The sequence below is a fragment of the Ruditapes philippinarum genome, unplaced genomic scaffold (genome assembly GCF_026571515.1).
Source record: "Ruditapes philippinarum isolate M1 unplaced genomic scaffold, ASM2657151v2 ctg4809_1_1_1_1, whole genome shotgun sequence".
Taxonomy (NCBI): domain Eukaryota; kingdom Metazoa; phylum Mollusca; class Bivalvia; order Venerida; family Veneridae; genus Ruditapes; species Ruditapes philippinarum.
This window is the reverse complement of record NW_026854785.1, coordinates 1-72,089: the sequence shown is the minus strand read 5'-3', so window position 1 is coordinate 72,089 and position 72,089 is coordinate 1. Positions and strand designations below refer to the sequence as shown.

The window sequence follows — 72,089 nt, the reverse complement described above, 5'->3', positions numbered from 1 at the left end:
CGTAATGAAATAATAAGTGTATAAATGTACAAAGTTTACTAAGAACGACTTCTGATTAACTGAAGTTAGTGATCGTCGTCGACTTTTAAAATTACTACGATGTCTCTAACAATACAGTTTATAAAAAATGCATGGATGGATTTATACTAAAAGTACATAAGCAAAGAGAATTATCAATTTTATCAACGTAACCAGTAATTTCTCAGCAAATGACCGACTTCATATCCCACATCATTTCTGAATCAGCGGTGAGAGACAAATGACCATTAGACCTAATGTCCGAGATCGATTGTCACGTACAAATTATGCCTCATCTTGATGTTGTATAGGGCCACTTCCAATTTAATGAAAATGGTTAAATATTTTTATCATTTCTAATCCTACGTTGGGCTATTATGGCATAATTGCCTTTGGCAGAAGCCAGTTACGTAATCACTATGCAGTCTGGACAATTTTATCTGTCATGTTTGCTGCTCAGTGTTTGTTTTCGATCATAAAAGAAATAAAATTCATTCTGTATAGTTTCGAAACAAGTATGTGATAAAACTTGCTAGACTAACTTTTATGGTGTATAAAACTGTTTAAGATTGATAAAGCACAATAAAAATTGGTTGACACCTTAAGAAATTTTAAGATGATGACGTTTATCAAAAATTCAGTATTAAATATAAGTAAGTATGAGTATAATTTAGTAAAAGTGTAAAAGTTTCGTGTACTTCAATATGGTGCAATAATTCCTAATTTTCGGCATTGAAAAGATAGTATCTAATTTAATTGATGATGCCTTAGATAATCTGAAGTTTGTTTAAATGTAAATGCTAACGAGAAGGATGTTGATTTTTTAACTCACTATCCATATTTGATTACCTTCAAGTATCAGAATAAAATATTTGCATTTTGTAAACCAAAAGTTTTTTATTTTCGTTTTCAATGTTTAAATGTGGAATTTGCTTTAAATTATGAAAATTTTTTCTGAGTTTTTTTAAAACAAAATTTCTCTATTTTTTTTACAAAATTTTACGCTATAATGTATTCGGGAATTTGGAACTTTTTTTTTGGAAAAAAAAGCAAAACCCAAATTTCTTTTGTTAAAAAAATAATCTACGTTTTGAAAGGGGGGATTTTTTCCTTTTTGAAGGGTTTTTAAAATTTGAAAATGATTCAGTTATTGAAAAAGGGTTTATTTTTTAAATTTTAAAAATAGGGTTAAACCCCTTATTTAAAGGGAAAAATAATCAAACATTTTTTCCTAAAGTAAACTTGTAAACGAAAAACGTATTTTTTAATCCTTATCAGTTCATTTATTATATAAACTTTTTTTTCCCAATCATTTTGCATTAAAAAATGTGTAAAGTTTAGAATCAAAATAAAAATGAATGTCATAATACTTCACAAATACTCTATTTTATATCATCATTGTACTAGTTTTACATTTGTTTCAACTTAATGTCGTGAAACAAACTTTTGCATCTTATTGTTACAATTTTTCTTTGTTTTCACATTATAATTTTGTACAAGTGTTAGCATGTCCTTGCCTTCTGGAAATTGCCATTCAACAAGGTACAAGGGCTGACAATTACAGTTTGTGAAGTCGATACTTACACAATTTCTGGTCTGGGCATAATTAATGAGCCATTTCCGTAATTAACAATTATTTTTTAGTTTTCAGGGTTGTCTTTCTGGGTTAATATCTTTGATACCTAAAGATTAAGCCGGTGCAATAAGGTTTGCGTGATTTTTTCATTATATCTTATCCTTATCAACAGACGTAGTCAAACGGTGTTTTTTTATTAAATCAACGGTGCTCATGAGCAATATGTCCCTTTTGAGAATTTAATTTGATTAATTTGTAAAAGTTTTAAAAGGTTGAAATTAGGGTAATAACATATATAAAATTATAAGATATTAAAACCTATTACCACGCGTATTTTATATTAAAAAATCACATTTCTAAACAATTATTCTTATTTCATTTTGAATAATTGATGTCTCCGTGATACAAATCAAAGCGTTTTTAGTCTTTACTGAAAACAAAATATTATTAACATCAATGTTAATCCGTAAAGAAACATCAACTGCTTTTAAACCTAGAGCATCTTTATCCGGAAGTTTAAAACATAGATATTAAAACTAAATAAGTGATTCTAGGACACGATACATGTAACAAATGTTTTCCACTATAATTGCATTAACCTTAAGCGTATTGTCGTTATTGCTCTCAAGGGAACATCCTTCCTAGAATTGATGTGCATGTTCTCTGTAAGAATTTGCTTCGCATCAGTATCGTAAAACAGATGACTTCATTGATTTATTATCAAAACCATGCAGAGATATTTACAAACAATTTCGATACCAATTTTACTTAATTTATTAGATACACATGTATAGTATTGCTTGTACGAATATGGAAACAAACAAACAGCCATATTCTTCTGTCACTGAATCAAATTTATTGAAAAAGTATATACGTGCATATTCAATCTTGATTCACAAACATAGCTATCGAAACTCTTCAGCCTGTCTGAATAAATATATGCAGAAATTATACGTTAGGCTTATGTTGTTTATTCACACTCGTAAATTCACATCACATATTATCCACTTAGTAGTTCTCTGTCCCGGAACTAAATGTCTGTAAATGCACCTTTGCTCTTTCCAACATATATGTTGTTTATCATTATGTTACGGTTGTGTTATTGTTAAGGCTTTATACCTCTTAGTTTCTTAGAAAAAGAAAGTAAGGATTGATTCTGTTTGCTTCTTTTTCCGGGGACACAATAAAATGATTATTTTTTTAAAATATTTTTTTTATTGTACAAATTTATCAACAATAAAATCAATGTACAATTATAGTTTTGTCTACACTATTGTATATATCTGAACCTTCAATCAAACCGAGCAAAACATTTTCAATTTGGCTGTCTCGGACGACTTTCACAGTTTCCTCTTTGGCCTATTATGGTAATACTTCAGGTTATAGTCTAAATTGCATAACCATGAACGACGTGTTTCCGTTTGGGAGAGTGAAAAGCGAGAGCTGAACATATCAAGGTTACACCTATACCAGCACATGTTATATAGAAACACCAAGATAACGTACAGTCACCTGAAACGAGATTGACAAATTAAAACTTCTCTTTAAATCTCAAATCTCAATTTCGTAATTTTATTCCGCATTTATGTATTCATTGCTCTGTTCATGTTTTATTGATTTGTTTGAATTACAAGGTCAAAAATATACATATACGAGGTACACTTTATTGTTTAATATAGAAGAACTATTTTATTCCATGTTAACACAGTAACACATTATCTTGAAAACGGGATTGAAAATCTTCTTAATTATCTCGAAGATGTAGAAAAGTTTTTACCATAATAGTAAGATTTAGAAGTGTTGCCACACGCTTGTTTCACTTCCGGGCTGTCCCAACCTTTCGGATATATGCCAACACCTGTACCTATTAATAGACCTGAAAAAGAAACAACAGTGATCACATTTTACAGCGGTTTACGAGAGAGACATATGAGATTATAAAATCACACAGTTTCAGTTCTATTGCCCTGATTCCTCTGACAATAAAACAGGAATTCGTAGATTGTGAGAATCATAAAACAAAAATGAAATGTATTGATAAACCAAATACCAAACACTGATATTCTAATCTATAGCACATAGTCTTTTGTTTATTCCTACAAATTTATCTTAATTATTAATGATAACGCTTTAAAATACAAAAGACTATTGTAAATCATGAAAATAGAGACGTTTGTTTAAAGCCCATGAATTCATGTATCAGATGCAAAAGGAAATAAGGGAAACAACTTATAGTTGACATAGATTTAGTGGGAGACATATGTGACAATGGCAAATGTAATCTAACAGCCAGTAAGTTTATGAAAAGTTTCATTCTAACATCATTTTTTTTTTCATTTTCATTTTTTTACAGCTAGTTAACTGTGTATCTATAACTTTGTTATCGCAAATTACATTTTAATTCACCGTTTACCTATATGAAAAGAATTTACGTTATAAGAGATTAAGAAAGATAATAAACTTAAAAGTCATTTTAGGAATATAAACAGGTGCTTGATATCTGTTGTTTGCATTCCAACTCTTCAAATGTAAAATATGTTTACCTCAAGCTGTATGAGGTCCTATCTTTAGTAATATCAATTTTATCTGATAATGCAACTTTCTTATGTTCAATGGCTGCTATAAGCGTTTAGATTAAATGAAATAACTTTTTGCCGAAGAATCGTTTTTACATGATATAAATTTGTTTCCGAATAGTAAATTCTAGGTTTTATTGATGTCCCTCACCTGCGCCTTGTAAGATGCTGGTAAACCAAAATACTATTCGACTTAAATACAAATTCCAATCCAAAATACTAGTAATAATAATCTCTTTTTATTTTTAATACCAGGTGAAACACATAAAGAAATAAATGACATAGCTGTGGCCACTTTGACATATGTTTCAATTGATTAAGTGTGGCACATTTCAAAATTACAGGTTATATGATAAAACATTATATTATAAAGTTGTTGTTTTTTATCTCAGTAATTTAGATACAAAATGTTCGACTTAGTCATTTATTTATGGTATATAAATTATGAACTCTGGATATGACTTTTACTTTTTTTAAAGAAAATGCTATACCAATGAGAATGAGAAAAACATTTACCTTTTACCTTTTTAAAGTGGACTGGTCGGTCTATAACGGGCATATTTTCCATTTGTATTCAAAATGTCGATAAAAACAATAGTAATGTATCATTTGGATATTTTTATGACAAATTGCTTGAAAAAAACATAAAGTTTTAAGTGATTTACTTTAAATGTTTATTTTATGAAAATAATATATTGTTCTGAAACACTTAATCATTTGCTAAAGTATATAAAATATGTAATCGGATCATGTATTTCATACTTACCAACATCAAACATACATATTTTTTCATGGTTTGGTGGTATCTGTAATACTAAATAACATCTTCGTTATTATTTATTAAAGAACAGACATTCCATTAAAGATAAATTCACTTAACAATGACTTGGATCTTTTTGCATTTTTTTTTGTTCTTTCTCCTTGTTAACGTTCAGGTTTTTGATTTGATTTTATTGGTGTTTCAATTTGTCAGGAATCATAAAAGTTGACAAACCTGAACACATTTGAAGAACTCCAGCCGTCCGTGCCACCGTTGGAATAACAACACCTTTAACACAAACACCAAACATAGCTGTCAGTGATACAAGAAGGCAGATCGAACATCCAAGCCCAACTACAAGAGTAGCTATCTGCCATGACACACTCGGAATGTCCATGAAAGTCGTGTATCTACCGCATTCCAGTACAATAGAAAGTTCCTTATTTGAATCTATTGTTGGATAATTACATCTACGGAATATACCGAAATGTACAGGCACGGTTTGTTCTGATTTTCCTCTAAGCTGAATTAGTAACTTTCCAGTCAACCAGTAAGGCACAAAATATCCAACACATAATATTACAGATGAAATAAAAGATGAAAATGCCCAAAATACTCCGATACCTGATAAACCAGACATATTCAAATTTCTTCCAACTTATACTTTTTACAAAGTTTATCAATGAAAAATCACTTAAAAACAACACATGTTATATAAACGATCTTTTCCAGCTTTAATTTATAATATTCATATCCTTTTTGTCTTACACATATTTTCCATGCCGAAATAAGCTCATAATAATATCTGTAATTAATTGATACATGTAGATTATTTACTAATTAAACTTAATTATGTCACATGTTAACAAGCCTTTTCCGTATTAATGTAAAAGTTGTGTGGTTTATTAAATAAATAATTATCCTCAAGTGATTTCCTCTTCAGAAATAAGCATTTTCTTCCTCCGCTATTGAACTTCTTCAATTGTTTATTGACATTCCAAAGTAGATTTTGAATGAGTGTAAATGTGAAATGCGTATAAATTCTTCCTCTTTGACTTAATCCATTTTTCATATCATTTTTAACCTATTTTACTTTTCTATATTTTTCACCAAGATGACAAAATCCTTTGATTAATTGGAATCTCACTCCTGCAATATAGAAAGCATGTACAAAAATAATATGAATATTCAATCACTTATTCCGACCAAGAATTAGGTTTAAACATTTTGTTTGAGACTTTTCTTATACTTCGATTCCTATGCTAATAACCTATACCCAAATGTACAATGTATTCTACAAACATCGCTATTTTTGATAACATGTTAATGACAGAAAACTGAATTGTTCAGACATTATATTATTATTCGTTTATCAATGATAGAAAACGTTACAATGCAGGCATGAAGGTATTTTAGATACAGTAATTATTAAAATATCTTGTAAAGAAATATAGTTAAGAAGCATGGTTCAATATTAATTTTCTCAATTCTTTTTCTATGTGATTTATAGATTCAATATTGTCAACAACATGCATAGACTTATTTCCATTAACTATATTTTGGAATACACATTAGAATTTATACAATGCAAAAACATAATTTATTAAGATCATTTCGGTAAATAACACTAAGATATATAAGTTGACAACACTTACCGGTTATCAATAAGTAACATGTTAGGTTAATATTTATACAATATGCTTGACATACTATACTATTAAATACTTCTATCCATATTTGTGAAATTCAAAAAAGAATTTAATGATGTGCATCATGGGAATCTCCTTATAAAAATGAAGTACAAATTCAACATGAACATTGAATTATGTCTTCTTGAAAATTAAAAAAAAACCTCTTCACAACAAAGATTGTAAAATTACTAAATGATATGAAAGGTTGACATGCTATGACTAATTGAGATATTGACAAAGGTTTCGTACAATATTTTGCTCATCTTTTCACATTTTGACATTTAACATGTAAGATGAAATATTTTGCAAGTTTTTATCAATCGAGTGTGTATTTCCTGAATGTGACTTTGAATTGCGACCTTTGTTCCGAAAATACAAATACATCAGAAAAAGCTTAAATGCAAAGTTCAACTTAATTTTAAGTTAGAGCACGTTGAAATAAATTAATAGAATGAAGTTAACAAATGCCGATGAATCTTTTAAATGCAACAAGAGCAGATGAAATAAAAGCAAAAATACTAATACATATTGAAACTCGCAAAGAACAGTCAAAATTAGCACCTTTTTATAACTTATAATTAATTGACGACAAACTAGCAAATCATCAGCATCTTCATTATTCACTATCGAATATCGATTTTTATTTCCATATATTAAATTCTTATTAATGTTAAGCCATTTCCACCATTTTGTAATGATAAACACATATAACATTTGATTGTTAACTACGTTGTATTTCAAACACTCGTGGTATTTTCCCAGTAGTTCTATCAACATTCCACATTGAATTCTTATTAAGTAACAGTATAGAAACAACAGCAGTGAGACTAGATAAGTGTTGTATACACATAATGTATGTTTTATTCACATCATTATTGATCGACAAGCATCGTAATGGGTCATGTAGATTTTACACGTTTAAAGGCAGTGTCATATCCAAATTATAATATATTTAATTGTGTATCCAAATAAAAAAGAATGCATCACTGAATGGAATATGTTAAGCAAATTCTTTAAAGGAATAAACCTTTATGATAACTGTTCGTGTAATGCAGTAAAATGATTTTAAAAACTCCTATCAAATATAAAATATGGCTTTAAGATAAAGTGATAAATGTACACGGAAGACAACATCTGTGTAACATACTTTAGTGATCGTTTGTCATCACAACCTTTCATAGCAATAAGTTTCACGCCAGAATGTGCATTTTGTTTAACGAATATCCGTTTTCTGGAATATACCACATTTTTCAATTAATACCCTAACAAACATGATAATGTCCAAAAAGGCCATATCAATTGCACAGTAAATTATTAAGTTTTAAGCAAAAAAAATGGTATCAAACATTTATTCCTTGCAATCATTTCAACAGTCTTTAAATAAACTGTCGATGATCGGTCAAGATGTAATATATCCACTCTAACTGTAATCAGAGAATGATTAATGTTAATTGTTGGAAAATTAAGATGAAACTGAACTCATTAACTCAATAATACATTTAACAGCATAACTGATGTGGGAATAAAACAAAATTCGTTATGGTGTCCAGAATGGTAAATACTTTATATAAAGAATATTCAATTAATCTAGGATTGATATTAAATTATTTGAACAGGTTGAATTAAATCATATTATGCGAGTCTGAGACCATTTAATTGTTAACTGGAAAGATACAAGATTCAATATTTAATTTATTTATCAAGCTAAATGAGAGCACCTGGTGGCGTGCCAATAATATTTCTTATCCAACGACTATAAATAAATTTCTAATTGAATTCACACAAATATATATATTTCTTTAAATATTCAGTGTATACCTATTGTGCGTATCTGCTAATATACAGCTGTAAGCATTCAAATAAGATATTATTTTCTTCTTCTTACTAAATTCTAAAACAAAAAAATACTAAGATAGGTGTTTGTCTATTTGTACTTTTTTGTGAGTTGCTTTATTCTTCAATCTTTTTTTCTTCTCCTTTTTACTGTTTGCTCTTACATATGTTACATTGCTAAATACTTAACTCTTAACTATTATGTGAATGTCTTTGAATACTTCAACTAACCGTTGTGTATGATAATGCCATGAACTTTGTTAATGTAAATTATTATAACTGGGAGAGGACATTTATAAGCTTTATAGCTTTCTGCCCAATCCCAAAATGTACTTTGTAAATATTGTTCACTTGTTAAATGTTTTGTTGAATAAATATGTTTAAACCAAATATAATATTCTACTCAACACATATCTAAAATTTAAAAAAGAAATGGTTTACAGTTAAAATAAAGAACATTTTTCATTGGCATGACCAATGTGAAACGCTAACATTAGCGCGCATTTACGCTTTTGTTTATAACGCAAATGACGTATCATTTACATGTGTAATATCATTCTTATAAAATTGCTTCATAACCCTCTTTTTTTCTCGTGCAAAAAACAACATTGCACAAATTGATGCACTTGAAAATAAATCCGTGGTATTTATAGAAAGGAGAGCAATGGTACGCGCTTATTCTTATTTAATTCTACAAAAAATCCTTCATAGGTTGTATCGAAATTGTGTAATAATGTGCATCTTATTCTTATCAGCAAATTCCAGTGATATCAGTAGTTCAATTGTGTATAAAATGTATGTTACGAAGTACTTTGTGGAATAATAAAACAAGAGAGTTATTTCTAAATAAACGATTTCATTTCAATTTGTTTATCATTCGTTCACAAGAAGATGACAGTTCAGCACAAAATAATACCTATTTGTGTTTTAATCTTTCCTGAAATAAGGATTAGTTATTTTTCTTCACAATATTTCTGTTTATTCCTTTATACTTTTCCTTCCCTTACATAAGAGTATGACTATACCTAAAACTGTTTTAATAGAAAACAACAACTAATTGCAAATACAAATTCTGTATTTGCGTAAGCGTCTAGACAGTCAGATGAACACTTAAATATGATATCATACAACTTGAACTTTGTTATTGTATGATAATACAGTAAAACTTGACTATTATGTGTTTAACAATTTTACAAAACACGCAATCATTTATAATATCATTATTTTTCATAAATATACTTAAATGAAATACTAGCAATATTACTTTATAAAAAGTGTATCTCATTACGTCACATCTATATGAAAAACTTGAAATATCATTTATACATAATGTTGGTCCACAATATATGAAAACCTTGCTAAAATTTAAAATAAGCGTACAGGCCAGTCTGACTGTCCAAAGCTGAATGACTATTGAATCAATAATTTTGCACGTGCAAAAAATTATACGAATAGCGACACCTAGCGGTCACTCATTACATTCAGGGAAATTAATTTTCTTCTTTTTCGCTACTCTCAAACAAAGAAAATTACATTTCTCTGGAGTTTGTAATGTTTAAGAAATAACATCGGCCTGAGAGGTGTATATCGGCTATTTAACACCGGTTTGGAGTTTTGATGCGTAGAAATTGACCACGAAGGCCGTAGGCCTGAGTGGTTGATTTTTTCGCATCAAAACGACAAAACCGGTGTTAAATAGCCGATATACACCTCTCAGGCCGATGTTATTTCGATTCTAACAGATAAAATAAGGAGAGTCGTTAATGTTATTTTTTCAAGCGGAAATAACTTCCGGTGCCGATTTTCGTATAACGCTGTTCGAATTTCGCACCCTCCTGTTGCGAAGATATAGAAATTATTAAACAAAAGAAATAATAAGAAAAAAAGTTATTTTATCACGTTTTCAACAATAAAAACCTACGTCATATTGTGTTTACATCAGTGCCCCATTTATCATTCTTGCTTGTATAAAATAACGTCAGCTTGTTTAGGATGACGTCATTACGCTGCTTACGGATTGGCGCCGTTTTGTCAAAATATTTATTAACTCATATGGATCAAATATGTGGCGTTAGTGTATGTGAGATATTAGTTCGTTATTGTATGAAAAGAAAACATTATAAGACTGAAAATATAAATAAAAATGCTTTTTATTGTTGCTTTAAAAGGCCTTGTAAACTTTATAATCGAGGATGAAAACAGAACAGCCGCATATACAAGTAGTGGCAGTTTAACACCGGTTTTTTTCCCTTCTTTGTCTATAGTGACAAATCACGTTGAGTGTTAGAATAACATATATAAAACGGAGATATAAATTACAAAAACCAAACATCATTTAAGTGAAATACAGACCACATCTAATATCAAGCTGCGCTTCATCTCTTGAGCTTGTAGCATGTTCTTCCAGGAATAACGTGATTGAAGCCTCCCTAACATTGTCTTAGGAACAACAGTCTTTTTTTTCCTGCAATAAATCGTATCTATGAACTGCTTTCAAGATTGTTTTTCTTTTTGGTTTTAAATATTAATAACCCTTAAAATGATAAAATAGTCCGCCCGCTTAGATTAAAAGGATGAGCATCGAATTGTAATACAGTGCTGGTTTATCATCCGACGATGAAATCTCTCCGTAAAATTTATCTCTGACACTGAGTCTTATAATCATTTGTCATTCGGAAATTATGTGAGATTAGATGTCGATCACTTTCGGTTCAATTTTGTAATAACTGGTTTTAAAGAAAAGTAGGTTAGTTGGACCAACCACCGAGACATGACAAACCTTTGAAATCGGCGTTTTAGATTTGGAAATGTCTTGCAAATAATATTAATCAGACGGTGTAATTTGCTTGAACAAGACTGATAGATTATGAAATAAAACATTGTAATACCAATGCGTCTCTTCATCTACGATACGTTCTATATTGTACTAAGACATCATTGGTGTAAAGTTAGCAAAATGTAATAACATTAAGAGGTTATAAATTGATTGTTGTATCAGAACATTTGCTGTTTCGACATATTACTGCAATTCACGAATATGATAACGTGTCAAACCTCTAATATGTGACAGTTCAAACAGACTTAAATACATAACCGTGTCCAGAATTAATCAATCATGTAATTGCACTGTCATCAAATGCTTAAGAAATGACAGACAATTTGTTACAGAACCACAAACATGTTTATCATTAAACACACATTGGTTTAAAAATATTTAAATCTACCATTTTACACTTGTTTTCTCTTTATTGACAATCTTTTTTTTTCCCATTAAACATTAAAGTTTTGTGTTTTACATTTAATGAAAAGTTTAAAAACTGAACAAAACAGTCATTTGGTTTTCTGCAAGCACATATCTTAAAATACTGAAAAAAAAGTATTTTTCTTGTTGTTTTTGTTTTAAATTAAACGCCTTTGAATGCAATTTCCGCGCAAAATAAGCTATCTGATTTGGAACTACCATTCATATACCGGAAATGCCTGATAGACAGAAATGCATCAATATTGCATTTTTTCCTGCAAGATATTCGTAGATTCTAAATTTCCCAAGAGAGGAAATTTGCTAGTGCTTTTTTAACGCTCGAATAATCTGGAAGCCCGGATATATACCAGTTCAGATGTATCATTAATTTAGAAAATTAAAAAGCCATTACTGTAGATATCGCAAAAAAACATACATCAAGAATTTGTACTCTTAAACGTGCCCCATGTTAATAGAATTAAGGTGTATAATGCTATATCTAATGACAAACTTAAAAAAACTTTTAAAACCTAGTATGTTGTTTCCATAATTTTTTTGTCGGCTCTTCTAAGAGTTGCTACAAAGAATGTCTCTATTATATAACACACAGTCATGTATATTGCACCAAGCCAGAATAAAACCCGAAACAAAATATGTTGCTGCCATTTTAAATAAGGTGGTTCTACTGTTTAGCAATGATTTCGTGTATGCGTCATTAGCTCTTAAGAATATATCTTTCATAAAGGTAATTTGGAGGTAATCGTTTCTTTCAAAATTCAAACAATAAATTTGTAAACTACAGACTTCAGTTAAAAAGCTATGTACACTTTCAATTTGAATTTCCCTAAAATCAGATATACCTTAGTAGAAACCAGGCTATTTATTTTAGTATAAAATAACAAGGAAATGAATTTTTAAAAAATGAATCAACTTAAAAACATATTTAATATAAAAAATATTTGAGAATAAAACTTATTCAAACAAATGTTTTAAATACCATTGGACTCGATATTACGTTTTGTTAAGGTTTGCATAGCAGTAATGAAAAACTTTTTAGCTTTTGTCATATGGTAAATTTTAATTGAGCACTTTGCATTAATTTAACACATACTAAATTAATTGTACCAATATAAATGAAAGCTATCACTCACTTAATCTCTGTTAGACAGACGTGCATCAATATTGCATATTGGCAGAAGGAATTCATGGCCGTTAATTCCCACGAGTCGTGAAAACTGGTGCTTTAGACATGTCATACATAAAACAATCTTGGACGCAGACCAGTATAGGTAGATTTGTATGCTTATAGACATATTAATCTCAAATTTGATTTTTGAAAATTCTGACAATTGCTATACAGACCCTTTTTAAACATAAAATAAACACATTTTGTGCACAGAGAAGACGAGTTAAGAGTTTTACACACTAAAGTAAACACTGTACGAATTCATAATGTCGTTAAACACTGGCTGTTTTTGGAGAAAAATCAATTTTGACCAGGGACTGCAGCTTCCCAAACATAGTTTATGCTTACTCTTATTTATTTATGACTTATACAATAAGAATTTTCTAAATTTTCTAGATTTTCCAAATTATTCAGTACCTTCTTAAATATGTATTTCTGACACACATAAAAAACTTTTCACAACCAACACCTCACCCTGACCACACTGCCTTTTTTTAATGAATTTGTGTCTGACTTTGTCCAGTTTTGAATTTGGAACAGATGTAGAGGCTGACTTGGTTATGTACTGATTGCAAAGGTGTATATTTCAAAAGCAAAACTCAATATATGCGTTTAGCTCCTTTTGATATACTTACCTTCCTTATCGTATCTTTTCTCACAAATGCAAATTTCTTACTCATTTACAAAATGAATTGACTGGCCTTGCATTACATTTGTCACAAATACGCCGTCTTAGAATATATTGCAAGAAAATTAAAATTTAATACCGATTCAAATAACATATTGTATGATGCTGGATAATTTATCGCAAATTTATATGCAGTTTCCAACGAATTATGCAACACTCTATTTAATTTACAATTCCACATGCTTTTGAAATTTGAATAGCATTCCTTTATTTATTTATTTTTTTGGTGTTTTCTTCTCTAACAAATATTATAAGACACACGAACACAGGTACAAAACAACAACAATATGTGAAGATCCATAGTGTTTGAAATTGTCATTTATAATAATTTAGATATTAACATGTGAATTTGAAATATTTAACAATAAGTCCTCTGATGCAAAATGTAGGCAATTGTTAATTTAAAGACAATTCAATATGCCATGAACGTTTTGTAACAGAGTTATCAACATGCAAACCGTTTTACCAAAGTTTTATAGAAAAGGTATCTGGAAAAGCTGCATAAATGTCAATTAGTTGTTTGGATATGCAATAAGTCATTAGATATACTGAATATATTCATATTTTTCTATACAATAAAGTCATAATTATATGCTTTGATAATTTCTTCAATGAAAACACTGCAATTAATTATTGTCACTTTATCCTGGACTCCAATTCCTGACAGGCAACATATTCGTCACTACACCTTATATATCGAAGCGTTTTCCCCATTCTAAGTATCATTTATATTGTGTAATTCATAACCATGATCGTTGCTTTTAGAATAATGTTTTTTTTAGGTTCCTAAAATGTATTTCCAGGCAATAAGTAATATAAAAGTTTATTTCTATTTTATGTGAACTTACAATAATGAATATGTTTAACACACAATTTTACCTGAAATAAATATCACATATAGAAATGAAAAACATTTATTAGTTTTCATATTCAATAAAAAATTGATCTTATGGTATAAATATATTTAATTTCAACCTTCTTAATAGCACTTATTCTACAATCGGTTGGACCTTATCACATATCACATTTTAGTAATAAAGAGTGTACACATTGGTAATTATTAACATTTCAGGCACTGTATCTCTACATAATAAATTCCTTTCACTGATAGTGATATAGTCAATGGTAGCGTAAAATACAGTTTGTTAATTGCTAACAACAACAATACTTTTAACATACTCTCTGTATTGATTTCAGATAAATGGACGATGTAGAAAAAAGTTAATGCTAATTGATGAAATACAGGCATTCTAGAAATAGACAAAAATGGACGATATAGAAACAAACTGCTGCTGATGATTGATGGGGGGATAAGACAATTCATGTTTTATTTTCAAATGCGAGTTTTCTAGACAATATGTTACCATATACGTTATAATATAAGAACATCGTCTGAAATTTATGTGTAAATCAGAACTACATTTGGTATGTAAAAAGGAACCAAAAGATTTTGTTTGATAGCGTCTAATCAAGAGTCTCTTAATACAACATTGCGATTTCATGAAAAAGGTTGGATATTTTGACTGCTCGTTTCTTAAAATGTACAATGATATTTGGCTCAAACGTACAACTTTCATTGTACAAAGGTTTAAGTTTTCTATGTGCTTATGATTCAAAACTATTCAAACAGCCTTCATTGTTGACTTTCCACACGATTGTGGATTTCTAGGGGGCTTCAGACTCCCATTGCATTGAAGGTAGGATGATCACATCTTTAAATAAAAAAAACAGATATATACGGAAGGCGGCAGGCACTACCATGTGTTCGTATTAAGACTCAGAGATATGCCCAGGTGATATACCATACATAGTATGTTTTATACCAGGCATTGAAGCTAAAAGTTGTAAAAAAATCGATCAAACATTTCCAGAAATGTTATAATTGCATCTATATATCTAGCTTAAATCTAAACATTATTTAAGGCAATTGCGTTGATCAAAGATATATTGGTTCATGTCAGCATATACATAAAACTAGTGAATTCAAATTGTGTGGTTTGGATAACTTTTTATATGTCTGATGCTCCTGTGCAAACACCATTCAAATCTATATCCCATAATGTAGGAATCTGATAGGATCTGTAAAGATCTTGTTAAGATCTATAATATATGGCGTCTATTTTCATCAATTTTAACAGTCCATAAAATTGACTTATTTTGTGATACACATGTCTATATGTCATGAAACACTTTTTTCCACCTCCAAAATCAGTCATTTCATAACCTTGCTTCGCCATCTCCTATGTGAAAAAACATATAAGAATATCAAACTGAGATCACTTCGTTTCTCTTTCTCAAACACGCATGTCTATAGCGCTGATCCGGTAATGATGTGTTTACGTTTTGGCGCGTGAAAAGCAAGAACTGAACAAACTAAAGTAACTCCTATTCCAACAGAGGTCATATAGAAACACCAAGACAAAGAGCAATCACCTGAAAAAAAAGAAAGTCCATTATCACACATAGTTATATTCCCGCCTACTACTCGTACTTGACCTATATAATTTTAGACCGAATAGTAATTATAGAATAACTGAACCATATTTAACAAGTGTTTTCGAATTCCATTCCTTTCTTTTATAATTTGTATGAGCTTAATGTATATTTAGTAAATGATTAAAAATTGGTTGAACTATAAAATAGCCTGCAAGTATTATGTATTATTAAGTCTTAGGGAATGATGTTTAATGATATACTGTCCAATGTTTTATCACTATGTTATCTCAACCAATTCAAAAATCAAATTAAATAAAACAACATTATATAAGCCATTGTCTGATGCTTTTTGATACTTCCGCCTTTTTATCAAGATGTTTATTCGGTGTGTCTGATATTAATATATTATGGAATATTGAACTGTACAATAATGGAATTTGTTTGAACAAGTATACATATTTGATCAGCTGTCAAATACAAGCTGTTAGCGAGTCCAAATATATACCATTTTGCTCGGAACAATGTCAAAAATCTATTAATTTTATATCCATAAAATAGATCGTATACATGTATTCTAGAAAGAAACTCTACTGCAGAAAAGTAATTCCCGAGGATCGAGCCTTTGGCCCTACATTACTATAGTTCAGCTCCTAACCACTGGACTACGGATTTGCTGCTTGATAAAATAGCATCTTATACAGAAAATATATAGTAATATGTTTACCAAGACTGTACGATTTTGAAGTGTTTCCACACGCTTGTTGAACTTCGGGGCTTTTCCAACCATTTGGATATATACCAACTCCTGCAGCCATGAGTAGACCTAAAATATAATGAACTTTTATACCACGGGTCCCCGTTTTTAGTCAAATTTGATTATATAAATGTTGCCTTATTTCGATAGTGAACAAAATATATCAATAGTGAGCAAAATATATTAATAGTGAGAAAAATATTTTAAACATTCTTAATTCCTAAAAACATTCTTAATTTATCTATTTTGTAAATGTTCTTTAACACTTTAACGTTGCTTATATTTTTCTCAATAGTACATTTAAGAAGTATTTTCTTTGCTATTACTATCACCAGTAACTGTGCATTTGTAACATTAATTTGTAACGTCTTTGTCAAGTTTTTACAGTTCGTGGTTTCATACAGTAAATCATCTGCTCAAAGCGAAGCTTGTTTATGCATGAAAAGGCATTTAATTGAATCATGGCTGTAACAGTAGTTGAAATTTACATAAAGTGCAAGCGTTACAGCCAGTTATACTAAAATGATACAATATGTGACTAGAGACAATACATGTATATTTGAAATTTAAAACACATACACGATATTAGACTATTTAGATATGTTTTATCAAGAAGAAATAAAAAACTAAAACATTATTCAAATTTTAGTTATAACAATCATGAGTTTTATTAACATCGAACGGCGTTATGTACATATAAATTGTAAAATTGTATTTACTTGATATATTGAGACAGCAAAGGGAAGACAAGGAACTGCCTGGCAAAGCAGGAAAAACAAAACATAGGTTTTACTGATAAATGCATAAGAATCAGAGAGAAATATTTACGATTGAAAACAAAAGTCATTGTTAGGTGATAGATATTATTCTTATTATACAGGGATTAGTTTTTAAAATCAAGGTTAACAAAAGTGTCTTAGTTTTGAACATGTTCCATCACAGAGTTTTAAAAAAATGCACGCATGTAGGTACATGATTTAAAACTTGACGAAATTATTATTTAAACTATCAGTTACAGAATCAAAGTTTTAAGCAACGATAATGTGCTATTAAATATATCAAAATGATTTCAAAACATGTTGGTTTTCTTTATCTAAAACAAATTAGCAATTAAAATAAAGAATAACAATAATTATTATAATAAAAGAAAACAACATATATCAAAAATTTGATTTTTATTTTCGTACAAACAAAAAACGTCAAATATTTCCTTTCGTGTGAATCTAAGATATTTTTTTCATTCATTCGTCTGACTGGCACTTATGTTTTGCTTTTGTTTTTTCGTCTGCAATTTTATGAAAGAATGGTTTAATTTTATCTGACAACAAATACCTGAACATATCTGAAGAATTCCCGCCGACCGCGCTACCGTCGGAACTATAACACCATTAATACAAAGGCCACACATTGCCGTTAATGACACAAGAAGACATATACCACACGCAAACCCAATTACAAGAGTAGCTATTTTCCATGATGTACTCGGAATGTCCGAGAAAGTGGTATATTTCCCACATTCAAGTATCATAGTCAGCTCTCCGTCTTTATTTATTGCTGGATAATTACAGCGTCGGAAAATACCAAAATGGACGGGAACAGTTTGTTCCGATTTTCCACTGAATTGAAAATACATTTGTCCAGATATCCAGTATGGCAAAAAGTATCCCACACATATTAACGCCGAGGACATAAAAGACGAAAATGCCCAAAGCATTCCGATTCCTGATAATCCAGACATTTTTTAAATTATTTATCTTAAAGTATATTTCAAATTTTACACTAAACAATTGCTAATCTTAATCTACATCTGAAACATACAGTTTTTTACCTTTTAAAGTTACTTTAAACGCCATTATTTCATTTTATATTGCTATATACTTCTATAGAAACGTTTACTCTAATTATTATCCGTCGTTGCTTTATATACGCATTGTTTTTATTGTTTTTTTCCACTTTCAGTATTAAGAATATCGTCTTTAGATTAACTGTTTAAATAAATAATTTTTTTCTATAAAGATTCCACCTAAAACTTTCCATACTTTCACACAAGGCGAGAGAAAACAGTTTTGTGAACAAGAAAACCAGCAAATATTTTAAACATATTTCATCACCAGTTTTTTTTTCAAGCTTGTTTCATTTTATCAAGTATGCTGCCCTCGTTCTCTGATATTTTGCAAACAGCTTCCAGTCTTTAATCGGTACTAGAAGAGTTTTAAAAATTTTTCCAAATATTTACGTAACGCTTATTCCCAATACCTTTAGTTATATCGAAATGATATTTGTATCCAATGTCATGTTTCCTAAAACAACGCTATATTGATAAATGACCAAGCCCATTACCCCTTTGAGAGAATTTACCTTTTGGCATGTTTAAAAAACTTATTTAATAATTATCTGTTTTTCCACTGGGCTATATTTGTTTGAAAAAAACTTTTTTATGAGAAAATTAAATATAGAGGAGATGTTATAGTTATCCCTTTTATTAAATGCAAAACTGTTAAAATTTCCCCGTATTTATACCGGATATAAACGAGTTGGTTTCAATCCATATATATAAAACTAGGGAAAAATACTAAAAATTTAAATGTACCAAAGTATGGAAAATTTTCATAAATTAATAAACGGGTAGACAGACGTAAATTGCATTTTGGCAAACGGGAATTTACGGGGGTACTTTCCCCTGAGTTCAAAAACTGGAAAGCTATTGCTATTTTAAATAAAAATGCCCCAAACCCGTTCAATTGGGTTGATTGGGCAAAGAAACCCGTAAATTAAATTTAAAAAGTTTTTAAATTTTTAGCTAATATAATTTTATAAAAATTTCCCTGGGCGGGTTATTTTAAGGTATTACGACCAATAATGGGGAATTTTAAAGGGAAATAAAAAAATTTACATCATATGTCAGATATATACCTTAAAGTACACCTGTATGCACAATTTAAACAAAGTTTACCGTACGGAAATCAAGTTATGGCCACTTTTTGAACTCAAGCTAGGATGTTATGAGTGCCTTTTTTAGAAATGAGGAACCTTCAAATAATCTGCAATAACATTCTAATGAAAAATGTTTTCCCATTAATTTTTGGTAAGAAACAAATAGTACCATTCAGCTAACAATACACATAAGCAAAATTATGGTTTCTACTTAAAATTTATGAAATCTGTAAATGATACCATACCCACCCATTTTTACGACGTGTCTGACCATTTTCCTACTTAGGGAGCCTAATTTAAAAAATCTTGAAAATTTACCGAAATGAGTGCCTGTTTTCAAAGTTTCCCTAAATTTTGAAAGAAGTATATTGGTTGATCTTGTAAAATATGAAATACTTTTACCGTCTAGTTTTGATTTTATTACACTTTGAAAATATCGGGTACCATATTTATTACTAGATTTAGCATAATTTAGCCAATAAATACCATAAATTAAAAAATAAACACTTTTTTCTTTCCAAATGGGACATGAGAGATACATAAATAATGTTAAAAGAAAAAAAGAAAGAAAAGAAAGTTGACACTTCTGGGGATTGAACCCACAGCCCTCATTTTCAATGTAGTTAACAGTAGTTCTAGCCTATTTGAATACTCTTCAAAGCGGAGGTAATGCATTAGGTTGGTAATACCTTAACAAATACAGTAACTGCATTGGATAAGTACAATTTCTCCGAAAGCCAAAACTGTCTAATGAATTGTATATAATATCAAATTATGTTGATGTACCAAATCTAACTTTTTTTTAGCACTAATGTCATATTTAACGCTTAATCGTAATCAGAGAGATCTTTGGCGAGGTAAAATGTTTACGTGACAATTGATCTTAGGCTTTAGTCTAATGGTCTTTTACTCTTTTATTTCAAGAAATCATGTGGATTAAGTAATCTTTTACTTGTTTTGTTTTCTTTTCACTGACGTGTTTCCGAAAAGCCGGTTTGGTGGACCGACCATCGAGATGCGACCAAAATAGAAAATGTGTAAAAATAAGAAGAAAACATTTTTACAAGGAACAACGTTGGGCCTTCTTTTATGTTAATTTCTGGCAAAACATTTGAAAAAAAAAACGTTCTTCGCAAATTGTTAAAATTCAAACATATTATATACTGTACATGTAATATTTTTATACTAAAAGAAAAAATAAGAATCTTCATGTGTATATAAACGTCTTCATTTTACTGAATTTTATCCTATCCTATTTTTTCCTATCTATAAAGTTTCTATGAAAACTATTCGCATTGTTTCTCTATCAAACATATGGTTTGACATACTCATGGCAGCATCAGTATATAAGATTTGTCTGGGAAAAAACTATTTTACTCTTTTGAAATTGAAATACCTCGGATTTGATTAAATTTTGATAACAATTTCCAATAAATCTAATATTTTGTTATGTGCTGCTTATTGATGATATCATGCTGTAAATCTCCAATGAATAATGCAAAATCTATTAAAATACTAAGTATCAAATTTCCGAATGTTTTGAAATAACAGGCATTCAACTTCATATTTTGAAAATCGGGGTTGTTCTTTTTTACAAGGATTACAACACAATAGAGAAATTCAAATTTTATTATTTATTAAGAAATTTGCTATGAAATCTGAATAGTTATTCACCTAATATCACTTTATAAAACAAAGATATCTAAACCGATTCCCAAAGTGGTGGCAGTATATCTTTTTTATTCCCTATCCATAATATTTCACGAAAAAGAAAATACTTTTTCCATTGAAGCAGCCTTCAGTAATATGTCAATAATTTTCATTCCCCATCCATGTATTTTACCTCTTAGTATTAGAATAATAAATTAGCATTTTATGGCTTATAATCTGACAAGCGTTTCATGTTTTCTATCAATTGTTCTTGTGTTTAGAATTTGCTTCATCTTAACTCACAATTTATCTGACGTATTTATACGATATCTCTTGTTTTTGTTGTCAATCTCAGAATAAAGTCTACAGGAAATTACCCTCTTCAGTTCCTAAAACCTAATAAATTTTGCTGCATGAAAGATATCTACAATAAGTAATATAACGTTTAGAATATCTTACTACGGAATGATTCAGTTCCGCAATGAAGGAATATGTGTATAATAAATATGATGAAACTTGGTTGATGACAACAAGAGATATTATCTTTAAATATCATTTTAAAAGCACATACTTATCAGAAGGAAACATGAGAAAGGAATGCTTACATACTTTTAAATGCGAGATAAATTTTCTTTTTATATAAGGTTTATAGTTAAGTCTTTGACTTGGCTTTTTTAATGTGGACGGTGACTTTACTTTCTTTAAAGAACACTCATAAAACAATTTAATCGATATAAGTTTGACAAGGTCAAGCACTGAAACATATTTCTTTAAAAATGTGTAATGATCTTATTATCTGAATTCATACAATCAGTTTTATTTTTATTTTTAAACTCGGACAGTAATTAGAATAGAAAAGAAAATGAGTGTTTAAATGCATTAAAAGTAAATGTACTTCATTATATATTATTATTGCATAAATTGTACAAGTTTGATATACAAAATATCTCATCGACTTCTTTAACTCTTTTTTCTCAATATATGTAGATGGTGTTAATTACAAATGTCGTATATTAGACAACAACTTGTTCCTCATATACTTGATTAAATTTCTGAACGTAAAACTATTCTCTAAATAGAACCCGTTCGTAATCTCATTGTTATCATATTATCTGATCTTTCGGGATTATTTATTCCAATGTGAAGAGATGTTGCACATTTTAATATCTCTCATTTACTGACTTGACCAATCCAAGTCTGCGATTGTCACTGTCTGATTGAAAAATCTCCCCCTTTTCAATATGTTTATATCAGGTTAATTGCAAAAGTTTTATCAAATCACGTCATTCATTATATTGGCCAAATAATGAAAAGCAAAGCACATAAAACAATTTGATTGGAAACGGATAATCACACGTATCTTATATAGAGGACATATGTTTAGTTCAGTATAAGATTGGAATATATTTCACCGAGTGAGCACCAAAAGGTATATTTCATGAGTGGCGCAGCCACGAGTGAAATATGAACTTTTGGTGTTCACAAGGTGATATATATTTTGATCTCACACTAAACTAAACAAATTTTCTTTTTATTTTATGCAAATAAACGTTTTAAAAAGACATTAAACCTAATACTGAATGAAAAGCGCGCCAAATAATAATACAACGTGATGTCATTTACGACGTCACGTCATTAAGTTGGTACCCAGTACTTTGCACGCTATTATTTCACTGAAACAACGTAAGGGGCTTAAATTCAAAACAGTGAAATTATCAAAGTGGTAATTTCACTGTTTCAAACGGTGAAATTACCAGTTTTATATCACTGATATATTTCTATAAACCACCGAAAAGCATGTAATAAATAAAAATCTTTTTTTTTTCTTTTTTTTTTATACTTCCTTTTATTGATGTTTGTTCAAAAACTGTGAACTTATAGAAATGCTGTTAGTCTTCATTGAAAACTAGAAAATACATATTAAAATGCTGTTTGCGGAGAAGAAACCTAACTGCATTTAAACATAAAACGTTTTACACTGAATTCTAAACAGATATATAAATATTTGATTTGCAGATAGTCTGATACATTATGTGCAATAAATATTTTGCACCAAAATATTTTAACTTGGAATATTACGAGACTCTTTTGCTAAAGTAAGACAAATATGGACACCTGACAACGATATTTCTGATAAAAACATATAAACATAAAAAATACTTTCAAATTGATGATTGAATAAAATAATGGAATCGCTAAAAATCGCCCAAAACAACAAAGTTGAAATTGTCTATATCACTAAACCAAATTCATTGGCCTTTATTTATGTGCATATATTTTAATCATGGAGTTAATTTTATCTCAAGTCTTCATCCTGTCTGAATAAATACTGATGGGAGTTAAATGTTGTTTGTTCGTATATTTAAGTAAATACATCATTCAATAAGTATTTCTCGGTTCAACAAATTAATGTCTGACTAATACAGCAAACCATTAAGAAAAGAGAAACACTTATCCATTTGCCAAATCTCTCTACCGTCATTGAAAGTTTGGTTTTACATTATGTTGCGTAGACATTGTGACGGGTTCGTTGATTAAAATTCTTTAAAACCTGAGAATTTGGATTGTGAACATTTGGTTGCTTTCCCCCATAATCATAAGAATGTTTTTTTGACCTTTTAAAGAGTTATTAGTTCAAGCGGCTATCAACAATAAGACTATGAGATTGTAATATAGTTGAAAGTTTATAAATTATATTGTATGACATGTAATGTATATTGTATGCTATCCTTTTTATTAAGCAATGATAAAAGGAATATGTTTAGAAATATGGTATTACAATGAATGGTACTGCTCAATAAGAAGGCATATCACCATATTATCATATTACCACCACACAGTAAACCTTTTGACATAATACGTAGCCCTGAATTCTCAGTTGCTAATGAAGCTGAGTCTGACTTCACCTAGGACAGTCTGGTCTCATATATCAGATGTGGTACATGAGACCAGTTGAGACCATCTTCACCTAGAACAGTCTGGTCTCATATATCAGATGCGGTACATGAGACCAGTTGAGTCCCACTTCACCTAGAACAGTCTGGTCTCATATATCAGATGTGGTACATGAGATCAGTTGAGTCTGACTTCACCTAGGACAGTCTGGTCTCATATATCAGATGTGGTACATGAGACCAGTTGAGACCCTCTTCACCTAGAACAGTCTGGACTCATATATCAGATGCAGAACATGAGACCAGTTGAGTCCAACTTTAGCTAGAACAGTCTGGTCTCATAAATCAGATAGGGTGCATGAGACCAGTTGAGACCAACTTCACCTAGAAAAGTCTGGTCTCATATATCAGATGTGGTGCATGAGACCAGTTGAGTCCCACTTTACCTAGAATCGTATGGTCTCATATATCAGATGTGGTACATGAGACCAGTTGAGACCGTCTTCACCTAGAACAGCCTGGTCTCATAAATCAATGTGTAACATGAGACCAGTTGAGTGGCACTTCACCTAGAACAGCCAGGTCTCATAAATCAGATGCGGAACATGAGACCAGTTGAGTCCCACTTCACCTAGAACAGTCTGGTCTCATATATCAGATGTGGTACATGAGACCAGTTGAGTCCCACTTCACCTAGAACAGTCTGGTCTCATAAATCAGATGTGGTACATGAGACCAGATGAGTTCGACTTTACCTAGAACAATCTGGTCTCATATATCAGATGTGGAATATGAGACCAGTTGAGACCCACTTCACCTAGAACAGTCTGGTCTTATATATCAGATGTGGTACATGAGGCCAGTTGAGTCCCACTGCACCTAGAACAGTCTGGTCTCATATATCAGATGTGGTACATGAGACCAGTTGAGTCCCACTTTAGCTAGAACAGTCTGGTCTCATATATCAGATGTGGTTCATGAGACCAGTTGAGTCCCACTTCACCTAGAACAGTCTGGTCTCATATATAAGATGTGGTGCATGAGACCAGTTGAGTCCCACTTCAGCTAGAACAGTCTGGTCTCATATATCAGATGTGGTACATGAGACCAGTTTAGTCCCACTTCACCTAGAACAGTCTGGTCTCATATATCAGATGTGGTACATGAGACCAGTTGAGTCCCACTTCACCTAGGACAGTCTGGTCTCATATATCAGATGTGGTACATGAGACCAGTTGAGTCCCACTTTAGCTAGAACAGTCTGGTCTCATATATCAGATGTGGTACATGAGACCAGTTGAGTCCCACTTTACCTAGAACAGTCTGGTCTCATATATCAGATGTGGTACATGAGACCAGTTGAGACCCTCTTCACCTAGAACAGTCTGGTCTCATATATCAGATGTGGTACATGAGACCAGTTGAGACCCTCTTCACCTAGGACAGTCTGGTCTCATAAATCAGATGCGGAACTTGAGACCAGTTGAGTCCCACTTCACTTGGATAGTCTGGTCTCATATATCAGATGCAGAACATGAGACCACTTGAGTCCCACTTCACCTCGAACAGTCTGGTCTCATATATCAGATGCGGTACATGAGACCAGTTGACACCCTCTTCACCTAGGACAGTCTGGTCTCATAAATTAAATGCGAAACATGAGACCAGTTGAGTCCCACTTCACCTAGAACAGTCTGGTCTCATATATCAGATGTGTAACATGAGACCAGTTGAGTCCCACTTCACCTAGAACAGTCTGGTCTCATAAATCAGATGTGTAACATGAGACCAGTTGAGTCCCACTTTAGCTAGAACAGTCTGGTCTCATATATCAGATGTGGTACATGAGACCAGTTGAGACTCTCTTCACCTAGGACAGTCTAGTCTCATAAATCAGATGTGTATCATGAGACCAGTTGAGTCCAACTTCACCTTGGACAGTCTGGTCTCATATATCAGATGTGGTACATGAGACCAGTTGAGTCCCACTTTAGCTAGAACAGTCTGGTCTCATAAATCAGATGCGGTACATGAGACCAGTTGAGTCCCACTTTAGCTAGAACAGTCTGGTCTCATATATCAGATGTGTAACATGAGACCAGTTGAGTCTTACTTTAGCTAGAACAGTCTGGTCTTATATATCAGATGTGGTACATGAGACCAGTTGAGTCTTACTTTAGCGAGAACAGTCTGGTCTCATATATTAGATGTGTAACATGAGACCAGTTGAGTCCCACTTCACCTAGAACAGTCTGGTCGCATATATCAGATGCGGTACATGAGACCAGTTGAGTCCCACTTTAGCTAGAACAGTCTGGTCTTATATATCAGATATGTAACATGAGACCAGTTGAGTCTTACTTTAGCTAAAACAGTCTGGTCTCATATATCAGATGTGGTACATGAGACCAGTTGAGTCTTACTTTAGCTAAAACAGTCTGGTCTCATATATCAGATGTGGTACATGAGACCAGTTGAGTCCCACTTAACCTAGGACAGTCTGGTCTCATATATCAGATGCAGAACATGAGACCAGTTGAGTTCCACTTTAGCTAGAACAGTCTGGTGTCATATATCAGATGTGTAACATGAGACCAGTTGAGTTCCACTTCACCTAGAACAGTCTGGTCGCATATATCAGATGTGGTACATGAGACCAGTTGAGTCCCACTTCACCTAGAACAGTCTGGTCGCATATATCAGATGTGGTACATGAGACCAGTTGAGTCCCACTTTAGCTAGAACAGTCTGGTCTCATATATCAGATGTGTAACATGAGACCAGTTGAGTCTTACTTTAGCTAGAACAGTCTGGTCTCATATATCAGATGTGGTACATGAGACCAGTTGAGTCCCACTTAACCTAGGACAGTCTGGTCTCATATATCAGATGCAGAACATGAGACCAGTTGAGTTCCACTTTAGCTAGAACAGTCTGGTCTCATAAATCAAATGTGTAACATGAAACCAGTTGAGTCCCACTTCAACTAGAACAGTCTGGTCTCATATATCAGATGCAGAACATGAGACCAGTTGATTCCCACTTCACCTAGAACAATCTGGTCTCATATATCAGATGTGGTGCATGAGACCAGTTGAGTCCCACTTCACCTAGAAAAGTCTGGTCTCATATATCAGATGCAGAACATGAGACCAGTTGAGTTCCACATTAGCTAGAACAGTCTGGTCTCATATATCAGATGTGTAACATGAGACCAGTTGAGTCCCACTTTACCTAGAACAGTCTGGTCGCATATATCAGATGTGTAACATGAGACCAGTTGAGTCCCACTTCAACTAGAACAGTCTGGTCTCATATATCAGATGTGGTACATGAGACCAGTTGAGTTCCACTTTAGCTAGAACAGTCTGGTCTCATATATCAGATGTGTAACATGAGACCAGTTGAGTCTTACTTTAGATAGAACAGTCTGGTCTCATATATCAGATGTGGTACATGAGACCAGTTGAGTCCCTCTTCACCTAGGACAGTCTGGTCTCATATATCAGATGTGGAACATGAGACCAGTTGAGTCCCACTTCACCTAGAACAGTCTGGTCTCATATATCAGATGTGTAACATGAGACCAGTTGAGTCCCACTTCACCTAGAACAGTCTGGTCTCATAAATCAGATGTGGTACATGAGACCAGTTGAGTCCCACTTCACCTAGAACAGTCTGGTCTCATATATCAGATGTGGTTCATGAGACCAGTTGAGTCCCACTTCTCCAAGAACAGTCTGGTCTCATATATCATAAATGAGATGTGGTACACGAGACCAGTTGAGACCACTAGGACAGTCTGGTTTCATATATCGGTTCTACATTTCAAATCATCCGATCTCAAACATGGGGCATTGGCCGCATTGTTGCTCCATAATTAAATCTGGGATTTGTCTTGCGCATTAACCTGGCAGTAAACTTCAGTTAGTTGAAGGTGGCCAGTATATTGGAAGAAGAAGAAAGAAGGGACTATCTTCCGTCTCAGATTAAGTATTAAAAAAGTACACGCAAAACATTATTTACCAAAACCCTGTAATAAGATGTTATTTCATATCATGTAACGTCAAATATTAAAAACTGGTTCTTAATTATTTATTTTGCATTTTCCACATTTCCATTTTCAAATGCGATACTCCTCCTATTTGAAGAGTAGCCTTAACTTTACATCGGTTGCGTCCCTTCGCTGTCATGTGACCAAGAAGAGACCACGGTCTCTTGCACGATATTGGAGGCTAAATATACCTCACTGAGGCCCTCGAATTAATAATTCCAATATAAAAAGAGCGCATGACTCTGGCAAACAGGCCAAATCGTCATTTTTTGTTTGTTTACTGGGCCCTGTATGTATTGCGCATAGGTAAAACCGGGCTATAACAAGAGCGCGTGACTATGTTAACGCATGGTTTTGGCCCCGTTATAACATGGGCAAAAGAGGGGAAAATAGCCGATTTTATGCTATAATAGGTATAATGAACATAAGGTGTAGATTTATTATCCATTTTATTAATTAAACATTTATGGGAACAAATTTTATCTTTCTGAAAATATTTACGTCAATAAGGTATCATTTGAACCAGTCTGGTGATTTTATACGGCTTTCTGTTTGTCGTGCAGTAAAACGAAATGTTGCTATTGCATAACGAACGGTACATTTCTCTAAGGATTCATGTTATCAGGTTTACCAGCGATACTGACGAACTTTGTTTCAGTTTGAGTTATTGAAACAAGATTTTCCGACATAAATTCATAACAAATTGCAAAAATCACAATTTTAGTTTTCCCCAATAGGATTCTCTGGTCTTAATGAAATAATAAGTGTAAAAATGTACAAATGTTTACTAAAAACCACTTCTGATTAACTGAAGTTAGTGATCGTCGTAGACTTTAAAAATTTCTTTAACAATGCAGTTTATAACAAATCTGCATGTATGGAAATATACCAGTAGTACATATGCGAAGAGAATTATCGATATCAACGTAACCAGAAATATCTCAGCAAATGGCCGACTACTTATTCCGCATAATTTCTGAATCAGCGGTGAGAGACAAATGACCATTAGTCTTAATGTCCGAGATCAACTGTCACGGAGAAATAACGACTCATCTTGATGTTGTATAGGACCACTTCCAATTTAATGAAAAGTGACCAGATAGTGTTTACATTTTACTAATCCTACGTTGGGCTTTTATGGCTTTGTCAGAAGCGAGTTACGTAATCACTATGCAGTCTGGAAAGTTTTATCTGTCATATTTGCTGCGCAGTGTTTGTTTTTGTTCATAAAAGAAATAAAATTCATTCTGTATAGTTCCAAAACAAGTATGTGATGAAACTTTCTAGACTAACTTTAAGTGGTGTATAAAACTGTTTCAGATTGATGTTTCATTTAGTATCAAATATATAAGCACAGTAAAAATTGATTGAAACTTAATGAAACAATTAATTTTAAAATGATGACGGATATCATAAATTCAGTATTAAATATAAATAAGTATGAGTATGATTAAGGTTTATCCGTGCTAGAATTAAAATTGAAACAGCTTGATCTGAATACTAATTTTAATGTTCTTATCATCTTTCATAAAACATTGGTCATTTAAGTCAAAAGTGTAAAAGTTTTGTTTGCAATAATTCCTAATTTTCGGCATTGAAAAGAAAGTAACTAATTTAATTGATGATGCCTTAGATAATCTGAGGTTTGTTAAAATGTAAATGTTAACGAGAAGGATGTTAACTTTTCTACTCACAATCAATATTTTATTACCTTCGAGTTTCAGAATAAAATATTTGCATTTTGTGGCTATCGTTTTATGTTTGCTTTCAATGTTTCTTGTGTGTAAGTTGCTTTAATTATGAAATTTATCTAATGTATTTATACGACATCTCTCTTTTTTACTATCCCAAACTTAAATGTATTCTGAATGTACTACTTTTTCTTGAAATAGCTAACCATTGTTTACATAAATGTACGCTAATGAAACAAATTTTTCAATTTGAATGTCTTTAGTTGTAATGATTCAGTTCTTGAAGGAAGGTATTTTTGTAATTTAAATATGATTACCACTTATTTAAGACAATAATCAAAGCATTTTTTCTAAAGTAACTTGTGACGAAAAACGTATGTTTAGTCTCTTGTCAGTTCATCATTATACACATTTTATTCAGTTAGTTTTATATAAAAATTACCTTAAATATGTTTAGAATTTAAAAAGATGACTGTCATAATACTTCACAAATACTCCATTTTATATTATAATTGTAATTGCTTTACATTCATGTCAACAAAATGTGATAAAAAAAACGTTCGCATCTTATGGTTTCACTGTTTTTTTCACATTATAATTATGTTAAATTATAGCCTTCCTTGTAATTGCAGTTCGACCAGGTACAAGGGCTGACAATTACAGTTTGTGAGCACGATACTTACACAATTTCTAAATCAAATACAAAGACATTTGCGTTTTGCTTAACTGTTAACCAGTTTGGGCATAATTAATGGGCTATTTCGGTAATTAACAATTATTTTTTAGTTTTCAGGGTTGTCTTTCTGTGTTAATCATTTTAATACGTAATGTGTTGTAGATTGAGTATAGATTAAGCCGGTGCAATAATGTTCGCGTGATTTTTTCATTATCTCTAAACAACAGACACGGTGTTTTTGTGACTAAATCAACGGTGCCATCAAACAATATGTCCCTTTTGAAAATTTAATTCAGTTGAATAATTTTGAAAACGTTTTAAAAGGTTTAGATCATGGTAATTACGTATATAAAATCAAAAGGTATGAAAACCTATTACCACGCGCATCTTACATTAAAAATCACATTTCTAAACAATTATTCTTATTTTATCTTGAATAATTGATGTCTCCGTGATACAAATCAAAGTGTTTTTAGTCTTTACTGAAAACAAAATATAACTTCAATGTTAATCCGTAAAGAAACATCAACTGCTTTTAAACCTAGAGCATCTTTATCTGGAAGTTTAAAACATAGATATCAAAACTAAAAATGTGATTCTAGGACACGATACATGAAACAAATGTTTTTTTTTTCACTATAATTGTATTAACCTTAAGCTTATTGTCGTTATTGCTCTCAAGGGAACATCCTTCCTAGAATTGATGTGTATGTTCTCTGTAAGAATTTGCTTAGCATCAGTATCGTAAAACAGATGACGTCATTGATTTATTATCAAAACCAAGCACCGATATTGTCAAACAATTTCGATAATAATTTTACTTAATTTATTAGATACACATGTAGAGTATTGTTTGTACAAATATGGAAACAAATCAGACTGCTCTGTCACTAAACCAGATTCCTTAACATTTACGTGCATATTCAATCTTGATTCACAAACTTAGCTATCGAAACTCTTCAGCGTGTCTGAATAAATATTTGCAGATTTTCATTATGCTTATGTTGTTTATTCACACCCGTAAATTAACATCACACATCTTATCCTCTTAGTAGTTCTCTGTCCCGGAACTAAATGTCTGTTAATGTACCTTTGCTCCTTCCGACATATATGTTGTTTATCATTATGTTACGGTTGTGTTATTGTGAAGGCTCTATTCCTCTTAGTAAAAGAAAGTAAGGATTGATTATGTTTGCTTCTTTTTCCGGAGACACAATAAAATGATTATTTATTTTAAAACATTTTTTTGTACAAATTTATCAACAATAAAATCAATGCACATTTATTGTTTTTTCTTCACCATTGTATATATCTGAACCTTCAATCAAACCGAGCAAAACGTTTTCAATTTGGCTGCCTCGGGCGACTTTCACAGTTTCCTCTTAGGCCTATTATGGTGAAACTTCAGGTAATAGTCTAAATTGCATAACCATGAACGACGTGTTTCCGTTTGGGAGAGTGAAAAGCGAGAGCTGAACATATCAAGGTTACACCTATGCCAGCACATGTTATATAGAAACACCAAGATAACGTACAGTCACCTGAAACGAGATTGACAAATTACACCTTCTCTTTAAATCTCAAATCTCAATGTCGTAATTTTATTCCGCATTTATCTGTTCATTGTTCTGCTCATGTTTTATTGATTTGTTTGAAAGATAAGTTCAAAAATATACATATACGAGATACACTTTATTGTTTAATATAGAAAGCACTATCTTATTCCATGTAAACACAATAACGCATTATCTTGAAAACGGGATTGAAAATCTTCTTAATGATCTCGAAAAGTTTTTACCATAATAGTAAGATTTAGAAGTGTTGCCACACGCTTGTTTCACTTCCGGGCTGTCCCAACCTTTCGGATATATGCCAACACCTGTACCTATTAATAGACCTGAAATAGAAACAGTGATCACATTTTACAGCGGTTTACGAGAGGGACATATGAGATTATAATATCACCCACAGTTTCAGTTCTATTGCTCTGATTCCTCTAACAATAAAACATGAATTCATCGATTGTGAGAATCATGAAACAAAAATGAAATGTATTGATAAACCAAATACCCAACACTGATATTCTAATCTATAACACATAGTCTTTTGTTAATTCCTACAAATTTATCTTGATTATTAATGATAACGCTTTAAAATACAAAAGACTATTGTTACTCATGCAAATAGAGACGTTTGTTTCAGCCCATGAATTCGTGTATCAGATGCAACAGGAAATAAGGGAAACAACTTATAGTTGACATAGATTTAGTGGGAGACATGTGTACAATGGCAAATGTAATCTAACAGCCAGTAAGTTTATGAAAAGTTTCATTCTAACATCTTTTTTTTTCATTTTCACCGTTTACCTATATGAAGAGAATTTACGTTAAAAGAGATTAAGAAAGATAATAAACTTAAAAGTCATTTTAGGAATATAAACAGGTGCTAGATATCTGTTGTTTGCATTCCAACTCTTCAAATATAAGATATGTTTACCTCAAGCTGTATGAGTTCCTATCTTTAGAACTATCAATTTTATCTGATAATGCAACTTTTTTTATTTTCAACGACTGCTGTAAGCGTTTAGATTGAATGAAATAATTTTTTGCCGAAGAATCGTTTTTACATGATGTAAATTTGTTTCCGAAAAGTAAATTCTAGGTTATATTGATGTCCCTCACCTGCGCCTTGTAAGATGATAGTAAACCAAAATACTATTCGACTTAAATACATATTCCAATTCCAAATACTAGTGAAATAACCTCATTTTATTTTTAAATCCAGATGAAACAAATGAAAAAATAAATGATATAGCTGTGGCCTCTTTGACATGTGTTTCAATTGATTAAGTGTGGCATATTTAAGTATATAAAATATGTAATATATGATCATGTATCTCATACTTACCAACATCAAACATACATCTTTTTTTCTCTTATACTAAATACCATCTTCGTTATTATTTATTAAAGAACAGACCTTCCATTAAAGGCCAATTCACTTAACCATGACTTGGACCTTTCTGTATTTTTTTGTCCTTTCTCCTTGTTAACTTTAAGGTTTTTGATTTGATTTGATAGGTGTTTCAATTTGTCAGGAATCATAAAAGTTGACAAACCTGAACACATTTGAAGAACTCCAGCCGTCCGTGCCACCGTTGGAATAACAACACCTTTAACACAAACACCAAACATAGCTGTCAGTGATACAAGAAGGCAGATCGAACATCCAAGCCCAACTACAAGAGAAGCTATCTGCCATGATACACTCGGAATGTCCATGAAAGTCGTGTATCTACCACATTCCAGTACAATAGAAAGTTCCTTATTTGAATCTATTGTTGGATAATTACACCTACGGAATATACCAAAATGTACAGGCACGGTTTGTTCTGATTTTCCTCTAAGCTGAATTAATAACTTTCCAGTCAACCAGTAAGGCACAAAATATCCAACACATAATATTACAGATGAAATAAAAGATGAAAACGCCCAAAATACTCCGATACCTGATAAACCAGACATATTTAAAATTCTTCCAACTAATACTTTTTACAAAGTTTATCAATGAAAAATCACTTAAAAACAACACATGTTATATAAAAGATCTATTCCAGCTTTAATTCATAATATTCATATCCTTTTTGTATAACACATATTTTTCATGCCGAAATAAGCTCATAAAAATATCTGTAATTAATTGATACATGTAGATTATTTACTAATTCAACTTAATTATGTCACATGTTAACAAGCCTTTTCCGTATAAATGTAAAAGTTGTGTGGTTTATTAAATAAATAATTATCCTCAAGTGATTTCCTCTTCAGAAATAAGCATTTTCTTCCTCCTCTATTTAACTTCTTCAATTGCTTATTGACATTCCAAAGTAGATTTTGAATGAGTGTAAATGTGAAATGCGTTTGCCAATTTTTTAATAAATTGTTCCTCTTTGACTTAATCCATTTTTCATATCATTTTTAACGTATTTCACTTTTCTATATATTTTTTTACCAAGATGACAAAATCCTTTGATAAATTGGAATCTCACTCCTGCAATATAGAAAGCATGTACAAAAATAGTATGAATATTCAATCACTTATTCCGACCAAGTATTAGGTTTAAACATTTTGTTTGAGACTTTTCTTATATTTCGATTCCTATGCTAATAAACTATACCCAAATGTACAATGTATTCTACAAACATCGCTATTTTTTGATAACATGTTAATGACAGAAAACTGAATTATTCAGACATTATATTATTATTCGTTTATCAATGATAGAAAACGTTACAATGCAGGTGGAGGTATTTTAGATACAGTAATTATTAAAATATCTTGTAAAGAAATATAGTTAAGAAGCATGGTTCAATATTAATTTTCTCACTTCTTTTTCTATGTGATTTATAGATTCAATATTGTCAACATGCATAGACTTATTTCCATTAACTATATGTTGGAATACATATTAGAATTTATACAATGCAAAAACATAATTTATTAAGATCATTCCGGTAAATAACACTAAGATATATAAGTTGACAACACTTACCGGTTATCAATAAGTAACAGATTAGGTTAATAAGGTTTATACAATATTCTTGACATAAAAATGAAGATACCTCTATACTAGAAAATACTTCTATCCATATTTGTGAAATTCAAAAAAGAATTGAATGATGTCCATCATGGGAATCTCCTTATAAAAGTGAAGTACAAATTAAACATGAACATTGAATGATGTCTTCTTGAAAATTAAAAAAAAACCTCTTCACAACAAAGATTGTAAAATTACTAAATGATATGAAAGGTTGACATGCTATGACTAATTGAGATATTGACAAAGGTTTCGTACAATATTTTGCTCATCTTTTCACATTTTGACATTTAACATGTAAGATGAAATATTTTGCAAGTTTTTATCAATCGAGTATGTATTTCCTGAATGGGACTTTGAATTGCGACCTTTGTTCCGAAAATACAAATACATCAGAAAAAGCTTAAATGCAAAGTTCAACTTAATTTTAAGTTAGAACACGTTGAACTAAATTAATAGAATATAGTTAACAAATGCCGATAAATCTTTTAAATGCAATAAGAGCATGTGAAATAAAATCAAAACTACTAATACATATTGAAACTCACAAAGAACAGTCAAAATTAGCACCTTTTTAAAACTCAAAATTAATTGACGGCAAACTAGCAAATCATCAGCATCTTCATTATTCACTATCGAATATCGAAATTTATTTCCATATATTAAATTCGTATTAATGTTAAGCCATTTCTACCATTTTGTAATGATAAACACATATTACATTTGATTGTTAACTACGTTTTATTTCAAACACTCGCGGTATTTTCCCAGTACTTCCATCAACATTCAATATTGAATTATAATTAAGTAACAGTATAGAAATAACGGTAGCGAGACTAGATAATTGTAGTTTACTCACAATGTATGTTTTATTTACATCATTATTGATCGGCAAGCATCGTAATAAGTCATGTAGATTTTATACGTTTAACGGCAGAGTCATAATCCATATTTCAAAATATTTAAGTGTGTATCCAAATAGCATAAATGCTTTATGAATTAAAATTTATAAGACACATTTTTATAGGAATAAACTTCTATAATATTTTTCGTGAAAATATTCCTGCTAGATAGAGATGTAGCTTTTAAATAAAGTAATAACTGTGCATGGACATCAACATCTGTGTACTACTGATCGATTGTCATCACAGCCTTTCATCACTTAATAGGTTACACGTCAGAATGTGAATTTCATTTTAACGAGATTCTGTTTACATCTATCTCCAAATGCTTAAACAAATATGAAAATGTCAAAAATGACTTAATTTCACAGTAAACTGTAATGTTTTAAGCAAAAACAAATTGGTATCGAATCATTTATTTCATACGAGCATTTCAATCCTCTTTTAACAAACTGTCGATGATCGGTCAGGATGTAATATATCCACTCTAACTGTAATCAGATAATGATTAACGCTAATTGCTAATTGATGTGAAATTAAGATGTTATTTAAACCTATTAAAAATATGGATATTAGGTTTAATGATACATTAACAGCGTCACTGATGCCGGGAATAAAGAAAACGCTTTTCCAGATTCGATTAAGTTAGTAAATGCTATATAGAGAGAATTTTTTCCAACGACTACAATGAATTTCGAATTGAATCTACACGAATGGAATATTCTCCTCCTCACATACATTTTTATTTTAAATTAAATTTTTCTACAGTTAATTTTTTTTTTATTGACACGTTAATGATGTTACGCATTTACGCTTTTGTATAACGCAAATTACGTCCCTTTGCATTGATATCGCACATTTGTAATATAGTTTTATTCACTTTTTCCCATGTTTCTATTGGTATCAACGTTACATAAAACATATAATGAGTACGTAATATATAACAGCGTTCTTTCTGACAAAAATATGATGTAATAAAAAGACGTTTTGCTTTGCATTCTTATGACATATACGCTTTAGAAATGAACGCAAATGGCGAAACAAGAATACAACTTCTGTACTTTCTGTCCGCTTATTTTGGCTTGATTGCGTGAAAGATACCAAATGAACAATTTTATTTTGGTCTTATTATAAAACATTTATTTACGAAGAGTTTGGCCAATATCCAAGTCAATGGGACTTGCTAATGTGTCATTCACTTCAGCCGAGTATAACATTAGCCAGGTCAATAAAGTTAGATATTACCTCAGCAAAATAAAACAATTGTATAGTTAATAACACTTATAACAATGTCTCAACTTTGAAATTGACGTAATTTAAGTTACTAATCCGCAACCATCGAAATAGGAAAAGAACGTATATACAATGTGTCATTTTATGTCATCTTCAGGGTTGTGTTTTGAAAGTTAAAATCCTTAAATATATTTTACTTATATATTTATACAATATAAATTTTGATATAACATTCATCTGTTTGATACAAATCCCATCTTGCAGCAGCAATCTTTCATGAAAATATTCCATTATTCAGTAATTGACATCTTAATAATTATATGATTCTATGTTAAATATGCGTTATTTAGAATCTAAGCAAGTGTAACATTCAATTTCTACAAAGAAATATTCAAACCTATTATGACAAACATCTTCCTATTTACAATAATACATTCGTCTTATCATGTGTTTATTTCAATAAAGAATGTTTTATCGAACAAAGCATATATTCTTTCTTGCATTAAAATCTGATAAGTTCTCTTAAGATTAAAAAAACATTACACAAATTAATGTATCAGAAAATCAGTCTGTGGTATTTATCGAAAGAAGAACATGCTGGCTTGCTTATTTCCTATTCAAATCTACAAAGAAGCCTACATACATGTAGTCTGTATCGAAATTGTGCAATGTGTTTTTAATTCAATTGTTATGTACTCAATGTAAAAAGAAAACAAGATAGTATTTTAATTATACGTTTTTATTTCAATTTTTCATCATTCGTGTACTTGAAAATGACAGTCCAGCACAATATCATAAATATTTGTGTTTTGCTCTATCCTGGAATAAGGACCCGTTAGTTGTTTTTTTGTTTTTTGTTGTTGTTGTTGTTGTTTTCTTCTTTTTTTTCTTTCTTTCTTTCTTTCTTTCTTTCTTTCATTTTTTTCTTCATTTTCTTCACAATGTTCCTGTTTATTCTTGAAGTTTGTAATGATTAGATAAATTACAAAAACCAAACTCCATTAAAGTAAAATACAGACCAGATCTTATTTCAGGCTGTGCTTTATTTTTTGAGCTTGTAACATGTTCTTCCAGGAATTACGTGCAGGAAGCCTCCCTTCTAACATTGTCTTATGATCAATAGTCTGTTTTTACCTGCAATAAATCGTATCTATGAATTGCTTTCAATATTTTTTTTGTTCTGGTGCTATTGTATTAATGAAACTAAAAATAATAAAATCTAAAATAAAAGTCTAACCGCTTACATCTGTAGTATGATCATAATAAATCTGAAAAGTTATTAAAGTATTCGCATTCTACTGCCAAGCTCTTCGTATCTTCCTCATACGCTTGATGCTATCTTCCAACTCTAGCACTGCCTCCTCCTGTTCCAGCCATTGCTGTAATGGTGTCTTAGTGTAGAAAACAAGAAAATACCGCAAATAAAAATTATTCGCTGTAAGAGGATGGGTTCGGGTAAAAATAATTCCGCCAAACGGTCCCTGTTTCCTTCGGCCGAGCTGTCAATACATTAAGTTTACCATCATTTAGCCAATTACAATCTTACAAAATACAGTTACAAATAATATCAACATAGATATAGGCCATGAGCCTTATCTCCTGCAACATGGACTCTATACTGACTGCCTATAACAATCTCAGCCTCAAAGGGTATGATCTGGAATGACTGTTATGTTTTTTTCGGATGATATAAAACATTGATACGATAGCTTATAAACATTCAAAGAAGAAAACAATACTTACAATGGTATTATGACTATCATTACTGGCAATGTTAGTTTGGGTTATTAGGTAAAAATAATAATAATAATAAAAAAATAATTGTAAGCAAATAATGATATACATTTCATAAATATCCGGTAAGGTATTCGATTCCTCTTTACAAAAAGTCCAGCCGTAATTTGTTGATAGAAATCTATATATTTTTTATAAAAAATATTTATTCCAAAAGTATAAAAATGACCAAAAGACTTGAAGCGAGGCAAATTTTTAAAACGAGGACTAGTATTTAAGATTTGGAATGTCATTTTCCACAAGCACATATCGTATAATTCTGAAGAAAAAAAAGAGAATCATTTCCGCACAAAACAAGCTATCTGATTTTGAACTACTATTCATATAACGCTAATACCCGATAGACAGACATGCATCAATATTGCATTTTTCCTGCGAGATATTTGTATTTCCCAAGAGAAGAAATTTACTAGTGCATTAGCCGCTCGAATAACTAGGCAGCCTGGATATAGACCAGTTTAGATGTATCATTTATTTGCAAAATTAAGCAACCATTACTTTACACATTCTAAAATCAAACTCCGACAATTTGTTTTCTTAAACACACATGCCTAATGTAAATAGAATTAAGGTATATAAAGGCATACTTTTATAAAATTAATGAGAGTCATATTTTTGGTCGACTCTTCGAAGAGTTTTCTACATAGAATGTCTCTATTGTATAACACACAGTCATGTATATTGCACCAAAATGACCCGAAACAAAATATTTGCTGTCATTTTACTGTTTAGCAATGATTTCTTGCGTGCGTCATTCATGTCATTAGCTCTTAAGAAAATATCTTTCATACACTCAGGTATTTTTTTAGTAATCGTTTTTTGTTGTTGTTTTTTAATTGAAACAATTAATTTGTAAACTAAAAAACAAAAGTTAAAACTAGTAAAATTAGTAAAATTAGATAAACTGCACTAGAAACCAAGCTATTTCGTTTAATACAAAATAACAAAGAACTGAATTCATACAAAAATGAATCAACTTAATTTAAAATCTATCCAATGAAAACATATTCGACAAATGCTTTAAATAGCATTGAATTCTTTGATATTCCGTTTTGTGAAAGAATGTTTGCATAGCAATAATGATGGAAAACGTTTTTTATAAACTGTTATTTAGCACTTTACATTCATTTAAACACATACTAAATGAATTGTACCAATATAAATGAAAGCAATCACTCATTTAATCTATGTTAGACAGACGTACATCAATATTGCATTTTGGCAGAAGGAATTCATGGCCGTTATTTCCCACGAGTCGTGAAAACTGGTGCTTCAAATGGTAAATGATTTTAGGCATACATGTTGCATAATCACTATCTTGTATATTCTAAGAGCAAAACCAAATGTATGCCTCTTACCTTTTTAAGTAGTTTTTTCTCTCCCTCTTAAATTGAAACTTCTTACTCATTTATGAATTGAACTGACCGTCTTTGCATTATATTTGTTCCAACTACGTTATCTCAGATTATAATGCAAGTGAAATTGAAAATGCCAATTCCAGTAGCATATAGTATGATGCTGGACAATGTGTCGCAAATTTATATGTTGTTTCTGCAATAATGCAAACTCAGTTGAATTTGCAATTCTAAATGCTTTTGAAATTAGAATAACATTCGTTTTAAAAATAATTGTGTTTTTACTTTGTTCTCTGCAGTTATTTTCTCTAATACATATCATAAGGCACATGAAATGGACAATATAACAATTTGTAAGTGAGGATCCATAGAGTTTGTCTAAATGCTTTTGAAATTAGAATAATGTTCTTGAAATTGTGTTTTTTATGATTTCTCTTTTCTTTTTTTTTTTTTTTTTTTTTTTTTTTTTTTTGGGGGGGGGGGGTATTTTCCTTTACAAATATCATAAGACACATAAACTTAACAATATAGGAATTGTAGGCGAAGATCCACAGTGTTATTAACTGTCCCTTCATATTTACATCTTAATTTGAAAAAAAATAGTTTTACATTAAGTAATACAAAACGTATATAGCCATTTTGTCAATTTTATAGACAATGCCATATTATGTATTTCATATGCCATCAACATTTTGTAATGGTGCAATCAATATGTTTAACCTTAATAAACGTTTTTAATACAGTTTTATAAGGACAATATCTCGAACAGCTGCATAAATGTTTTGATATGAGATAATTCATTAAATATACTGACAGACTATACTTTGATTTCAATATAGTACAGTCATATATGCTATAATAATTTTGCAATGAAAACATTGCAATTTATTATTGTCATTTTATCCTGGACTTATAAATTGGATAATAATTCTTGATAGTCACTATATTCATCACTATATTCAAATATCTTATATTTCCTATTATTTATATTCATGACAGTTGTTTCTAGAATAGTGATTGCCTTCTCAGGTACCTAACCTATGATGCATATCCGGGCAATAAATAACATAAAAGTTTATTTCAATTTTATATGAACTAATGAATGAATAAGTTTCATACACACATTTACCTGAAATTAATATTGCAAATAGAATAAAATACAATAATTTGGTTTTAATATTCAATAAAAAACTGATCTTGCAATGGTATAAATATAATTAATTACCACAATCTTAAATAGCACTTATTCTATAATAGCTTGTACCTATCACATTTTAGTGATTAATAGTACACACATTGGTAATTACTAAAATGACAGGCACTGAATGTGTCTCTATATAACAGTTCTTTCACTGATAGCAATATACTCAATGCTGGCGTAAAATACAGTTTGTTAATTGCTAGCAACAACAATACTTTTACATACATTCCGTATTGATTTCAGATAAATGGACAATGTAGAAAAGAAGTTAATGCTAATTGAGGAAAAACAGGGATACGTGTTTCATTCTACAAATTTAAGGGACAAAAATGGATATTGATGAAAAAACTGCTGCTGGTTATGATGGATGGGATAAGACAATGCATGTTGCATTTACAAATGCGTGCATTCTCGACAATTTGGTACCATATACTTTATTATAAGAACATTGCCTCAAGTTTATGCGTAAAGCAAAAACTAAATTAGGCATGTAAAATGAAACTCTTTCATGACATGACTTTGTTTGATAGCGTCTGATCACCAGAATAGTTCGACATTCATTTAATATTGCGTATAATTCTATGCATCAAAACGGTTAGAATTTTCGACTTACATGTAGAATGATATTGTCAAAACATATCTTCTTGTGGGTTAAATACCTATTTCAATTTCTTTTTTTATGACCTTCATAGTTTTTTTGAAAGTTAGGGGTTCGGATTCCCTGTGTATTAAAGGCTGGATCAATCATTAAATAAAAACAGAGAAAGATACGAGATGTTGTAGGCACTACCATGTGTTCGTATGCGAATAATGAAATAACGTTCAAAGAAATACCTAGGGTATATCCTGTACAAATATTGTATTAAATATATCCGGTATTTACGCACAAAAGTCGTGAAAAAATAGACCATACATTTCCAAAAAATTAATTATTGCATCTATATACATGTATTTAGTTGAAAACTAAACATTTTTCAAAAGGGTTTTGAAGAGAAATTGAGCATGTAACATTAAATATATTAAACTCATTATATGAAGAACGGAAGTTGATATAATTAAGCGGAAGTAGCAGTGTAGGACAATTAAATTAATTTTTTTTTGCATCTTTAAATTAACCTGTTTTAAAAACACTATTGTGTACTTTAGTAAGTGAGTAATTGTTTTGACCAGAGATTAATTCATCCATGTTAGCATGTACATATAACAAGCGAATTCAAATTGTGTTATTAAGAAAACTTTTTACATGTTTGATGATCATGTGTAAAACCGTGTAGAATAGATCTTTATCCCTTAAAGCAGGAATGTGATAGGATATGTAATGATCTTGTAAAGATCAATATATGGCGTCTGTTTTGATCTTTTTAAACAGTCCGCAAAAATGACTTATTTTGTGATACACATGTCCATGTGTTGTGAAACACTTTACTTCTATGTCAGTCATTTCAAAGACTTGCTTCAACATATCCAATATGATAACAATATACGAAAATCAAATTGAGATCACTTCTATGTCCTTACAATATCATTCAACATAATTTTGTTTCTCTTCCGAAGACGCATGTCTATAGCGCAGATCCGGTAATGACGTGTTTCCGTTTTGGCGCGTGAAAAGCAAGAACTGAACAAACTAAAGTAACTCCTATTCCAACAGAGGTTATATAGAAGCACCAAGACAAAGAGCAATCACCTGAAAAATAAAAAAATCTTCTCTTATAAGTTAAAGCCCACAAATGGATTTTTCAGACTACTCGTACTTGCCTAATTAATAGAATAACTGAACATTTTTAACAAGTGTTTTTCAATTCAATTCAATTCAATTCCTTTTTGTCATAATTTTTATGACCTCAATAAGTGTGTTAATGATAAAAAAACTGGCGAATTTTTTCCAGCTTTAGAAAGCCTGTAATTAATGTGTATTTACTATTATCAAATCTTAAAAAAATATCTTTGCGAATATAAAGTACACAGCTGTTTGTCGTCTGCATATAAAGTATCTGTTGCCAACCAATACATAGGTCAAAGTACAGAAAACAGCATTGATTTTTGAAAAATGAATGATACTGCCGTTTTTAAAAAGATATTATTTCGGTCGGTCTGATATTTATATGTTAATCAATGTTAAACTGTACAATCAGAAACCATTAACCCTAGATTACTATATTTCAGCTCCTAACCACTGGACTACGGATCTGCCCTGGATAAAGGGGCATCCAGTATGGAAAGTATATTATCTATATTTACCAAGACTATAAGATTTTGAACTGTTTCCGCAAGCTTGTTGAACCTCGGGGCTGTTCCAACCATTTGGATATATACCAACTCCTGCAGCCATGAGCAGACCTAAAATATAATGAACTTTTACTTCACGAGTCAATTAATCATATAAATGTAGCTCATATAAATATCAATTGTGAGCAAAATATCTTTAACATTTTTAATTCCTCTTCTTAGATCTAAAACCGGTTCTAGGGGTTTCATTTTCGGATTTGTCCGTTGAAGGTACTTTTTGGGTTTTTCATATTTATCATTTTTTAGAAATGTTCTTTTGTCACTATTGAGCTGCTTATATTTTTCTCAATAGAAATTAAACGTTATTTCTCAATGTATTACTATGGTCAGTAACTGTGCCTTTGTAACATTAATTTTGTAAAGTCTTTGTGAAGTTTTTACAGTTCTAGATTTCATGCAGTAAATAATCTGTTCAAAGAGGAGTTTGTTTATGCATGAAAAGTAATTAAATTGAATAACGGCTGTTACAGGAGGTGAAAATTACAAAAAGTACATGCGTTACAGCGAGTTATACTAAAATGATACAATATGTGTGTACAGGCAATATATTAAAATCCTAATATCATATTTCCATGAAATTGAAAACACAGAACACGATATTAAAGTATTAAGATATATTTTTCAAGAAGAAATAAACAACTTAAAAATTAGTTTTTGTTTGTTTTTTTTGTTATAAGAATCGTGAGTTTTCTGAACATCAAACGGCGTGTATGAGCATATAAAATGTAACAATTGATTTACTAGATGTAAGGCTGAAGACAGAAAAGAGTAAGGCAAAGCAGAAAAATAACTCTTCTTTTTTGTAAATCTAAATCAATAAGAATCAGAGAGAAAAATGAACGGTTAAAAGTTAGATGATAATTGAAATAAAAGTCAATGTTAGATAATAGATATTATTACACAGGGAAAAGTTTTAAAGTTCAAGGTAAACAAAAATGTCATAATTTTAATCATGTAAGCACTGTTCCATCATTGAACTTAATACAGAATATGCACATGAATGTTAACACGAAAGTATTATTTTAAACCATCAGTTAAAGTATTAAAGTTTAAACCATTATTGTATGATAATATGTTATAAAAGATATATCAAAATGATTCCTAACATGTGTTTATTCTTTAGTTAGAAAATATTGTTAATTATGATAAAGAATAAAAATTGTAATTAAAGAAAAATACCAATTTTGTTTTTTCGTACAAACAAAAATATGTCAAATATTTTAAACGTTAATGTAAATCTTAGATATTTTTGTCCATTCATTCGTCCGATTTACACTCGTGTTCTTGATTCTACAATATTTTATGAATTAATGGTTTACTCTTATCTGACAACATATGAGAAATTAAGTAAGTATGTACCTGAACATATCTGAAGAATTCCCGCCGACCGCGCTACCGTCGGAACTATAACACCATTAACACAAAGGCCACACATTGCCGTTAATGACACAAGAAGACATATACCACACGCAAACCCAATGACAAGAGTCGCTATTTTCCATGATGTGCTTGGAATGTCCGAGAAAGTCGTATATTTTCCACATTCAAGTATCATAGTAAGCTCTCCATCTTTACTTATTGCTGGATAATTACAGCGTCGGAAAATACCGAAATGTACGGGAATAGTTTGCTCAGATTTTCCACTGAATTGAAAATACATTTGTCCAGATATCCAGTATGGCAAAAAATATCCAATGCATATTAACACCGAGGAAATAAAAGACAAAAATGCCCAAAACATTCCGATTCCTGATAATCCAGACATCGTTGATTATATATCTCAAAGTATATTTCAAATTTCAATAAACAATACCGATTTACTAAACAAAAAGCGTAATCTACATCTGAAATATACATTTATTTAGCGTATGATCACACATTTACTTTAACGCCATTATTTCATATTGCAATAAAATTCAATGAAAACGTTTACTCCAAAAATAATCCGCTGTTGCTTTATATACGCTATTTAATGACATTGTTGTTTTTTCCACTTTCAGTATTAAGAATAACGTCTTTAGATTAACTGTTAAAATAAATAAATATTTTCTATAAAGATTCCACCTAAACTTTAACCATACATTCACACAGCGGGAGAACAGTTTGTGAATCAAGAAAACCAGCAAATATTTTAAACATATTTCACCACAGCAGTTGTTTCAAGCTGTTTCATTTATTATCAAGTATTCTGCTCTCGTTCTCTGATTTTTTGCAACAGCTCTCCAGTCTGTTAATCGGCTACTAGAGAGTTTTAAATTTTTCCAATAATTAACGTATACGCTTTATTCCAATACCTTTAGTATAGAATGAGTATTTGTATCCAATGTCATTTTTCCTAAAACAACGCTGATATTGATAAATAACCAAGCCATTACCTAATAGAGAATTTGCTTTTTGCATGTTTACAACTTATAATAATTATCTGTTTTTTTCCTGAAGCTCTTTTTGATTGAAATAAACTTGTTTATATGAGAATCAAATAAATAGATATAATAGCTTATCCAACATATACATATGTGCTGCATGTTCGAATTATTTATTTGATTTTTTTTATTTCATTTTAAACATAGGAGCATCCGAAATTTGGTATATTCATATAAATGTTATACATTTATATCAATGGCTATTTTGTTTTAAAGGCTTGTTAGAAATGCAAAACAAATTTTACACAATTCCTATTTTAATTTATATTATTATGATATCTTTATTTCAAAGAAGTAACTTCACATATAAAATGTATGATAAATTCAAGATTATATTTGACTAAATAAAAATAAAAAAAACTCCTTTTCCTTGAAATTAAACGCATATTGTTATGTAAGTCTCTCTACACGGCCGATGAAAGAGAGAAACTACGTTCGGTCCAGTTAAAATGACAGACAAGTTCTAAGCTAATATATGATCTGGGTTGTCGCATTCCACAATCATATTCGAACAAGAAGTGAAAACAAAAAGTCATACTGTTATGCAATGAATCGCTTTTGAATGCAGTTGATGCCGCGTGAAACTATAACGCAGACTGTACAGTTTAAAGATGTATTAGGTGAAGATAATACTTGTTCAAGTATATAACACCCGTCAATTTTTAAATACCTTTATAGTTTTTTCTGTAAACGTTGTTCATAACAAAGAACTATGTATATGTAATACCGTTGGATATACATGTAGAATAACGAGTTGTGTTTCAATCCATATATAAAACTAGGGAAACATACTAAATTAATTGTACCAAAATGAATGGAAGTTATCACTCACTTACTATCGGCTAGACAGACGTGCATTAATATTGCATTTTGGCAGCGGGAATTCACGGGCGTAATTTCCCATGAGTTTTAAAAACTGATGCTATACAAATGCCATATATCAAATAAAACTGGACACAAACCAGTTCAATTGATTGTAATTTGTTGCAATAAATATTGAATGAGTTTAATTTTGCATGACAGAGAGTCAGTTTATAATACATACAAACAATTTTTGTCTGCATTGCTCTAACTGTTGCTTTATTAGTGCCTTTTTTAGATGCAACATTTTTACGGAAAAAATGAGCGATTGAACTGGTTATAGGCAAGCATACCTACATTCAAATATGCGTAGCTGGTATAAATATATAATATATTAAACAAACGACTGTATTGAATAAGTACGCCGAAACTTTATAATGTTTTGTATATGATATTAAATTGAGTTGATGTATCAAATCTGGTCTTTATTTAGCATTATGCAATATTTAACAAACTGTCCACCGAGACAAACTGTTTATGTGACAATTGCTTTTCTCTAAACTGCTGTGTTCAAGAAAAGTCGGTTTGGTTGACCGAGATGTGTCCAAAAGAAAATGTCCAAAGATCAGCATAAAAGACCCTAGTTAAGAAACCAAGGAATATTAAGCCAGGATGTGTTTTCATGAGAAGTAAGAAACAGTGTTGAGCCTTCTTTTATGTTAATTTCTGTCAAAACATTTGAAAAACACGTTCTTTATAAAGTGGTAGTATTTAAACATAAATAAAAGTATGTTATATACTGTACATGTAATATTTTTATACAATTTAAAAGAAAAACTAAGAATCTGTATATTTTTATACAAACGCCTAAGTTATACTGAATTTTCTCTCCTACATGATCATACTCATTTCCTCTATCACACATATCATGACAGCATGTGTATAAGATTTGTCTGAGAAAAAAAATATTTTATTTTTATGAAATTGAAATATCTCGGGTTTGATTTAAATTTTAATAGCAATTTCCAGTAAATCTAATATCTTGTTATATTATGTCTTGTATATTGATATCATGCTGTAAATCTCCCATGAATAATGCAAAGTCTTTTAAAATATCAAATTTCCAAATGTTTTGAAATGACAGGCATTCAAATTCGTATTTTCAATTTTTGGGTTGTTTTCTTTTACAAGAATAACAACACAATAGAAATATTTACAGTTTTATTTTTATTCATATCGCTTATAAATGGCCTAGACAGCTCTCAAGTTGAAATTCAAACCTTAATGATTTATTAAGAAATCTGATATGAAATCTGAATAGTTATTCATAAATAACCACTTTATTATCTTTATTCTCCTCGCATTCCTAAAATGGTGGCAGTCTATCTTTTTCATTCCCTCTCCATATTTCCAAAAAAGAAAATACTTTTTTTCATTGAAATGATCTTTATCAAGGATTACAACACAATAGAATGTTTAACATTTTATTTCGATATCAATAATGCTTGCAATTGACCTAGACATATCTCAAGCTGAAATTCAAACTTTTATGATTCATAAATCCAGAAAATATGTTCCCACTCCTAAAGTGGTGGCAGGTAGAAACAGCCATTTTTAAGTTAAACTCGCGCAATATCATACGAGGGATGTTCAAGTATGAATGCAACTGGGCCAATTTTTAAAAGTGCTTAACAAACAGTGCCAAAATAATTATCTCAATCCAACAAAACTCACCACCATTTGATATAAAAAGTTTCAGCCTTTAATCCAATTTTTTAACGATTTTGCACGACTTTTTAGGTTTACTGTTCAGAAACTGGAAAATAGCCGATTCGAGATTTTTCACGTGCTTGTTATTTTCTTCAAGCAAGGTGGTTTTTTAGCCTCGGAAAAAGGAAAAAGTCACAAGGGGCAAGATCTGGCGAATAAGGAGGGTGATGAAGCTCGACAATCTTTCATGTTACAGGTATTTTCGTACAGTGGCCGCTTTTTGTGACGAAGCATTGTCATGCAACAACCTGACACCACGGAGATCATTTGCTTGATGACGGTTTTTGAAATATTTTTTATTTATAAAAGGCATTACCTTTGTAAAACTTTGCATTTACAGATTTATCCTTTGGTACGTCAATTCGAATAGCAGAACCTTGATTCGTAAGGAAAATTACATACTTGACCTTTCTAACGATCATTGTTCGATATGCTATATAAGGTCTTTGAAATCCTTTGGTTGCTTTTCATAAAAGTAAATCCACGTCTCATCGCCAGTGATGATATTTGCGAAAGATCGATTGTTGTATTTAGGGGAACTATTTCAGCAATTGTTTGGAGATTCTTACCCGAGCAAGTATTTGCTCTTTTGTAAGAAGATTGGGTATCCATCTAGCACTTATCCTCACGTCTGAGAGTTGTATGAGCGGCTCCTACAGAGGTACCAACGCATTTACCTATAAACCTTGTTAGTAGCAATCAAATCCTTTACAGTTTCAACCAATTTTGGCGAAGCTGCAGTTTTTAGAAGGCGTACATGAGGTGCATGTTTTCCATAAACATTTAATATGTCTTTCACCTGCATACTAATAATACAATGGTTCTTAAAATAGGACCGTATTTGGTCAGTGAAAGGAGAGCTTTTTCCAACCATTTTAGCTTTAGTATACGCGAGTCAATGGCGTTAACGGAGCTACTGTCAAGGCTAGACTGATTTACACATGTACTGTATCAATTGAGAGCTTACACAACGTCTATGCGAAACGTGTACATATTTCGTGCAAAACGAAATATTGGCCTAGTTTAAACACCCCTCGTATCATACCTCTTTTTTCATTAATAAAGTGTTTATCTCAGAAGAATTAAATCAACAATAATAAAATATAGATGCCTAATATCCACTACTAGCTAATTTGCAATGCGTCAACATCACAACGCCAAGAAGTACATTTTACTAAGGTGAGATCAAACTGCTTTTACTTGCAAAGGTTGATTCAGAGTTTTTTTTTCTAAATTAGGTAAATGAATTACACATATGAATTCATTTACACAGTTATATATGATTCATGAATATTAAAAAATACATTGAAATAATGAAATTTATATACATTAAACACATCAATAATTTTATACCCGGTAATGCGATAAACGCTGAACAAAATAAGAGTACCAGTAAAGTTCGGGTGTTTTCTTTTTTTTTGTAAATAATGAGAAGTCTTTCAAACGCAAATGAAATTGAAAACACGTTAGAAATGTTTATTCTCTAGTGTTACTTGGACAAATGTTTTGAACTGGATTTGCAAACAAAAAAAATTTGCTTGCACGTAGGAAACCGATGGTGATATCTTATTATCTGTGATAAAATTGTTTTTCGTCATGTTGTAATAAAATTATACATTCTTATGTATTTGAACATCTATCAGATATATTGAGGCAAAATATTTCTATAGCTATAGAACTGGAACTGGAAAACCTATTATTAAAGATAATATACATGTTGATAAAAAACATTCTAGTAGTATTAGAGATATAATAACTGTACTTTTTATTTCATAATCAACAGAATTTTCATTTCAATATGTATTTCTGAAAACATTTCAAATTTTACATCTTAATAGTATAAAAATACTCCAGAGAAAGTTGACGCAACACTCTGCAGAATATTGTCTTGACCACCTGCATCTATCGCGACCCAGACTGCTTGACCTTTTGTCAGTCGAAGAATGACAACGTTCGTTCCCATGTTATGTGCGGTTGATGGACCTTCTAAAACGAGAGATTTTCGTGTGCCGTCGACGAGGATATCAGCATAAATGCGATGATTATGGTAGTCCTCGCATGCATAGGAGAAAAGATAAACGCCGTCGTGCGGAACGGTAAAGATTCCAGTATTAGCATTGAAGGCGTTTCCTTCATTCAGGACCGTGGCTCCATACTGAATCGTGTGTCCAGGTCCCAAGTGAGATAATGAATTCTTTAAATATGCAGAAAAAGCCACTTGCTCCCTTTCTTGCCTACCTGAAATATACAGAGTATAAATAAACATAATTTAGCTCCAGTCGAAGAAGAGGTAGACCATACAGTGATCCATCAATGACTAGAAAATTAACCGCTTTGGTCCACATATTTAGTGGGGATGTTATACTACATATACTACATATTCGTTTTGATAACAGTAAAACAATGTCAAGAACTCAAGGTCACCGTCACCATAACATGTAAAGAACGATGTGGCTCTAAATTTGAAAAAAGTACCTAGATTATATACGCCTTATCAAGAAAAGCAAGTACGATCAGTAACAAGAGATCGCCATTACCTACAGTTGTCAGACATTCTGAAGGGGTTGATTAAGACGAGTAAATGATACATTTCGATAGGGAGGGCAGTATGTCAATAAAAAATAAGAACGATTCAAAATTTTAGGTATCGTGAAATGAGTTACCATCGACATGTAAACACGTTTTGGACACTACTATATCAACCTTTAATTAGTAACTAAAAATCACATTGATATGATATTGATATTCATGATACATTGCCACTGGCACTACCAGTGGCTGGCCTTTGCCACCAGTATTTGATTTGGGATGTTTACTGTTAGTAACTCAATTGATGTTTTCCGGAATTGAAATTCTTTAAATTTTAAATGGACTGTTCCAAATATAAAGATGCACAGTTCAATCTACACAGATTAAACAGATTAAGAGTTTACTGCTTACATTCAAGTTATTCTCGGAGGTCATCTAGGATGATTTATTTACTTATACTAAATGTATGACTATTCATCAACTTACCGACTCTCATATTATTCTTATTTTCGCTCACAACGTTCCCTTGAGCATCTCGCTTGTCAAATGCCATATCTGCACTTAAAGTGGTTGTTTGAGCATTGAGTCTGTTTTCAAGGTTTCGGTTTATTTCCTTTTGCCTATCCAGTTCGTTTTCAACATTACTTAATTTTTGCTCTAGTACCTTAACACTGTTTGCAAGCTCTGTAAACATTTCCAATTCATTTGATGTTAGTTTTGCGTTAATATGCGCAATGAAAAGAAATAACAACGACAAAACAGACAAAACAGACATCATTTTAAACCTACTCATGTTGTCTCAATGATAAGAGTTCGTATATTTTTAACATCTATACATGATGAACTAGCTGTGACACGAATTTCTTATCATTAACTTATACATACATATTGGTTTAATTTCTAATTCAATCAAAGCATTGATGACCGTTAGATTTACTTGCTTTAGATTACTAACTACATGTACTTTCTGAAAGACAAGAACTTGTAAGGCGTATTTCTAAACAAAACTGAGAAAATATATACATGTATGCACCATTTATCCAAAATGTATGCACGTGTTTTCAATATTAAATATATCATATCTACAAGCCCTTGAAGCTGGATTGTGATTGAATTCCTCAACCAGCATTGCATCATATTGTACCATGTGAGGAAACATGTAATCATTATACAGTTCTTAATGACACTGTATGACTGTTAATATCTTTTATGTAGTTTGACGCAAAGAAAGCATGTGGTCACTAGTAAAACATAAATTTTCATTCAAGCATTGAATTGTAAAATTAGTCTAGTATACCCCTTTAAATGATATGGAACGGTCGACTGTAAGGTTAGCATTTATCTGTGTCAAAATAATGTTGAACTTCTACGATAAGTATGATATCATTACAAATTAATCATATGAACATTACATTTGACAATTTAGGAATATAAATATATGGAAGAATACGGAACCATTATTGTGCAACTTATTAATTATAGATTTATGAGTCGCTATCTGTTTAAACATGTCTGTAAACATGTCTTTTTGATATTTACGTTTTTGATAGACAGCACTGACGTCTCATATACGTAAAAGGCTTTAAAAAAATTATGCATGCTCAGTAAATATGTACGTTGTATAAAACGCACAAATTTTATAGCTGTGTCTTGTATAGCGGTTTTTATCATGGCAAGTGAAAAAAAAACGATATGGCGGGAGCCAGCTGTCCTTCTTATCAGCATCTGGCTTACAATTCATCTCCGTTCGGCAATCAAAAGAAAGACGATTTTAATCCCCCTTCACCCCAAACTCTACTCCTTGCACCCCTCCCCACTTTTTCCCTCCCTTACTCTACATTTCTGTAAAGGAGCTCATATTCCCCAAGTGAGTAACAATTGAAATAGTTTCCTTGACTTTACTGACCATCTTACCACAATTTGTGTTTGGTTGTTTCCTATACATGTATATAGTGCTAGCCAAAAAAAGCATATTTATAGAACAACAACAAAAAAGACATTAATAACATATTTGACGTTGGTTGCTGATAAGAAACAAAACTCATATAAATTGAGGCCCGTCGTCGTTTTGTTATTAATATATAGTTTATGAGGATTAATATTGGATATCAAATGATCTGCAATGCTGAAGAATATATCATGACGAACTTTTCCTATACTTTTCTTATCTAAATTCTATATACAATCTAGATTTGAGCCGCGTCATGACAAAACCAACATAGTGCGTTTGCGATCAGCATGGATCCAGACCAGCCTGCGCTTTCGCGCAGTCTGATCAGGATCCATGATGTTCGCTATCAGTTTCTCTACTTGTAATTGAGTTTGTAAGCATCCTGATCAGACTGCACGGATACGCAGGCTGGTCTTGATCCATGCTGGTCGCAAACGCACTATGTTGGTTTTCTCATGACGCGGCTCATTTGTCTTTGCATGTGCTCAGCCTTAAACGAATTTTGGTTCCAATGATAATGTTTCTGGTCTTATTTATCAAATATACCATTGTCGCAATTGTTATAACTTTCAAAAGTCAATTTTGAAACGTATAGTACATTTATATCATTAAGATTAATAAGAACTTTTCCAGTACTGTAACAAAATAAAAAAAAGAATCTGTTGACGATATACTTAATCTTGTATCAAAATTCCTCCTTTTCAAAGTGTTTTGCTTCCTGCTTTTATACACTGTGCATCAATAACTTGTACATTTTCTCTGCAACTGTTTACGATGTTATACATTAGTTTGTTAATCATTAATATTGATTCTGCTGTTATCAAAATCTGAGTATATATCAGTCACAGTAGTATCTATGAAACTTGATTACAAATAATTTAAGGTGAAATGAAAATACCTTTGGTGTAATATCACAGTGAATGTTACACAAAGAGCGTTAAAATCGGGACACAATAAATATCAATAATGTGCAAACATGTATTAGTTTACATACATAAGGACACTTTAAGGATGCTCTTTAATTTTCTCTTTGAAAGTTTCAAACCTCCTAAAATTTATGTTTCATATACAGTTACTTTTGAATATTAATACTGAGTCGGCTGTATAAAAATGCAATGAGATTGTAAAAGGAATAATTTCAAATCAGTATAAACTTCTTCACTTTATTATGATAAAACAATCACTCTATGAAAAAATTCAGATAGATTTTTCAAATAATGCATCTCAGTAATAAAGAAACACACCGGAAAAGGATGATGCGCCATTTTGAAGAATATTGTCCCGACCCCAAGCATCTATTGCTATCCAGACAGCTTGACCTTTCTTCAACCGAAGAATGACCACGTTCGTTCCCATGTTGTGAGCGCTTGATGGACCCTCCAAAACAATGGAATATAGTGAGCCATCAACCATAAGGTCTGCATAGATTTGGTGATTGTGGTAGTCCTCGCAAGCATATGAAAAAAGATAAACGCCATCATGAGGGACGGTGAAGATTCCGGTATTTTTGTTGTAAGCATTTCCTTCGTTAAGGACGACACTTCCATACTGAATAATTTGCCCGGGTCCTAAGTTATAGATAGTATGCGTTAGGAATGCAGAAAACGCAACATGTTCTTTTTCATGCCAAACTGAAATAATTCAAAATATATTAATTACATGTACTTCTGAAAATAATCAAGACTTTGGTTTCCGGGCATAACGCGACCATTAATCCAGCTCATCAACGAGATCAAATGAGCAAACGGGAAAGGTAATCCGCTCATTGTCATTACTTAGCAATATTACTAAGAAATTACCCAACAAATTCAAGGTAATAATAATATTATACTGTCTGGTAACCCAGGCTATTTATTGTATGTACTAGTAATTCGGAATTTATACCATGGGTTCCGACGAAGGATTACGAATAGTTATAGTATATGAAACGAGTTAGTTAAGAGAATATAACACTGGCTTGGGCGACATCAAGTGTTGTTTCTGCAAAATAAAATGTCGAGGTCGTTATCAGTTTAGTAGATACAATAAGAATGTCACCACCACATACTTTTTAAAAAAGAGCCCATGTTAATGCATGTTGTTGTTCACATAAATAGTCAGAGAAGGGATTTGTCAATTGCTGCTCCCCTTCAGAAAATTTCTTTAAAATCATGCAGTTTTCTCCAAACATCCATTTAGCATAAAGTTTTTTCTTCCCCTTTTTAAAAATACCGTTATTTTGCCCAAATTTATGGGAATGTCCCATTCCAATACCGATAAAAACCATTATGTCTAATGGAATGCTTTATTTATAAATGTTATCAAATGTAATTTGTGTTGTTTCCATTATGTTACATGTTACGGCAGTGTTCTTTAACATGAATAATGCGAATAATATTTGAGCCGCGTCACGACAAAACCAACATAGTGCATTTGCGACCAGCATCAGTTTCTCTACTTGTAATAGAGTTGGTAAGCGAACAGCATGGATCCTGATCAGACGACTGCGCGAATGCGCAGGCTGATCTGGATCCATCCTGGTCGCAAACGCATTATGTTGGTTTTGTCATGACGCGGCTCATTTGTTTTACAAAATTAATACAATCAATTTTTAAACGATAGAAAGCAGAATTATAGCTTTATGCACTTTAAATATGCACAACCTTACCGATTCTTGTATTATTCTGGTTTCCTTCTTTAATGTTTCCTAGGACTTCTTGGTTGCCATTTGCCCTAAACTGACTCAAAATAGTCTTTTGGCTTTCTAACTGGTGTCCAAGTTCTCGATTTATTTCCTTTTGCCTTTCCATTTCCTTTTCGACATTATCAAACTTTTTCTCAAGGACTTTAATGCTGTTTGCTTGTTCTTGAACGCGGTTTGCTAGAACATTAAACATTTTCAGTTCATTTGCTGTTAATTCTGCATTATTATGTGCAAAGAGGAGCAGTAGAAACGTCAAAAAGTACACCATTCTTATCCAATACATGACTGTTTCGATATGATAAAGGTTAAACTAGTTTTCAAATTTATATAGTAAAGGAATTTAGATCTCAACTCTCATCGTTATCTCTAATACGCGTATGTACAATATGACTACATGTATACGTTACAATATAAAGTTATATACAAATGTATTTCCAAATAAAACGAGCAATTGAATTTCAAATTGTTCTTCAAGCAATACATGGCTTCTTAAATATACATGTACATGTCATTTATTCAAAATTCAATACTTTATATATTTTAAGACTTTGGTAAGCTTTACTTTCCTGTTTGCAACAATTTCGCCTTAAAAGATGTTATTATAATATATGTGTCATACAAATACCTCTCTTGTTCTCCGTTGCTATGGGTAAATGCAATTTCATTTAAACTAGAAATATGTCTATAGAACTGCTAATGATTCCCCCGCATTACGACCTTGTAACCTCCAAGTACACGCCTTTTAACCTTAGTGAAGACATGACATTGTGCAAAGTACTTTAATTTCAAGGAATAAATTGTTTACACAAAGAAGACAAAAAAGTGGACAAACACAAATTAGATATTTGACCTCAAAGACCAACATTAATAGACCTAAAAGTAGCAGGCATATAAGCCTAGTGCATGACACAGCCTCTTATGGAACGCCATGGCTGTCTTCTATTCTTTTCTTTTTTCAATAAGCCATGTGGATAATATATTATTAAAAATATTTTATTAAATCGGAAACCATTATATAAATCCAGTTACAATATTTGAAACCATTCCGCCAATGTATGAAATCAAGGTAGCTAAATGTAAGTTGATTTTTTGTCAATACATATCTATCAATCCATTGGGTGACTGGGCTATAATTTGAACAACTTTGGTAGACGTTCACAAGACAATTCTTCGTGCCAGATAGCTTAATTTAAGTTAATTAACTAAAACTATGGTAGTTTCAGAAAAGAAGTTTTTGCTACATGACGTGTATGTATGTATACATGTACAATGTATAAGGAAAACCCATGTAGCACGGGACGGACCAACATTTGACCTTAGGAACACATCACAAGTACTTGAAACAAACTATTTTTAATGTTCTATAGGTTTATTATAGTATAAAGCATAGCCCATATAGAACATTAAAAATAGTTTGTTTCAAGTACCTGTGAAACACATTTAATTGGTTATGGTTCACTAGACAATGTTCACAACAAATATCTTAGTTCTAGCTTGTGTGGTCAAATCGGCCCTAAGTCAGATCAGCCCTAAGTCAGAATACAAATAGTATAAAACAATGCATTAATATAGGCATTTTGTTCATTATTTTTCCCTTAGCATAATTTTTACAATTATCTGACATATGTTTAATGAAATGACATTTTGCAGAAAGTTTAAATGGCGCACATTTCAAAATTATTTGATTTAAAAATTTGAATTACACGAGAATCTTGTGCACACGAGAATATTGTGCATTGTTTAATGAAACTTAAATAAAATATTACATCAATAGAATGCATTATATATTCGTTTGAAATCAATTTTATCAAGATTCTAATTTTGCTATCGTATATTTCAAGTACTTATAAAATGTGATTAATTTCACGGAAATAAAGTACGTTACTGTACGGCATTTGTTTGTGAATATATGACAGTTTTTATCCATTCCAACGGGGGCCTTCCAACGGTGTCCAGGTAAAAAAATCAGTCGGTATGTTTTTATTTCAAGTGTTATTTCTTGTAATATTAGATGACTTCATATAACATGACTTGGAAACCTGTAACATAAGAATTATCTAACAATTAACAGCAAATATAAACCTGGAATAAAGTATTTCTTTACACAGGTGACATTGAGTATAAATTTACATGTTCGGATATGCGTATTTTCGGATAATAACTATTATGACAGGACCGTCATCCATGTAAGCAATATATATGAAAAAATTTTAATTGATTAAATAAATATATACATGTATAGCCTGGGGCAAGCCAAAGCCCAAGACTGTCCCTGCCTTTGATTTCCCCGTATAAGCAGATTTGCATTGTCAAAATAAATGGTTTTGAAAGTTAATCACTTAACAATTGATTTTGTTGATCGTTATTTGTAGGGCTGTTCAGTGCAAACCATATCAATTATATATTGATATCAAATCATAAATTATGAAATATTAACAATAGATATTTATAATTACTTATCTATAATTTACCTGTTTCCATCATTTCAGAAAAATACATGTTCTGTTCATACAAATTATTTATAGTCCTAAATAATATGGATAGTACATGTTTGTTGAATTAGTTTGGCAAGCATTATATCTATAAATAGACCATAGCAAATGCAAGCTACAAAAATTGTCTAAAATCTTGGTTTATCAATGGTATATCATATATTTGTTCAGTTGCAAGCATAATAATAATTGATCATGAAAAAAATTTAAACAGCATTATTAACCAATTCAATTTAAAATAAAACAACTGTCATTCAATTCTTCTATCAACCAGCTCTATGATGTAACCATTGATGTACAGATTAGTTCAAGATTTTTTTTACTTTGTCAGCATATTCAGTAAATATAAAAATATTTCAAAAAGATATTTCTTTTCTTTGAATTATCTATTTAAATGCTTACAACCAATCAGATAACTGTTGTCTCTGTTAAATCACAATGGAAGTCATACTGCGATGTGAACTGATAAGAATTAAACTGAAAAATTATCTTAAATTTCTTTGTCATTTTCAGGTATGGCAGTTTAATTTTCTTATTCATTAATAATACATTTTTACTTTTGTTTCTTAATAACTTTGATTTAGAGAAGAAATATGCTGAATTAAGTGTTAAATTATGTATAATTATAATCCTCTAAATGTGGGAGAATTTTACATTGTGTACATTTTTAAATAGATTAGACTTAAGTCCAGTCTTTTTGTGCGTGATTAATACAAGTTAAAGAAAAGCCTTTTCCTTACAATTTAATGAATTGTTTTGAAGGTTTATGCATTGCTTAGGTCGATTATTATAATTGTGTTTATAAGTTGCAAATTTTGGAATTTAATGGAAGATTTGCTGATCTGTAAGTATTCAAGTTCACTATGCAAGTGGCTGTTGCAATTTTAGTAAATTTTGTTAAATTTTTAAGATTTTTTACATTTTGAGATCTTTTTTTATGTTTGAAATCCACAGAAATTGATATTTAGGCTCTATACAGAATCACTGTCATAGTAACAGATTCCTTTCTTCATTTCAGATGGTGTCATGCAGTCTGTCATAGCCACTATGAGAAGGAATCAGAAAATTTTGATAATTGCTGTATTAGTGGTGTTGATATTTTACTATCTGTTACTTCCAAGTAAAAAATCATCAAGAAGAAGAGTAGTTGATGACAAGAAAGTCAGACATCCAGTCTCTTACTATATAGCACAGGCCGTCAAAAATGACACATTATTTCATTCAGTTATAAACCAGAAATATACTCATAAAAATACAAGGCTTGCCATGCAGAAATATTTACGACCTCATGAATATTCAAATGCTATTGAGAATAATGCTATGCAACAAGGTAGTGGAGATGTGTTTAATGTGGAATCTGATGTGCTTGTTTATGTACACATACAGAAGGTGGGAGGAACTGCATTTAACAACCACCTTATCAATGATCTGAGGTTGGAAACACCTTGTCACTGTGAAAATGGTAAGAGTAATGCACAATATTAAAATATTTTGCAAATATTATATAGACTAATCACTTGTATTAACTATTAAGAAATGTTCCCATTACAACCTTACTAGTGATTTTAAAATCCAAATAAAATGTATACTTTTGTCAATCCAAGCACATAAACTTATCATATATGTCAAAAAAAATTAATATAAGCTGTTTAACACTTTTGAAAAAATAATCATATTTCAATTATATAATATTAAAGATTATAGCCTAATTGTCCCCCGCTTTTTCAAAGAAAAAAGGGGGATATAGTAATAGGCTCCGTCCGTCTGTCCGTCCGTCTGTCCGGCCGTCCGTCACACTTTCGTGTCCGGTCCATAACTTTGTCATTTATCAAAGGAATCTGAAATAACTTGGCACAAATGTTTGTTACAATAAGACGATGTTGTGTCATGCGCAACAATCAGACCCCGAACTCCAAGGTCAAGGTCACACTTGCTCATTCAAGGTCAACATTGTCTATTTGATGATATATGTCGTGTCCGGTCCATAACTTTCTTATCTATGAAGGGATTTTGTAAATACTTGCCACAATTGTTCACAATAATGAGACGATGTGTCATGCGCAACAACCGGTCACCTACCTCCAAGGTCAAGGTCACACTTGGAGGTCAAAGATTAACATAGTCTATTAAAGGGTATATTTTGTGTCCGGTCCATAACTTTGTCATTTATCAAAGGAATCTGAAATAACTTGGCACAAATGTTTGTTACAATAAGACAATGTGTCATGCGCAACAACCACACCCCTACCTCCAGGGTCAAGGTCGCACTTGCTCATTCAAGGTCAACATTGTCTATTTGATGGTATATGTCGTGTCCGGTCCATAACTTTCTTATCTTTGAAAGGATTTTGTAAATACTTGCCACAATTGTTCACAATAATGAGACAATGTGTCATACGCAACAACCGGTCACCTACCTCCAAGGTCAAGGTCACACTTGTAGGTCAAAGATTAACATAGTCTATTACAGGGTATATTTTGTGTCCGGTCCATAACTTTTTTATAGATCAAAGGATTTTGTAAATACTTGCCACAAATAGTCACAATAATGAGACGATGTGTCATGTGCAACAACCGGTCACCTACCTCCAAGGTCAAGGTCACACTTGGAGGTCAAAGATTAACATAGTCTATTACAGGGTATATTTTGTGTCCGGTCCATAACTTTTTCATTTATCAAAGGAATCTGAAATAACTTGGCACAAATGTTTGTTATAATAAGACGATGTGTTATGCGCATCAACCAGACCCCTACCTCCAGGGTCAAGGTCACACTTGCTCATTCAAGGTCAACATTGTCTATTTGATGGTATATGTCGTGTCCGGTCCATAACTTTCTTATCTTTGAAGGGACTTTGTAAATACTTGCCACAATTGTTCACAATAATGAGACGATGTGTCATGTGCAACAACCGGTCACCTACCTCCAAGATCAAGGTCACACTTGGAGGTCAAAGATAAACATATTACATAGTCTATTACAGGGTATATTTTGTGTCCGGTCCATATCTTTTTTATAGATGAAAGGATTTTGTAAATACTTGCCACAAATAGTCACTATAATAAGACAATGTGTCATGCGCAACACCTGCATCCCTACCTCCAAGTTCAAGGTCACACTTAGAGGTCAAAAGTTAACATATCTGTTTTAGGGTATATTTGTACTTCTTCAGGATTTTGAAATAACTTGGCACAAATAGTCACAATAATAAGACAATATGTCAGGTACAACACCTGCACCCCTACCTCCAAGGTCAAGGTCACACTTAGAGGTCAAAGGTTAACAGAGTCTGTTATATGGTTTATTTTGTGTCCCCTCTATAACTTCTTTGTAGATCAAGGGATTTTGAAAATACTTGGCACAAATAGACACAATGATAAGATGATATGTCATGCATAACATATGTGTCCCTACCTCCAAGGTGAAGGTCACACGTAGAGGTCAAAGATTTACATAGTCTGTTATAGGTTATATTTTGTGTCCAGTCCATAACCTGGGATTATAAAAATACTTTGCACAAATAATCACAATAATAAGATGATATATCAGGCGCAAAACATGGGTCCCTACCTTCAAGGTCACACTTAGAGGTCAAGGATAGACATAGTGTGTTATAGGGTATTTTTGTGTCTGATCTATAACTTTCACATAGTTCAAGGGATTTTGAAATACTTGGCACAAATAGTAATATATATAAGACGATATGTCATGCACAACACATGCACCCCTACCTCCAAGGTCAAGGTCACACTTAGTGGTCAAAGGTTAACATGATAGAATTTTAAATTCTGTGTTTCATTTTACTAGTATTTCTTTAATAAATTTATTGTTGTATTTGCAGATCTAGCATTGATCATAATTTTGGACTGAAAGTCCTGAAATCCATAACTAAATCTTTTGAAATAGCACAATTTTATGCTTCATATAAAACTTCCCCGAGGCGGGGGACGTTGGTAACTCTGTTACAAATTCTTGTTATATTAGCTTTAAGATTTTTTTTGACATATAATTATGATATGTGCTAAGATTGTCAAATATACATTTTATTAGGATTTTAATGCGTTTGGAGCTCCACAACCCAACTGTCGGTGATATAAATTGTCAAATATGAAAGTTACTTCAATAGATTTTTTCCGAATGTGAGAAGAAATAATTTTATTTAAAGGTTTAACTAAATTTTGATGTCCTGACTTGGCACTTTAATTTGAAACCACACAGAAATAAAACTTATTATGTGTCAAATGTGATGATTTTTTCTTCATTTTAGTTCAGGGAAATAAATCTGCTACATGTTTTCATCACTGTATTATATATTCTATCTAGGTTTTAGAGTTATCAAGCATGTGATATGATAAATGCACTTAAATTACATATTCTGATCAACAATTTGTATATTATCCAGTAATTAGTGTGTTAATAGAAAAAGCCTGGTCTTCTTGTATTCAATAAGGCTTACTGTGCTAGGAGCATAATTATACATAAAATGTGACAGCACTTTTGGTAATTCTAAAATGTATCAAACTACCAAAAAAGAAAGAACCCTTCTCAGAGTACCATTTAAATCCATCTTGAATTTTATTTTAACAATGTTTGTTAAAGTTAAGCTTCAAATGTCATGTTCTTAGTATTATAATACATGTATATTATGATAGAATTTAAACGACATTTCAATGTTTTTTAAAAAACCAGTTTATGTAAACCAAAAACGGTAATATTTGTTTTATTGGTTTAGGTAGGTGGCCCTGTGGCTACAGCTGATTGGAAATCTACCAGGGTTTTTTAATGCATTAAACCACCTAGAGGGAAAACAAAGACAAAGAAGGTAAGACAATTGTTCATGACAATGAAGCAGTCCTGTAATATGTGTTTAGTTTGGGAAAAAATAGTGTATTATTGTACCAATGTGATTAAGTAATAGCAGTAGTAATTAGACAAAAAATATATTATTTAAACAGCTTAAAAGGAGCAACACTGGAAGGCTGAAAATTTTCAAATTGAAGCATTCTCATTGGGCAAAAAAAGAATAATTACAAACTTCTCAACAGCAGTGTTAAGGAAAGGTGAAATACTGAACTTTTTTAAACAGCTTAAAAGGAGCAACACTGGAAGGCTGAAAATTTTCAAATTGAAGCATTCTCATTGGGCAAAAAAAGAATAATTACAAACTTCTCAACAGCAGTGTTAAGGAAAGGTGAAATACTGAACTTTTTTATTTGTGCCTTTGGACACAAAAAATTCCAGTCTAACAATACATTACAATCCATTATAATCATGTTAAATAACAGGAAATTTCATCAATTTTCTAATTTTATAAAGTAAGATATTATTTGACAAAACAAGCCAGAATTTATGTAAATTCTGTGCTTACTTATGAAATATTAGGTTTCTTCGTAATTATGAAAGAAAAATGTAAAATTTTATGAAATTTGATACTTCAGATATTTCTACATAACCTTAATAAGAGATCCTGTATCGAGATATCTGAGTGAATGGCAGCATCAGAAAAGAGGTGAACACTGGGAAGATGCTAAGTTAAGATGTGATGGTAACCGCGTCAACCTTTTTGAGGTGCGTCCTTGTTTCCAAGAAACTTGGGAAGGCGTTACGCTGAATGAATTTATGGCCTGTAAAGACAACCTGGCTACAAACAGACAGACGCGCATGTTAGCTGACCTTACAAAAAGTGGTTGTTACAAGAAAAATAAAACGATGGATCAAGATGATTTAAGACTTAAAAGTGCAATACAAAATATCGAACAAATGGCGTTCTTTGGTTTGACAAGATATCAAAGAGAGACACAAAAGTTGTTTGAGAAAAAATTCAATATGAAGTTCAGCAGAGATTTTGAAGGGTTAGACGACGATTCGGAGGAGGTGAATGTCTCAGAGGGAGAATTTCTTAACATGATGAAATATATAGAACTTGACATTCAGTTGTATTTACATGCCAAAGATCTGTTTATGCAGAAAGTTAAGTTTTTGATATGAGTAATATCTCGGACCTGGGATCTGATATTTACTCATTTTTGTGTTCAGGTGCTTACATATGCAAGTATCAAAGGTTCAGGTATGACAGTTAATCATTTTTATACAGTCATGTATACACATATTGTAAGGGGACTGCGGTGGCCTAGGGGTTAAGGTGTCTGCCTCTCAACCCGGGGTTCGAGCACTAATCGGGTCACAACCATGTTTCTTCATGTGGCACCAGTACTGATTGGTTCCAGGAAGTGGACGAGAAAGTGATTAATATTTGTTGCAAGAACTTAAAAGTTGTTTGGCATTTGAGCTAAAATAAATATGTAAAAAAAAATGTTTACACATAGATAATATTTTATTTTATGTTAACCAGTGAAATACTGCGTTTTATCAGCGAAAAATATAATATCAGTTACAGTATATCACTCATAGAGTGAGTAATATAGTTTTGCAATAATTTTTGTTTGCACAAGTATTATTTTGTTTGTTTAAAATTTCAGTAATTTATGAATGTACTGTACATAAAAGTTCAATTGTCTATTTTTATAAGTATGGAATAAACATCATTACTTCATGGAAATAGTTTCAAGTTATGACACAATGATGACTGGTATAATATCTTAATATGCAACAGTTTCCTGTGCTTCAATGAAAACAATCAACAATTGCTTTATTTACATATTAGACAAAAAATAGAGAGAAAACGTTTACTTTCTTCTTTTATCTTTTTAAGAAGATGCTATATCTCATATCAAAGCGAGAAATTAACTTTTATTGTGTGAATTTATTTTGTGCCATTTTCTCACTTTTCCATGTGATGATATATTTTATATTTTTGCTGAACAAACAAACATATATTCTATTTGTATTATACATTGAATTGTGTATCATTACTATTTGTGTTTGCTTAGTGTGATTTTAACCAAGAGGAGTATTTGGATTGGCATTCCTTAGGCTATTATTGGTCAAATAAATTACTATATGTAAAATATTCAGGTGAAATTACTGTTCAGGATAACAAATGAGCCACATCATGACAAAACTGCTACCAGCATGGATCCAGACCAGCCTTCGCCTCTGCGCAGTCTGATCAGGATCCATGCTGTTCGCTTACCAATCCTTTTACAAGTCGAAAAACTGATAGCGAATAGCATGGATCCTGATCAGACTGCGCTGATGCGCAGGCTGGTCTGGATTCATGCTGGTTGCAAACCCATTATGTTAGTTTTGTCATGACGCAGCTCAAATGTATCCTAGATTCTTCCTTTCAATGTTAAAAATTTGTACTTTTCTAAAATTTACATATCATTGTGCATAATTATATAGAATTATTTTTTGTTGCACTTGCATTTATTTCTCATATCAATTAGAGAAACAGTATTTTGATTGTTATTATACATTTATTCACTGCTACTGCAAATATGTTGTTATTAATGTTGGTAATTTATAATTTACATATCAATGTTATACATTTACTGCTGACAGATGTAACTTGAAGTAATTTTATTTTGTTGAATATATTTTATTGATAGTAAAGTATGCATGCTTGAAGAAATGATAATTTTTATGCCCCCAAAGGGAGGCATATTAAAATCGCACCGTCCGTCCGTCTGTGTGTCCCCACTTCATTTGTGTCCGGACTGTAACTTTGTCATACATTGAGGGATTTTGAAATCACTTGGCACAATTGTCTACAGTATCAAGACAATGTGTGGCGTCCAAGAATCATGTCCCTACCTCAAAGGTCAAGGTCACACTATCATTTTGAAGTTTTACATTTTCACAATTAGAGTAAAATGGTAGACGCACTCGTGTCTGTACTGTAACTTTGTCATGCATCAAATGATTTTAAAATAACTAGGCGTAAATATTTAACACATCAAGAAGATGTGTTGCGTTCAAGAATTACGTCCCTACCTCAAAAGTCAAGGTCACACTAACATTTTGAAGTTTCACATTATCACAATTAAAGGATGTTTGAGATGTAACTTTGTCATGCATCAAAGAAATTTAGAATAACTTGGCGTTAATGTCAGCCATATGAGATGATGTGTTGCATCCAGTAATCACATCCCTTCCTCAAAGGTCAAGGTCACTCTAACATTTTTAAGTTTTACTTTATCACAATTAGAGTTTATAGGTACACACATTGTGTCTGGATTGTAACTTTGTCATGCATGGAAAGATTTTAAAATAACTTGACATAAATGTCTACAACATCAAGATGATGTGTCTCAACCAATAATCATGTACCTACCCCAAAGGTCAAGGTCACACTACCCTTTATCACAATTAGAGTTTATAAGTACACACAATCGTGTCCGGACTGTAACTTTGTCATGCATTGAAAGATTTTAAAATAACTAGGCATAAATGTCTACCACATCAAGACGACATGTCATGACTAAGACCCATGACCCATTAACCTTCAATATCAAGGTCACATTTATAGTTTGAAGGTACTCATTCTCTCGAGAAGAGTCTGAAGATACACATTCATGTCGGGACTGTAACTTTGTCATGCGTGGAAGGATTTTAAAATAACTTGGCACAAATGTCTACCATATCAAGGCAATGTGTTGCAGATAAGGCTCATGTTCGTCTGTCTGTCTGTGTGTCCCCACTTACACAACAATCATGTCCGAAACTTTATCATGCATTGAGGGATTTTGAAATGTCTAAATGTATCTCATAACAGCAATCTATTGCGTCCAGGAACCATGTCCCTTCTTAAAATGTCAAGGTCACACTTATATTTTGAAGGTAAATGCTATCACAGTTAGATATTACATATACAATAATACAAAGAATAATATTAAACAATAAGTTACTTGCATTCTCTTTTCTTTTCATAATATCTGCATGCTTTAGAAACCTTTTCGGGTGGGTGACAGCTCTTGTTTATCATAAATTTGCATGTTTTTTATGTGTTAAGGTATTTTTAATGTAATTTTGTAAAAGGATAGTGTTTTATATGCACATAGTTAAAAGTTCAGGCACATGTAACCTCTATATTTTTCGTTATGATAGGAGTACTTAAAGCATTAAATGTTGTTGGTTTTTTTGTCAATGCTTGTATTTTTGAGGCATTTCAGAGTTTGACTATATAGTGGAAATTTTGGATTATTTTTTTGAAGATCTTGAATGATTTTTTCATCTTCATTGTTTGGTGCCATTTACCATTCCATTTCATTGTTACAATTTCATATTTTTTGTAAAGATATTTACACATGTTTTTACATTTACTCTTTTGTGGTTGTGTAAACCAAATGGCAGGTTATTTTTTCATGTAGGAAGTACATAACATTGTACTTAATAACATTATCAGAACTAGAATTTTGTATTTCATTTTTCATAGAATAAATGAATGTTGTTGTTTTTTATGTCCATCATATTAATATGTATGCTTACATTTAAATTGGATTATAAATCTGCTGTATTCAGACACAAATAATGGATAGAAAATAAGAGACACAAATAATGGATAGAAAATAAGTCATACTATTTGGCAATGTTCAGTCATTTTTTGTGTTTTATTTTTTAGTATTAAATTTTAGTATAACTTGAAAGTGCATGATTCATAACAAAAGATCTATTTTGTACATTCCCCGATATTTTTTTGTATATGCTATAAACAAAGATTAAAATGCAAAAAATTATTCATTGCATCTTGAATTCATTTAAGAAGTACCAAACTACCATTATAACACCTTTGATTTCCTTGCAGTAAATATTACGGAAAAGAAATTTTAAGTTGTTAAATTTCAGACCACTTAAATATCTACGTGTTGAATAGACAACTTTTGACATGAAGCAAACATCTACCAGCTGTAATCCCTAGCAATTAGCTTTTGCAACCATTATAGAGCCAGACAAGCCATTGTTCAAACATTATAAAAGGTATCACTTCATAATATTGAAATGCTGCAGTTGCAATACAAGGGGCATTATTCTTAAAGCTTTAATTTTATTTGTGTCCCCCTTTGAAGAAGAGGGAACATTGTATTGCAGCATGATAGTAGTTGGCCAGTCTGTCTGTCGGTCACACACACTGTTTTTGATCAATAACTTGAGGAGGCAAATGCTCATTACTCTGTATCTTTGGAAAGTAGATGACCTTATTGGTTTTGGGGTCATAGGTCAAATTCTAAACCAAATTAATCAAGAACTCACAGGCTCTTGGCCCTCAAACTTCACAGGTACATTGGTAATGGCAAGTAGATAATCCCTTCTGATTTGAGAGACGCATAGTCAAAGTTTAAAGTCGCTTTGACCTCGTATGTCAAATTAAATCTGTTGAATATTTCAACAACAAATATGCCCTTGGCCCTAAAACTTCATCGGTGCATTAGTCTTGGCCAACAAACAACACTTATTGCTTTTGGTATTGCTCGGTCAAAATTAGTAAACAGTCAAGGTCAAAATCACATTGACCATGACTGTTTACCGATTTTTACCAATAATTTGACAACCAATAGGCCCTTGAATCTCAAACTTTGTAGAAACATCGGTCTTGGGTAGAACAAAACCCCTATTGATTTTGGGGTCAAGGGCTTAAAGGTAAATGTCACTATGGTAAAACAGTTTCTGACCAAAACCTCAACAACCCTTTGGCCCTCAAACTTTAGAGGAGCATTGGTTTTGGTCAGCATATGACCCCTTTTAATGTTGGGTTCAAAGGGCAAAGGTAACATTGACCTTGTATGTCAAAATGGTTTCTTACCAATTACTTTACAACTGAGAATTGGTCTTGGTCAGTAAATGTCTCCTTTTTATATTTGGTCAAAGTCAAGATTATAATGAGATTGTATGTCAAGTGGTTTCTGACAAATAACATGTTGGCCTTTGGCTCTCAAACTTTATAAAACCATTGTTCTTCGGCAGTAGATATCTTTTGAGTTTTGGGTCAAAGGTAAAGGTTGCTTTGACCTTGTATTCCCAAAAGGTTTCCAAACAACAGTTCATGCAATTTCTGTCATGCTGACAAAGATGACATACTGTTTATTTAGCTCATGGCCAAGTGGTTTTGGTTATTGTCTTCAAGCCAGTTCCCGGGTTTCAAATCCTGCCTGTGAGGAAGCTTACCAGCTAGCTTAAAAAAGCAAACTAGATTATATATACCCACAAGGATTCTCAGAGACCACACTGGTTTTAGAGCAGACAATAGCTTTTATAATACCAGGTTTCAGTAAAGCAAGTGCAATAACCCCAGAGATTCAGATGGATTATGTTGGTAACCACAATCGACAAAGATTATCTGCCCACATCTATATAAGTGTAGCAAGTTTAATTGGATAAAACCTTGACTATTTCTTTATTCAACAACAAAAACTACTAAGTCACGGTGTCATTGTCATCAAACTACAAAAGCAACATGTGTCATAATGTCTTTACACAATGGCCAAAAGATTAATTGGATACCCATTTCATCAGTATTTCATAAGATTAAACAATTCTGGTGGTATTAAGAGACCAAGATTCATAAGTATCAACTGAAAATTTACACAAGTTATTAAACAGACACTTATTTAATATGCTTGCAAAGTGATGAAAGATATTTTAATAAAACACTTGTATTCTTTTATTAATTCTTTCAATATATGCCTATAAGATAAATATCAACAGCCAAATTAACTTTGTTTCTTTTGAACATATCTTCAATTACTAGATGCCCAAATGCCACATGTCGAGCCTGCAGTCACATCTGACTTTGAGCTTTGACCTATTCGAACGTTTCTTGCATGCCACATGCCGTCTCACATGATGTTGAAAATTTGTGCAAAGTTATTTGAAATTCCACCAGCTAGTAATAGAGTTATTGTTTGTGACCATTTCTTTACATTTGACCATAAAATAAGGCTTTAATCTTTGACCTAGCCACACAATTCTTGTAGGGGACATCCCATCTCATGATGTTGAACATTTGTGCCACGTCAATATTTGAAATTTCACCAGCAATTGATAGAAAAATGGTGCTTACAAAACATGAGACCATTTTTTTTTGCATTTGACCTTAAAGTATGACCGTATATAACCTTTGACCTAGTCCCACCCTTTGCGTATAACACGCCATCTCATGATGTTGAACATTTGTGCTAGGTTATTGAAATTTCACCAGCAAGTGATAGAGTTATGGTGCGGACAAGTTGTTTGAAACTATTCTTTTGCATTTCACCTTAAAGTATGACCTTTGACCTAGTCTAATGGTTCTTGTGAGCAACACACCATCTTATAATGTTCAACATTTTTGCCACATCAATATTTGAAATTTCACCAGCTAGTGATAGAGTAATGGTGTGTGCAAGCTGTTAGAGACCAGTTTTTTTAGCTCGACTTTTTTTTTTTTTGAAAAAAAAAGTAGAGGTAATTGTTATAGTCAGGTCGGCGTTGCCGTACCCGTCCGCAAACTTGTACCTGGATCATAACTTTTTTATTTCTTGGTGTATTGTCTTCATACTTGGCCACAACAACCCTTGGGACAAGACCTTTCAGTAGACCACACTAACCTTGACCTTCATCCATAAATGACCTTGACCTTCAAGGTTAAAAGTCCAATTTTTGCTTGTTCATGCTGTTATTGGCTGTAACTTTGTTATTTTTGAATGGATTGTCTTCAAACTTGAACATAATAATCTTCAAGGATAGCCCTTAAAAATAGCCACACAGACCTTGACCTTCACTCATAAATGACCTTGACTTTGAAGGTCAAATTATTGAAATTTTCATTTTTTTGGCTATTTTTGGCTGTAACTTTGTTATTTTTGAATGGATTGTCTTGAAACTTGAACATAATAATCTTCAAGGATAGCCCTTAAAAATAATCAAATAGACCTTGACCTTCACTCATAAATGACCTTGACCTTGAAGGTCAAATTAATGAAATTTTCATTGTTTTGGCTATATGGCTGTAACTTTGTTATTTTTGAATGGATTGTCTTCAAACTTGAACATAATAATCTTCAAAGATAACTGTTAAAAATATACCGAAAGACCTTTACCTTCACTCATTAATGACATTGTCTTTGAAGGTCAAATTATTGAAATTTTCATTGTTTTGGCGGTAACTGACTGTAACTTTGCTATTATTAAAGGGATCAACTTCATATTACAACAGAACATTCTTAAGGACCAGACCTCGTTGTTTATCAAACCCAAATTTGCTTGGGCTCTTTAATGACCTTGACCTTGAAGGTTAAACTAATGAATTTTCTCAGATTTGTGCATTAAATGACCATAATTATATATTTATTGGTGTGTGTGGTGTATATATATATATATATATTTACAACAACAACAACAAGAATTGCGTCATTGTTTCTATTTATAGAATTGCTTCATTGTTTCTATTTTTAGAAATTGCGTCATTGTTTCTATTTTTATGCCCCCCTTCGAAGAAGAGGGGGTATATTGTTTTGCTAATGTCGGTCCTGT

At 31.5% G+C, this 72,089-nt stretch overlaps 7 protein-coding genes across 8 annotated transcripts; 1 reads left to right on the top strand and 6 right to left on the bottom strand.

The window, feature by feature from the left end:
- Positions 1-2,295: 2,295 nt before the first annotated feature.
- Positions 2,296-9,561, bottom strand: LOC132741065 (LHFPL tetraspan subfamily member 6 protein-like). Of its 2 annotated transcripts, none has more exons than XM_060729149.1 (4): positions 9,371-9,561; positions 5,165-6,079; positions 3,372-3,470; positions 2,296-3,106 (listed from the first exon to the last, which is right to left on the bottom strand). In XM_060729149.1, the coding sequence occupies exons 2-4, from the start codon at positions 5,568-5,570 to the stop codon at positions 2,982-2,984; spliced, it is 630 nt and encodes a 209-aa protein (XP_060585132.1). In that variant the 5' UTR covers positions 5,571-6,079; positions 9,371-9,561; the 3' UTR covers positions 2,296-2,981. The 2 variants fall into 2 exon arrangements, with proteins under 2 accessions (XP_060585132.1, XP_060585133.1); XM_060729150.1 differs by lacking the exon at positions 9,371-9,561 and adding an exon at positions 7,183-7,984.
- A 4,636-nt stretch (positions 9,562-14,197) lies between these two features.
- On the bottom strand, positions 14,198-18,680 carry LOC132741060 (LHFPL tetraspan subfamily member 6 protein-like). The gene is made up of 3 exons (XM_060729145.1): positions 18,092-18,680; positions 16,730-16,828; positions 14,198-16,002 (listed from the first exon to the last, which is right to left on the bottom strand). Exons 1-3 carry the CDS (start codon positions 18,495-18,497, stop codon positions 15,878-15,880), a joined length of 630 nt encoding a protein of 209 aa, XP_060585128.1. The 5' UTR covers positions 18,498-18,680; the 3' UTR covers positions 14,198-15,877.
- A 13,068-nt stretch (positions 18,681-31,748) lies between these two features.
- LOC132741064 (LHFPL tetraspan subfamily member 6 protein-like) lies at positions 31,749-34,940 on the bottom strand. The gene is made up of 3 exons (XM_060729148.1): positions 33,777-34,940; positions 32,457-32,555; positions 31,749-32,199 (listed from the first exon to the last, which is right to left on the bottom strand). Exons 1-3 carry the CDS (start codon positions 34,180-34,182, stop codon positions 32,075-32,077), a joined length of 630 nt encoding a protein of 209 aa, XP_060585131.1. The 5' UTR covers positions 34,183-34,940; the 3' UTR covers positions 31,749-32,074.
- Positions 34,941-41,508: 6,568 nt separating this feature from the next.
- LOC132741062 (LHFPL tetraspan subfamily member 6 protein-like) lies at positions 41,509-46,278 on the bottom strand. Its single transcript, XM_060729147.1, has 3 exons — positions 45,389-46,278; positions 43,982-44,080; positions 41,509-43,427 (listed from the first exon to the last, which is right to left on the bottom strand). The coding sequence occupies exons 1-3, from the start codon at positions 45,792-45,794 to the stop codon at positions 43,303-43,305; spliced, it is 630 nt and encodes a 209-aa protein (XP_060585130.1). The 5' UTR covers positions 45,795-46,278; the 3' UTR covers positions 41,509-43,302.
- A 4,532-nt stretch (positions 46,279-50,810) lies between these two features.
- LOC132741059 (complement C1q-like protein 4) lies at positions 50,811-52,334 on the bottom strand. The gene is made up of 2 exons (XM_060729144.1): positions 52,039-52,334; positions 50,811-51,261 (listed from the first exon to the last, which is right to left on the bottom strand). The coding sequence occupies exons 1-2, from the start codon at positions 52,328-52,330 to the stop codon at positions 50,855-50,857; spliced, it is 699 nt and encodes a 232-aa protein (XP_060585127.1). The 5' UTR covers positions 52,331-52,334; the 3' UTR covers positions 50,811-50,854.
- A 2,324-nt stretch (positions 52,335-54,658) lies between these two features.
- LOC132741061 (EMILIN-2-like) lies at positions 54,659-56,504 on the bottom strand. The gene is made up of 2 exons (XM_060729146.1): positions 56,151-56,504; positions 54,659-55,134 (listed from the first exon to the last, which is right to left on the bottom strand). The coding sequence occupies exons 1-2, from the start codon at positions 56,467-56,469 to the stop codon at positions 54,728-54,730; spliced, it is 726 nt and encodes a 241-aa protein (XP_060585129.1). The 5' UTR covers positions 56,470-56,504; the 3' UTR covers positions 54,659-54,727.
- Positions 56,505-58,132: 1,628 nt separating this feature from the next.
- On the top strand, positions 58,133-66,647 carry LOC132741066 (heparan-sulfate 6-O-sulfotransferase 1-like). The gene is made up of 5 exons (XM_060729152.1): positions 58,133-58,158; positions 59,697-60,140; positions 63,003-63,022; positions 63,416-63,501; positions 64,118-66,647. The coding sequence occupies exons 2-5, from the start codon at positions 59,705-59,707 to the stop codon at positions 64,665-64,667; spliced, it is 1,092 nt and encodes a 363-aa protein (XP_060585135.1). The 5' UTR covers positions 58,133-58,158; positions 59,697-59,704; the 3' UTR covers positions 64,668-66,647.
- Positions 66,648-72,089: the final 5,442 nt, after the last annotated feature.

What these genes read in the sequence shown, in the direction of transcription:
- LOC132741065 (XM_060729149.1), bottom strand. Translation starts at nt 5,570, where the DNA reads ATGTCTGGTTTATCAGGTATCGGAGTATTTTGGGCATTTTCATCTTTT. An exon ending in AGTTCTTCAAATGTGTTCAG is followed by an intron (nt 3,471 to 5,164) that starts GTTTGTCAACTT and finishes TTTCTTTTTCAG; the next exon opens with GTCTATTAATAGGTACAGGT. An exon ending in TTCTAAATCTTACTATTATG is followed by an intron (nt 3,107 to 3,371) that starts GTAAAAACTTTT and finishes ATCTCGTTTCAG; the next exon opens with GTGACTGTACGTTATCTTGG.
- LOC132741060 (XM_060729145.1), bottom strand. Translation starts at nt 18,497, where the DNA reads ATGTCTGGATTATCAGGAATCGGAATGCTTTGGGCATTTTCGTCTTTT. An exon ending in AATTCTTCAGATATGTTCAG is followed by an intron (nt 16,829 to 18,091) that starts GTATTTGTTGTC and finishes ATTATATTTTAG; the next exon opens with GTCTACTCATGGCTGCAGGA. An exon ending in TTCAAAATCGTACAGTCTTG is followed by an intron (nt 16,003 to 16,729) that starts GTAAACATATTA and finishes CTTTTTTTTCAG; the next exon opens with GTGATTGCTCTTTGTCTTGG.
- LOC132741064 (XM_060729148.1), bottom strand. Translation starts at nt 34,182, where the DNA reads ATGTCTGGTTTATCAGGTATCGGAGTATTTTGGGCGTTTTCATCTTTT. An exon ending in AGTTCTTCAAATGTGTTCAG is followed by an intron (nt 32,556 to 33,776) that starts GTTTGTCAACTT and finishes TTTCTATTTCAG; the next exon opens with GTCTATTAATAGGTACAGGT. An exon ending in TTCTAAATCTTACTATTATG is followed by an intron (nt 32,200 to 32,456) that starts GTAAAAACTTTT and finishes ATCTCGTTTCAG; the next exon opens with GTGACTGTACGTTATCTTGG.
- LOC132741062 (XM_060729147.1), bottom strand. Translation starts at nt 45,794, where the DNA reads ATGTCTGGATTATCAGGAATCGGAATGTTTTGGGCATTTTTGTCTTTT. An exon ending in AATTCTTCAGATATGTTCAG is followed by an intron (nt 44,081 to 45,388) that starts GTACATACTTAC and finishes ATTATATTTTAG; the next exon opens with GTCTGCTCATGGCTGCAGGA. An exon ending in TTCAAAATCTTATAGTCTTG is followed by an intron (nt 43,428 to 43,981) that starts GTAAATATAGAT and finishes TTTATTTTTCAG; the next exon opens with GTGATTGCTCTTTGTCTTGG.
- LOC132741059 (XM_060729144.1), bottom strand. Translation starts at nt 52,330, where the DNA reads ATGATGTCTGTTTTGTCTGTTTTGTCGTTGTTATTTCTTTTCATTGCG. An exon ending in TAAGAATAATATGAGAGTCG is followed by an intron (nt 51,262 to 52,038) that starts GTAAGTTGATGA and finishes TGTATATTTCAG; the next exon opens with GTAGGCAAGAAAGGGAGCAA.
- LOC132741061 (XM_060729146.1), bottom strand. Translation starts at nt 56,469, where the DNA reads ATGTATTGGATAAGAATGGTGTACTTTTTGACGTTTCTACTGCTCCTC. An exon ending in CCAGAATAATACAAGAATCG is followed by an intron (nt 55,135 to 56,150) that starts GTAAGGTTGTGC and finishes GAATTATTTCAG; the next exon opens with TTTGGCATGAAAAAGAACAT.
- LOC132741066 (XM_060729152.1), top strand. Translation starts at nt 59,705, where the DNA reads ATGCAGTCTGTCATAGCCACTATGAGAAGGAATCAGAAAATTTTGATA. An exon ending in GTTTTAGAGTTATCAAGCAT is followed by an intron (nt 63,023 to 63,415) that starts GTGATATGATAA and finishes TGGTTTAGGTAG; the next exon opens with GTGGCCCTGTGGCTACAGCT. An exon ending in GGAAAACAAAGACAAAGAAG is followed by an intron (nt 63,502 to 64,117) that starts GTAAGACAATTG and finishes TTGATACTTCAG; the next exon opens with ATATTTCTACATAACCTTAA.